Genomic DNA, 72,089 nt, shown 5'->3' with positions numbered 1-72,089 from the left:
TCCCGGTCAGGCACACCAAAGTCAGACAAAAACCCTTGTTGCCTTCCTCCAGGGGCTGATGTCCACACCAGGGGGTGGGCCAGGCGGTTGATCCCGCCCACCGAGGAGTTCACAGTCCTGTAGGCGGGAAAAGCAGGCAGATAGAGTTTGGAAGTGAAAGTGGAAGGAGGGAAGTAGCAGTTGAGAGGCCTGAAGTTGGTCCGGGTGTGTGGCCCGGACGGAACAGCAAGGTTGGCAGACGGTGGTGACCTTCTGCAGGAGTGGCCTATTGGAGCTAGCCGTAAGGACCGTGGACGGGCGGTGGCCCGGCGGTACCGGACCGGTACGCAAAAAGAAGCCAGCACCATCCGGCAGGGGCTTACGGACCCTGACAAGGCTAGGAGTCGCCGTGAATTTGTCAAATCCGTTAGTGAAGGGAACAGTCCAACCGAGAGAGGTAAACACAGTCACCGCCAAGGCTAAAGTTCCCAGGGCCAGAGCCTGTGGGCAAAAGGGGCTCCTTCAGCACCCATCCAAGCTGGGGAGCGGGTTACCGGTGGGAAGCCATTGGAACCGTAAACACAACACAGGTGCAGGGAAAGGCAGTCACCATCAACCTGCCGGGAAGAGAAACACTCCATCGCTCCAGGGATCCCCGTCCAGAGCAGCGGTGGTGTCACCAATCTCACCACAACCGTGGGTGGCATCACGGACAATATCTAATCCCCACAATCAAACTCCCCTTTTCACTCATGGGCGAGGAACGCCGCTCGAGTCCTCGGGATCCGGCCCACCGCTCGAGCCACCACCAAGCAGCAGCCGCAGCAGCAGCGGCTGGACCCAAGCAGTGGGAGAGCGCCGCGTCCCCTCCTCCGCCCGTGACAACTTGGCATCACGAACAGGATCTTACCGCTCTGCCATCTGGTGAAAAATTCCCGCTCGAGCGTCTCCTCGAGCAGTGGAGGCGCGAAGGCCTAAACCCCGCCTCTGTAGAGGAGGAGCCGAAAAGAGACTAAGGGGGACTGATGGCGTCTGGCCGCATGTAGCCCGCGGCTATGGAAGCAGGGATGCCAGGACCCTGCGGCCATTTACTGGTTCCTGGAAGAGGCCGCTGCTAAGGATGCTGAGTCTGACCGACAACACCGTGGTCCCCGCGCCTGGCACCGCAGCGTGGGTGGAAGTCCGGACCGTCCAGCTAAGCAGCCATCTGCAGGTCCGCATGCAGCTCCTCCTGGAGGAGTGGGAGGCTGACATGGCGGAAGTAGTGGCGGCCATACGGAGATGCGAGGTGGAGGGAGTCTTGGAAGGGAGGGTAAGTGACCCATGCCCCTGTACCCCTAGTGGGTCGGTCATCGCGGCCGAGGGACCCGGTCCATACCTGCTCGCCCTGCTAATCCGCCCCGGCGGACCGACCTGCAGCAGAAGCTCGTGACCGCCCTGATCCGCTTCCATGGAAAAAGCCGAAGGCTGAGCCCGTCAGCAAAGATGCACCGGAGGCACGGCGGGGATACAGCTGCCAGGAGGCAGAGCAGGCCATGTCACAGCAGGGTCTCTCATTACCGAAGGTACCGGTCGTAGCCGGCACGGGGGGACTCCGGCTGGGCCCATCCCCCACACCGCCTGAACTGGAGCAAGCAGAAAGTGCTCTGCACCGGGATCGGCAGCAAAGGCAGCTGCGCCGCGGGATTGCTGATTAAGAAAGAATAGTTAGAGCATGGTAGCGGTTTCCGGTTACCTTGCTGTCGGTCCCCAATGGGACTCTGCTGACGTTCCAGATGGCCCTCAAGTCTAAGGAGTCCGGTTGGAGGAGCAGTCATACCCGCATCATCGGCAGCTAAAAATGGAGTCCTGTGGGACAGTGTCACCCCTGTGTGAGGGTGGCGTTGGGGGCTCGTGCTGTTCGGTGGTGGACTGTGGGAAAGCTGCAGGAGGAAGCTGTACCGGAGCCAGGTGTTGTGGATGGCCCCTGGGACCCAGCTGACAGTCCCCATTGGGACCCTATGGCAAGTCTCCGTTGGGACCCTACAGTTTTGTTTGTGGTAGCCCATTGGCTACGAAGCACTGTTGTCCCCGTGGGGACTGTTTTCAATCAATGCATAGGAACTACTACGGACAAGCCCGAGAACTGGCAGGGCAACCACGAACTTGTGGTATGTAAATAAAAATGTTGGCTTTACCGTTACCGCCTCCAGAGAGGCTGATTTGGAGGATGGGCCTGGAGGGAAGTGATGGCCCAGGCCCGCCACTACCGCAACTGGTGGCAATCCTCTGGGGGTTTCAGTGGTTCCCCATGGACGTGGGTCCCCTGAAAAGGACAGAACCCGCTCGGGTAACTTGTGCTGGACTGGGGGTCAAGGGGTGCTGCCCGTTTGCTTAGGGGCAGCATCAGGGCCAGGTTGCTTGGGTGGGAGAGAGCGGAAGCCGTTACCGTTAGCAACGTTTAAGTAATGCGCCTCCCGATGTGGGAAGAAGTTAATATACTTGTAATACCTGTTTACCGTTTTAAATCTTTTCCAGTTTGTGAAAATAAAACCGGTGATGGACGGGCAGCCCGCGGACGGTCTGCATTTTACTAAGGGGGAATGTGGCACCCTGGGCAAGCCAGGACGTCACAAGCACTACACCAACACACTCAACACTCCCGGTCAGGCACACCAAAGTCAGACAAAAACCCTTGTTGCCTTCCTCCAGGGGCTGATGTCCTCAACAGGGGGTGGGCCAGGCGGTTGGTCCCGCCCACCGAGGAGTTCACAGTTCTGGAGGCGGGAAAAGCAGGCAGATAGAGTTTGGAAGTGAAAGTGGAAGGAGGGAAGTAGAAGTTGAGAGGCCTGAAGTTGGTCCGGGTGTGTGGCCCGGACGGAACAGCAAGGTTGGCAGACGGTGGTGACCGTCTGCAGGAGTGGCCTATTGGAGCTAGCCGTAAGGACCGTGGACGGGCGGTGGCCCGGCGGTACCGGACCGGTACGCAAAGAGAAGCCAGCACCATCCGGCAGGGGCTTACGGACCCCGACAAGGCTAGGAGTCGCCGTGAATTTGTCAAATCCGTTAGCGAAGTGAACCTCCTGGGTTTCCCAGCAGCCAAGTCCCGACAGAAGGTAACAGTCCAACCGAGAGAGGGAAACACAGTCAACGCCAAGGCTAAAGTTCCCAGGGCCAGAGCCTGCGGGCAAAAGGGGCTCCTTCAGCACCCATCCAAGCTGGGGAGTGGGTTACCGGTGGGAACCCATTGAAACCGTACACACTACACAGATGCAGGGAATGGCAGTCACCATCAACCTGCCGGGAAGAGAAACACCGCGGCCGTCTGTGGGACCCGTCTATCCAGCCGTTTGTTTTACCGGAGACTCTGTGTACATCATTGGCTGCGTGAGTACCACCGTGCTGTGTGGCACAGCGCTTCCCCCGCGACCCTGCACCTGGCCTGGCCCCGTAACCTGCCTGCCATCCATCTTTACTCCCTCACCGGGCCCCGGGACAACCAATCCCCCTACCCACGGAGCAGAGGACTAACATCCAAGCTGCTCCCTGTCATCGCTCCCAGGATCCCCATCCAGAGCAGCGGTGGTGTCACCAATCTCACCACAACCGTGGGTGGCGTCACGGACAATATCTAATCCCCACAATCAAACTCCCCTTTTCACTCACGGGCGAGGAACGTCGCTCGAGTCCCCGGGATCCGGACCACCGCTCGAGCCACCACCGAGCAGCAGCCGCAGCAGCAGCGGCTGGACCCGAGCAGTGGGAGAGCGCCGCATCCCCTCCTCCGCCCGCGACACAACACGCAGGGAATATACATGTCTCGCGGCACGTGCGTGATTTCCACGTGAGTGCGGCAGAGGCCTAATGGGAAGATGATAGGTAATCCAGCTTCACGAGTAAATTAATTTCTTTACAGTAGATATTAATTAAAGACCAAGAAGGATAACAATAATTAAAACCAGTCAATATCCATGGATATTGATTGGTTTTAAGGATTGTTGTCATTTCCTTGACTTTTATTAATATCTACAATAAATAAATTATTACCTTTCATTTTTCTATTGGATTTCCATCTTTTAGCCAAGATGATTCTGTGCTCTGAGTATCCTGGGTAAAGATTGTGGTGAGCTGGACTTTTCACGGCAAAATTCACGAAAATTGCTCGAAATTTCTGGGACTTCTAGTGATAATGGTTGTGTGAGGAATGTTCTGCTGCGCTGAATGCACTTGGACCAATCAAGATCTTTAATAAAAAGGACAGCTCTTGGACAATGTTATTCAATTGCACCATGCAAATTACTGTTTTTTTTACTAACAGAATCTGTGTGTGAAAATATCGTATCATGGTCAATTTTCCTCTGGAAATCAAATGAGACCCATTTAAGTGTATGGGTGCGATAAAAAAACAGATGCCTCAGTATATCATCTTAATTTTATGGATACATTACAATTCTGTGGCATAGGAAATTGTAAATAGTTTGCTAAATGATTAAAAAGCTGCTAAGTTAAAAACGGAAAGCACACGGATGACCAGAGAGGAAAAAAAATTATCCAACTTTTCTGGGTGTCAATCAGCATGATTTGTTATAGTGTTGTGTGACCCTAGCCTTAAGTAGAGCTGTTAGTATACCTGGAATAAGGTCTAGAGGGCTCCAGCTATCATATATTAAGGCACCCTACACCATAAACTTGTGAGAAGTGTGACATTCTCTTTAAATGGTGTTGCCCACATGGTTTCCAGACCGGTCTCTGGCTAACATTGCATCCAAAACAAAAGTAGGACTCATTGCTAAAGAGGATAGACCTTAATTACAACCTCCATTGTTATCTTGCTCTACACCATGATAACCTTTGAGATTGGCGATGTGAGGCCAGAGGAACACTTAGCACATGAAGAGTGCCTTGTAGCCCAATATTGTCCACATATCTTCTTATTCCATGTGTGTAGACACAGTACACAGTTTGATGCCTAGACTTGTTATATGATGTCCAATTTCACTTTTAGTACATAATAATTTAATTGTGAAACCAGTAGTACAGACATTTCTCCAAAGTGACCTAGGAGCCATTTTTCAATATGACAACGCCAGTCTACTGTAAGCAGCCTGTGTGGCGTAAAAGTGCAACCATGGCCTGCAGCATATCTGTACTTGTCTGTCATGCAGCCCATCTGTGATGTTATTGGTTGGCTTCCAGCAGTGGATCTTAATGATTTGCGTGGCAGAAAATTACTCAGACAACGATGAATAAAGTTGTCGCTAGTAGTGATGAGCGAATTCACACATAATCGGGACCAGGAACTGAGTGATGTCTCTGCTGCCAGCCGGGTCCCCCTTGACAGTGTTTCCCAGACCCTGGAGAGATCGACATGTTTTCAGTCTCTTCAAGCTGGGATGTAGCAGAACCAGGACCGTCGTGGGACGTCGTGTGGATTACACCGGAACTTCAAGGGTCTTTTTGGAGTTAATAAAGAGGGGAAAAAAGATTCTGTACTTTTCCCTTATTTCTTTATGCTTATAGGATTAGTGATGAGGGTCTCATAGACACCTACCGATCACTAATTACATAATTACATAGTTACATAGGAGGAAAAAAGACCTAGGTCCATCTAGTTCAACCTTCTTCCACCAATCCTACATTTTGTCCCTAAGTCACTTATAACTAACAATGTTTTGTGTACTGAGGAAATCATCCAGCCCTGATATAAAAGCTGTTATAGAATCTGCCATTATTACCTCTTGTGGTAGGGCATTCCACAGTCTGACTGCTCTAACTGTAAAGAACCCTTTCCTATTTAGCTGCCGGAATCGCTTTTCTTCCACTCGCAGTGTATGCCCCTGGTCCTTAGTACTGTCTTTGGAAGAAATAAGTCATGTGCCAGTCCTTGATATTGACCACCCATGTATTTATACATATAAATGAGATCTCCTCTAAGACGTCTTTTTTCTAAGCTAAACATATCTAACTTTTTCAACTTCTCATCATATGGGCTTGATAACAGTTGTGCACTGTCATTAACCCCTATTACCCTGATTGCCACCGCACCAGGGCAATTGGGAAGAGCCAGGTGAAGCAACAGGATTGTCACATCTAATGGATACAACAATTCTGGGGTGGTTTAGGCTGCTATTCTTTGCCTGGGGGGTCCCAATAATCAGGAGACTCCCCAGGCAGAGAATACCAGCCTCCAGCTGTTGGGCTTTATCATGGCTAGGTATAAAAATTGGGGGGGACCACACGCCGTTTTTTAAAATTATTTATTTAAATTAAAAAAAAATAAAAAAGCTGCATGCGGTTTCTCTTATTTTGAAATACAGCCAAGATAAGCGCATGGCTGGGGGCAACAGCCTATAGCCATCGCTTTATCTGTGCTAGGTATCATAATATGGGGGGACCCTATGCCAATTGTTTTATTTATCTTTACACAGCGATACTGATCCGCAGACTGCGCTCATGATTGGTTGCAATCAGACGCTGTCACACAGGCTGGGGGCACGTCTGACTGCAACCAATTACAGACACTAGGACGGCCGGTAGGTGGTGAAAGCAGTGCATATGGATGAGCAATAATGAGCGGCTTAGGACGTGAAGAAGAGGCCATGGGAGCAGTGTACAGCCGCATCGGAGCCTCGGTTACTATTAAGTACTTGCTTCTTTCTTATTTTCTTTATTTTTCCTTTATTTTTTTTTATTTCCTGAGTGCTGGATCAACACTTGGAATCCCGGGACTGGCACATGGGGACCTTTTGAAACCGCGCAGATCTGGACTTTTACAGCTCGTATTCGATACTGAATAAATCGAGATGTTTTCAAAGTTTTGTTCCTTTTTTTGATCAGTTGCATATCAGTAATATGTTTATCTATCTTGTCATTTCCTTTATTCCATGACTTTTCTTTCTTGGAGTTGCAATTTCAATGTTAAGGAGTGTAAATGAATACCCCGAGAGCTCCAAAGGATTGGCTGAGTAAAGATTCTGTGCAGAACAGAATATTATACCCAGTGGCATTTTCTCTTGATGCAAAATATATCACAAGGAGCAGTACACTTGCATTTGCAGAGAAATAATGGTTCTTCTATCTCCAGAGAACACAGATATCCCAAGGACATGTTGGCCCATGGCAATTGAAAATAGATCTGCTTTGGGTTTTGCCACAAGGGAGTGTAAATAGCTGATTTTGGATGTAATGATTCGGGCAATATAGATGTTGTGAAATTTTCCTGAAGATTTGTATAAATTGGAAACAACTACTATTCCTACATGGTTTGTATTAATTTATAAGGATGATCAATTTAGCATAACAGAAGCGTCCCAGATAGTCTAAGCCTATTACAGAAATTATTTCAGCATGGCAAGACAAGGGGTATACAATTTTTGGCCTAATACACTTTCCATTTAAATAAGACATGTTACTGAGGGGACGATTGGATATAAAATAATATGAAATCAATCGTTGCCCGAAGTCCGCCGGGCAGGTATTAAAGCCACTATGAGACAGGAAGACAAAATACAGCAACTCAGGAAAACCCAAAGGAAATGAAGGGGATGTTTAAGGGCACACCCTAACGTGTAGCGTGTCCCTGTTAACCTCATAGGTACACGTGTAATGGTCACGTGTGTAGGGACTCATCAAAACCAAAAGGAAGTGCAACATGTATTGCTCATGTGACGCCCTGGACTAGCCAGGGGTCACAGGTAGCCCACGCACCACACTCCACCCTAATAAGGTAATAGGAGCCACACATTGAAACCCTGAGTCACCCCCCCAGGTCCTGACGTTCACACCCGGTGGGGCGGAGTAAGGCGTTTGGCCACGCCCACCGAGGAGTTTGGATGGCCTGGGGCGGGAACTCAAAAGGAGAAGAGTGTTGACAGTTGACAGAGGAGGAGTGAGAAGAGAACTGGGAACTGTAAGGGGCCTGGGTAGGAGCCTAGGTACCCTTGTCGGCCAGGAGGCAGATGGTAGTGCCGCCTGCAGGAGACCGGGAAGACGACCGGTGGAACCGTAAGGGACCGGGACAGGATAGTGGCCTGCCGGAACCGAACCGGGGAGCCAACTGGATACTGGAGCACCAGGCAGGGTACTCAGACCCTGAACTAGTCCAGAAGCCACTGGATCTTAGTCAAATTAACTGATTGCAGTCTGGACCTCAGGGTCCTTTCCCACCTAAGTCCCAATTGAAGGCAACAACCCAACCAGTATGGACAAGTGCCACCACCAAGGGCCAGAGATCCAAAGGGCCAGCGTCTGCGGGCAAACGGGCTCCTCTGGCGTACACAAGTCGGGCAGTGGACTACCGTTGCGTAGGCATTAGAGTCAAAAATCACTACACAGAGGTGCAGGAAAAAGGCGGGCATTAACAACCTTACTAGGAGAACTCGCAGCCGGCTGCGGGCACTGATCATCACCGAACTTGGTTTACCAGTGACTCTTTGTGTGATGATAATCGTGAGTACAACAGTGCCATCAGGCACCACACCGCACCGCAACACTCCGCCCTGCAGCCCAGCCCTCGCCAACCGGGACCAACATCCCCTAACCACGGAGGGGTCAACACCTAGCTGCACCATTACACCACTCCCGGGAGCCCCCATACCTTCACCGCAGCGGTGGTGTCTAAAATCACCACGACCCGTGTGTGGCATCACAAACTTTACCAATACCTCGGCTTCGGATGTGAACCGTCCACACCACCCCTACCCATAGCACCAGCAAGATCACCCCCGTTTTCGGAGCGACGTGACCCCCGGTCCGGAGGCGCTCAAGCCACCGACAACCCGAGCCCGGATCCGAGCGGCTTGGCAGGCAGCCAAGCCCCCAGGGCGGTACACTCACGTGTGTAGGAACCCGTCAGACCGAGAGGTAACCCAGTTAACGTCACTGGGAAACCTAGGACGTTACCGCTGAACCGGTCACGTGTGTACAGGGGCACATCAGACCGTGTACAGGTACAAAGGAATCAGTCCCATGCATAGAGGGCACGTCAGACTGAGTAGGCTACCCAGTTAACGTCACTGGGTCCCCAGGGCTGGCACACACACACACACACACACACACACAAGTCTGCCACTGACACTGCAGACTGGTCATGTGTGTAGGGAGCATGTCAGACCATGTGGACCCTTACCATCACCGTGCCAAGACACAGCTGTACTGAGATACGAATACCTGGTGCCGGCACATAGCCCTAAAACACATACACACTGATAGGACAATGGTTGACCTTCACCGTACCAAGGTACGGGTGTGCACAGATAGGAAAACCTTGCACTGACTCCTAGCCCTGAAGTAGTTACTGTCCTTATCTATACACATGCCTGCCATAAGTGTGACACCCTGGACTAGCCAGGTAGTCACAGGTAGACCCCCTGCACAAACACCAGCCAACCTAAAAACCCTGAGTCACCCCTCTTAGGTCTGGACGTTCACACCAGGGGGCAGAGCCAGTCAGTTGGCCACGCCTTCCGAGGAGTTTGGATAGCCTGAGGCGGGAAAAGCTAGTAGATCAGTTTTGGAGGTGAAAGAGTGTAGTAGTGGAGAGTAAACATCTGTCAGGGGTCTGGGTAGGAGCCCGGATACCCTGTGACCAGGAGGCAGACGGTGGTTGCCACCTGCAGGAGCCGGGAAGATGGCTGGTGGAACCGTAAGGGACCGGGACAGGGTACCGAACCGGGGAACCAACTGGAAACCGGAGCACCAGGAAGGGTACTCAGACCCAGAACGAGATCCAGAAGCCACTGGACCATGTCAAATTCACTGATTGAGGTCTGGAACTTAGGTCCTTTCCCGTCCCAAGACCCGAAAGATGGCAACAGCCCACCGAGGGGGATAGAAAGCCACCGCACAGGCAGAGAGATCCCACGGGCTAGCGCCTGCGGGCAAACGGGTTCCCCGACACATATAAAGCCAGGGAGCGGACTACCGTTGCTGAAGCATAGGCAGTCAAGTTCTATGACAGAGGTGCAGGAGAAAGGCGGGAACCACCAACCTAAGTAAGGGGAAAAGCGCAGCCGGCTGTGGGCACCGACCACCATCCTTTTTGCTTTACCAGAGACTCCGGTGTACCTGTCATAGTGAGCACAACAGTGCCCTCGGACCGCGCGCCGCACCTCACAACCACCAGGCCCCGGAACTATCACCCCCTGCCCACGGAGGGGTTAATACCTGGCTGCATAACACCGTCCCCGGAAGTCTAGTCAACGGCAGCGGTGGTGTCCACATTCACCACAACCCGTGGGTGGCATCATGAACTTACATCCCTAAATGCCACGGCCCCGGCCGTCAACCTTCCCCACCGAAGTCCCTACACGTAGCGCCAACTTCCCTTCAGAGCGACGTGACCCCCGGGTCCGGGAGGAGCTCGAGCCACCCACCGACGAGCACGGATCTGAGCGGCTCGGCAGCCAGCCGAGCCCCGGGGCGGTACATAAGCACTGCAGGAAAATGGCACTGGAACCCAATCACGCTATAGGGCCTGTCATACACAGAGATAAATCTTTGGCAGATCTGTGGTTGCAGTGAAATCATGGACATATTGTTCCATTTGTACACAGCCACAAACCTGGTGTGGCGCCCTGGACTAGCCAGGTCGTCAAAGGTACTGCAACAACACACCCCACACCCCGAGATAGGCACATCAGTCACACACAAATCCTTGTTGCCTCCCTCCAGGGGCTGATGTCCACACCAGGTGGGGTGGAGCCAGGCGGTTGGCCCCACCCACTGAGGAGTTCACAGTCCTGGAGGCGGGAAAGGAAGTCAGTTCAGTTCAGTTAGGGAGAGTGAAGGAGAAGGAGTGAAGTGGCAAGTGAGGAGCAATCTGACCGCGTCCGGGTATGTGGCTGGGCACCAAGAGCAAGGTTGGCAGACGGTGGTGGCCATCTGCAGGAGAGGCCGATCGACGCGGAACCGTAGGACCGGGGTCGGGCGGTGGCCCGCCGGTACCGAACCGGGGAGCGAAGAGAAGCCAGCACAAACCGGCAGGGCCTACGGACCCCGACCAGGCTTGGAGTCGCCGTTAAACCGGTCAAATCCATTAGCGACTGGAACCTCCGGGGTTTCCTAGCAGCAAAGACCCGATTGAATGCACCCGTCCAAACCGAGAAAGGGAAATACAGCTACCGCCACAGCTAGAATTCCCAGGGCCAGAGCCTGCGGGCAAAAGGGGCTCCTCCGGCACATATCCAAGCTGGGGAGCGGGTTACCGGTGGGAAGCCATCGGGATCGAAGATACACAACAGGTGCAGGGAAAGGCAGCCACCACCAACCGTCCGGGAGTAACCACAGCAGCCGGCTGCGGGACCCGTCCATCCAGCCTTTTGTTTTACCGGAGACTCTGTATCCATTTTTGGCTGAGTGAGTACCACCGTGCCAGCTGGCACCGCGCTACCCCCGCGACCCTGCACCTTACCAACCCTGCCTCCCCCGTCACCTCACCGGGCCCCGGGACCACCAAATCCCCCTACCCACGGAGGGGAAAGAAACATCTCGGCTGCTCCCTGTCATCGCTCCCGGGATCCCCGTCCAGAGCAGCGGTGGTGCCCAAACCTCACCACACACCGTGGGTGGCGTCACGGACCAACTCCCCAAACCCCAACACCACCCCCTTTCACTCACGGGCGAGGAGCGCCGCTCGAGTCCACGGATCCGGCCCACCGCTTGAGCCACCGAGCAGCTAGCAGCAAGCAGGAGCAGCGCCGGACCCGAGCGTGGTGAGCGCAGCGTCCCCCTCCCCGCCCGCGATACTGGTATTGATTGTCCACAATTTCACTGCAACCACAGATCTGCCGCAGATTTATCTCTGTGTGTGACAGGGCCTTAACAGCCAGGATAGCAGCCTGAGCTGTCAGCATGCAATATGACACTCACGCACAAATGGACGGAGATACAGACCTTTTATAGCTGCCTCCCTGTCCCAGACCACATGGCATGTAGTAATGGCATCGGCTGCAGCCATACAGGGCTGCCACGTCATTGCTGATGTCATGATGACCAATCAGCGGCTGCCACTTCATCGCTGATGTCACTGATGACCTATCAGTGGCTGCCTTGTCATTGATGGCATCACGCACAAACTCAGTATGGCTGCATGAGCACTTAGGCTCATGATGGTACAAAACTCTAGCCACCTGATGCCTTAAGTGATGGCCAGGTAGCGCTGTGGAGTTGACCAACCCCAATGTGGGAGTCAATGACGGGACCGCACCGGTTCAAAGCACAACAGAACCCCAAACTGTAATAACGTTTTCACAACCTACTGCATTTCAGCACCAAATAATGCATTTAAACTTCTTTATAACACCCAAAAATGAATAGTGACCTTTTAAATTAATGCAATCCCCTATAAACAAATTGTCACGGGTGACAAATAGTTATGTGGTTTCTGGCCACAGAGGTCACAGTGTTTGACTGCGCAAAATGCTCCCTGACTTTCCATTGTTCCTGCTGTCAGTATTCATTGGTATAGGTAGCTTTCCTGCTGGATTCATATCTCTCCCTTTAGGACCCAGCAGGAGCTCACCTTCCATTGTTCCTGCTGTCAGTATTCATTGGTATAGGTAGCTTTCCTGCTGGATTCATATCTCTCCCTTTAGGACCCAGCAGGAGCTCACCTTCATCAGAATTCTCCTGGTGCTTAAACACCCCTTCCTTCCCTGAACTGGTGCTGGTGATATTATTTATTTCATTCAAGCCTTTGGTTGCAAGCAGGTGACTTGTACTCCTCTGTGGTATCATTGCTGAAAACTTTTCTGAACGTCTACCTGAGTCATCTGTGGATAAATAGTTAATGCCTTTTTACCCTGTGTGTCCTAATTGTGTCTCCTATAGTTGTTTAGTGGGGTTGATGAAGAGCTCATCCCATCTCCTTCCTATTTGGGACCCAGCACTAGGGATATCTAGGGTCAGGTATCCAGTTCGGCGCATATGTACCGCCCCCGTGTCAGCAGCCGGGCTGCTTGGATCCGGATCCGCGGTGGCTCGAGGGTCTCCGGACCCGGGGGTCGCGCGGACACTTGAATGAAAAGGGGGTATGTACCGGGGACAATGTCTATAGTTTGTGACGCCACCCACGGTGTGTGGTAAGGTGGAGTACCAGCGCTGCTGATGAGAGTACCCGGTGGCGATGGAGTGGGCAGCCAGGTGTTCAACTCCACTGCGGGTAGAGGGAATGCCCCGGGACTCAATGATGATGGCGGAGGAGTGCCGTTGGGGAGGTAAGGGTCACTGCGTACTCACTCAGTCCAATAACGCTGACACCGACAACTTAGTAAACCAAAGTTCTGAGTACCGCTGGGGGAGTACGTTTTGGGTCCTGTTTTGCTGGTGTTGCCTGTTGATCTGTAACCTTTTCCTGGCACTGTGTCTTTACTCTTTTTGAATCCCTGTAGTGTAAAACTAGTCAGGTCCCGCTCCCCAGTATGGCTAACTGGGTGAGCTTGCTCTCAGGGTTCACGCTTGGGATTTCCTGGACCGTATCTGTGGAAAGTCCTATCCCCCTCGTTACGCTAGTACCCCGATTTTGGAGCGGATGGAGAACGGATCTTGAAGGCCCCGTCTTCGTCGGGTGAATTGACAGGGCGCCTGAAGCTACTCCCTGCCCTAGGCTCCTCGTACCCCGCCGTGCCCTGGCCCCTGCCCGGAGATGGTACAAGGCCGCCGGCTGCCCTCCTCGGCAGTTCCGTGCCCCTTGTCACGATCCCCTGCGACCGGGGTTCCAGCTCCTACCAGGCCCAGACCAACGTCTGCCACCTAGTAGTCTCAAGAAGCCCTGCTCCTAACCTCCTCACACTTTCACCTCCAACGCTATACCTCAACTGAACTGCTCCTGACACTCTTGACCCCCCCCTTAACCAACCACCCAAGTGCCCAAGTGTGTGGCCCTATTCCACTCAGGCCGACCACTGGTGTCTGGTGGGTGTGGTGCAGAGTGTTCCTAGGGTTTTACTTAGCTGTTCTTGGCAACACCGTTTGTTAGGGACCCGTAACCAAGGAGGAGATGGATATTGTACAGAAGGGCATATTGCACAATACCCTGTGAGTTCCTGATAGGCCAGGGCATCACACATATGTGCAGAACCTATATAGGGTGCTGAGGGACCCCGGGACCAGATGTAAGTTTGGTCAGGGGTCACCAGCTTCCCGTTCCCTAGACACACACAGATACAATGCAAAGACTAAGTCAACTTCTCTTCTTTTTATCTGGTTTCAGGTATGATTTTCATATTGCCCACACCAGTTACTTACCACAGGTGAGCTTGAGCGAGCATCACATGCTTGAAAGACAGTTGTTTACCCACAATTTTGGAAAGGTGTCAACAATTTTGTCTGGTCCATTTTTGGGGTTTTGTGTGCAAATTACCGTATGTTAAATTTGACTTTTTTCAATACACGTAAAGGAAATAAATATGAGTATAACAACACATGGGGAATTGCAATATTTTTCTGGGAGAAATACTTAATTTTTTGGAACAATTTCAATAGTGCCAACACTTTCGGGCATGACTGTGTAAATACATGCACATAGAGTATTGTGTCTACATAAGATCATGTCTCCTGCACACAGCAGCAGTTTGTACAGGCGCAGTCTTTCTCCCGCTGCCTTCAATCATCTTTTTTTATCGCTGCGACTCTACCCTGCCTCCACTTCACAAGGCACACATGAGCCGCATACAAATCAGGACATCTGAGAACTGCTCACTGGTAATGGGAAGGTTATGATGAGCACATAATGTGTGGAGATTTCATCCTTCCGAGCCTCGTTGTTCCTCGGCACCATAGTGAAAAAAGACTGTGACTCATTACAGGTTTATTGGGATTACAGTAGGAGAAGAACCTCATCGTTTCCATTTCTTAATGAGGTGTAACTCCAAAATACTTGAGTTTGGGGATTTTTTTTTTTTTTAAGATTACTAAATTATTCTGAATTCCCAATGTCCAGAAAAAAATCAGGACAGTTTTTCCCCACATTGAAAATTTAGTTATCCATAGCATACCCGAATATGTGCTGCCATTTAATGCTGCCTACCTGAGACCAGCCGTGACTAAGGTTCTTTGGCCTGACCAGAGGAAAGGTTCTTTATTCCATGTTTTATTAACCACTGAGTTATATTTTGTTGATATTACATATTATTTGTATTGATCCATTTGTATTTTTGATTTTTGTTTCTTCTCCCAAATAATGTAAAACAATAGCCTATATGGCACCTGTGTTTAAATCTAAATATAGTTCGTGGGTGGTTGAATATGCGCAGTAACAACTTATCTTGGCATTCTGCTTGTTTTCGGCGTTTCAGCTTATTGCGCATGCGCCGGTTACGATATTTGCGCAACTAGTGGTATTCTTCACACTAGTTGGTGGAATATGTGTGGGGACCATCTATTTCAGCATCTGCTTATTGCGCACGCGCCGGCTACGATGCTTTACGCTGCTAGCATGATTATCTACGCCGCCTGCTATTTGATGTTGCGAACGCATGCGCATACTACATTTCCTGTGGCTCTTTCCCATTCACATGACTGTGATCACGTGGCAAAATGGCAGCTTCCATCGGGCGTCTTCCATTTCCACAGCAACCTTTCCTTGCCTCTTTCTCCACACGCTGGTAGGCAATTTAGTAATTATGTTCTAATTATGTTGTACTAAATAAAAAGGCACATTGCTTCCATCATTGCACATCTCCCCTGAGGAAGCTACACCTTGTTTGTAGCGATACGCGTGGGGCTCATACCTCACCCCTCCACTCCTTGCCTGCACCCCGTTGTGTGTCCATCCGTAGGTGGTATTGTATGGGCTATTTTTGCTTTAAATCATGCTTATTGGTGGCGACATTGCTGCATTGCCAAACCACCACGGCATCTACTGGGACTCTGATCTGTCTGATTGATTTTGCATTTTCCATCTGCTTATTTGGTGGTCCCAGTTTATGGACACTGTGTCTTAAATCATTGCATTATTATATGTTTGTGGGGTTGGGGCTCTTTGAGGGTGTGAGGTATTCTTTGGGTGTCAGACCATTGGCACTCTCAGTATGTGTGTTTCCCATAAGCTGTTTTGCTTTTTTAATTGATTTTAATCGGTTGTTGGTATTTGTGCCTATTTCTATAATAAAGATATTTTTGTATATTTATTCATTGTGGTGATCCCACTTTTTTCGCACATTCTTTTCTCTTGTTGATGCATAGAGGAAAGGTTCTTCGGCTCCATCTACATTTACTTTGCCTCCATGTGGTCGGATGAGGTTGTCTTCTATTAGCATATCGAATCCCAGTTATATTAAAGGGAACCAATCACCAGGATTTCCGTATATAACCTAAAGCCAGTGCTATACTGGCACTATCAGGCTGATTCTATACATACCTTTAGTGGTCAGCTCGAATGTTTAGGTTTTGAAATCCAATCAAGTAAAGTTTATAAAATCATCAGCTTCTTGGGTGAGAGCAGCTGAGAATCAGATACCTGGGGGATATGCAGAGTTATCCCCTCCCCTTGTTAGAATTAGCAAAAGTATTATACAATCAATTTAATATTTGACATGCAGGACCTGTGCTGAGGTCATACCCATGTGACCAGAAGTGGCGGGGCCTCAGCCAACAGAAAAATGTTGCTTCCTGGTATCAGCTTTGTTGGCTCAGGACCTGCACCTTCTGGTCACATGGGTATGACCTCAGCACAGGTCCTGCAAGTCAAATATTAAGTCGATTGTATAATACTTATGCTAATTCTAACAGGGGGAGGAGATAACTATAAATATTCCCTCTCAGATATTACCTGTTCCTCAGCTGCTGTCACTCAAGAAGCTGCCGATTTTAGAAACTTTACTTTCCTGGATTTCAAAACCTATACAACCGAGCTGACAACTAAAGGTATGTATAGAATCAGCCTGATCGGGCCAGTATAGCATTGGCTTTAGGTTATATACGAAAATCCTGGTGATTGGATCCCTTTAAGGTCTCATTATTTTGTTCAGACCTGGATCCACCAAAGGATCCTATGGCCAGAGCTTATGTTCAAGGAAATGTATCATAAGAAAAGGATTTATTGTTAAAAATAGCTTTTTTTTTTACATTAAATGTATTTTTTTCAAATGTTTGATCGTTTTGGGGTTTTTTTGTTCAATGTTCCATGTTGTGATATTGCAAAAAAAAATCCAGAAATCTTGCAATTTTCAAACTTTCCACTAGGATTATTACTAAAGTCATTCTTTAAGTCCAGGATAGAAGACTCTTCTGCAGTCTCAATATCATCACAGACAGGATTACAATGGTTGATATCACCTTCATATACATTCGGTCATAGCTCAACTCCTTTCACTACAAGCACAATAACCTGTGACAGGGCTGCATAGAATTCACAGGGCTCCATAAAAAAACACTTTTTGGGCCTTTCTCTAAATCCCTTCTCCATCACCACCCTAAAAAATGTATGTCGAAGTACACAGGGTCTCACGCACAGGCCAGTCACCGAAGGTCATACCTCCCAACTTTTAAAGTCAAGGAAAGTGAAATACAGTATATTGTGGCCCTATAGAAACCCTTCAATGTACTAACTCACTACAATACTTTTTTGATGGCCCCATGGAGTATGATACAGTCCCTGACAAAAGTTCTGTCGCTTATCCATGTTATGTAAATAAAAGCTTATAATCTGACTTTAAATTCATCCATTGGTTTCATAAATTACTCTTTTGAAAGCTGAAACCCTCCAAAATTTGGTTTAGGTTATGAAAATAAAAGTTGCTGCAAAGCTGAAATATTAATCATCTAATGAACATAGAAAGGTCAGATTTTGGCAAGACAAAACGTTTTTCGCCCACAGAAAGTAATGTGAAATTCAAACAAATAATTAACTTCTAATACAAAGATATGTTGCACAACATATATGGTGAATGAAGTTGAGGTGTTATTAGAGCCATATTTTATATTTTGTGTTACTTCCATGAGCTTGAAGGACTGCATCCATGCGGTTCAACAATGATTCATACAATTTATTGATGAAGTCATCAGGAATAGCAAAGACTGCAGTCTTACATGCCTCCCAGAGTTCATCTAGATTCTTTGGTTTTGTCTTCCAAGCTTCCTCTTTCATCCTACCCCAGACATGCTCAATGATGTTCATGTCTGATGACTGGGCTGTCCTTTCAGGTGGACATCAAGCATGGCCCTTACCAGGGTCACCAAGCTCCCCAAGTCCAAAAGCTCAGTTTCCTTTTCTCCATTCAATTTCACAAAACACACTTGTGACCCCTTGTCAGATTTGTAGTCTACGCTGCAGGCCAGACCTGTGTAGAGCTGATCAGGGGACTTTGAACTGCTATATTGCCTGGCATGTGACATTTCCTGCAGATTATGTCCGCACCTGAGTCTTTTGACACTACTGCAGCTGCCCCTTTGGATTTTGGATGCTCCTCCCCCTTCTAGGTAGCCGCCCCTATGGGATCTCCCTGTGCAACCCGTGTCTGCATTGGTCCCCCCAAGAGATTGCACAAACCAGTCCATTACCACCTTATGAAAAAGCTCTATCAGCGATTCATCTGTCTGACACAGCTACAGCTGCTGTTGCTGGCTCTCCAGGAACCTCCCACTGCTGCTCCCATTTTGCTGCTTACTGACCAGCACCAGATGGCTGCACAGCTCGTTGATCTCGTCTACCTTTGCTGCCTCTGCCAGAAGAACCCTTTGTCTTCCCAGAACCTGCTGCTATCACCGCTGCTGCTCAAACACCTGCTGCTGTTAATGCTGCTGCTGCTCCCCTCACACAGCTCTGCATCACTCCAGCAGGATCCACAGCCTAACCTGTAGCTGTTACACATGCTCTCTGGAGCGCTGCTCACATTCTAGCACCAAATGTGATGGCGTTACTGTCACGCAATGTCTGGCTCAAAGCTCGCCGAGTGTCAGAGTACGTCTGGCTCAGTTCACTCAACATTCTACACTATGCTACTTTTAAGTTGCTCAGACATGCTTGGGTGTCAACCATCTGTACTCTTGTTAGTAATTGCATGAGTTAATTTCTGCTAGCCTGTGGATTGCTGCTGTAGTCACATGTTGCAGGAGACCTATCACAGTCACCTCTACCTTTTTAAGATGGTGGAGCCTGTTCTCCCATGCCGAAAATAGCTTTATGTGATCCCGGTCCTTGTGCTTTATTATCCAGTAGCTGGTTCACTTCCGTGTGCTGTTTGTTGTATTGTGTAAATACTGTTGTTGTCTGATTATTTCATCTCTACTTTTAGTTTACTCCTGATCACGTATTGTCTATACCTCTGTGTGATTGCTGTGAGATTGCCAGTAACCCTTGGTTAGATCATCTGACCAGGTATCTCAATTAGCTCATCCACCTGGGACATTGCATACAGATCAAATTTGAAAATGTCATTCAACTTCAATAAATCAGCAAGGCGACCTCATTCTTGTTGAGTCCCTTTCAAACCTGTTCACATTAGAGTGGTAGGATGTGCCATCAGTCTTTTTCTTAGATTACAGGGTTATGCTTTCTGATTGAGCACTCCTGCTCTTCAGCCTCAGGCGATTTTTAATTCTCCATTTGCAGGTTGCTGTCCACCTATAAAATGCAAAAGTTTTGTTAACTCAAAGAGAGGCATTAGCTTGCTAGGGACCCAATAAAAATCAGGTCGCCTTGGTGCTGGCTGTTGGGCTCACACAAAGCTGGCCAATTTTGTGTGCTAAGTATCTCAATTTTTGCATGTTTTTTCATAGCAGTAATGTATGTCTATATTCCTATATTCCTATACTCATTGTTCCACATACAGTATCTTAGCACAACAGAGTGCAGCTGTCTCCTTTTTTGTTATTATTGTCAAAACCACTGGCAACAAAAGTGAGTAGACCCCTAAGTGGCCAAATTGTGCTCAATTTGTCAATATTTTTGTGGCCACCATTATTTTCAAGCACTGCCTTAACTCTCTTGAACATGGAGCTCACTAGAACTTCACAGGAGCCACTGGAATTCTCTTCCACTCCTCTATGATGACATCTCACTGCTGGTGGATATTAGATACCTTGAGCTTTTCCATCTTCCATTTGAGCATGTCCCACAGATGCTCAATAGGGTTTAGGTGTAGTACATTTACCCTCATTTTCTTCGGCAAGTCAATGGTCATCTTGTGGGTGTGTTTGGAGGGGATCATGCTCTGCTTAAATATGTCAAAGTACCTGTTGGCATTCATGGTTTCCCCCAATGAATTGTAGCTCCCCACAGTGAGCAGCACGAATTCAGCCTGAAATCATGACACTTCCACCACCATGCTTGACTGTAGGCAGGACACACTTGTCTTTTTACTCCTCACCTAGTTGCTGCTTGTCTTGAGCAATCTTATTTCAGGGTCTCTTGTGCATCCTATTTAAAGAAGCTTTCTTCTGGGATGAGAGCCATGCAGACCATTTTGATGGAATATGTGGTGTATGGTCTGAACACTGACAAGCGGACTTCCCACCCCTTTTAATCTCTGCAGTAATGCTAGCAGCACTAGTATGTCTATTTTGAAAAGACAACCTCTGGATATGATGCTGAGCACGTGCACTCAACTTCTCAACCATGGTAAGGCCGTTCTGAGTGGATCTGTCTTGGAACCTACTGTATGGTCTTGGCCACCGTGCTGCAGCTCAGTGTCAGGGTGTTGGAAATCTTCTTAAAGTCTAGGCCATCTTTATGTAGAGCAATAATTCTCTTTTTCAGATCCTCAGAGAATTCTTTGCCATGAGGTGTCATGTTGAACTTCCAGTGACCAGTATGATAGAGTGTGTGAGCGATAACATTAAATGTAACATACCTGCTCCTTATTCACACCTGATACCTTGCAAGATTAATGAGTGACACAACATCAAGGAGGGAAAATTTCTAATTGGGCACAATTTAGTCATTTTCACTTAGATATATATTCATTTTTGTTTCTAGTTGTTTAGACGTTAATGGCTGTGTGTTGTGTTATTTAGATAATTCGCCATAATCAGTTACCATCCAACTTCTTTGTCTACTCAAACGCTCACTTCTCACAATTAAAAAGGAAGCTATGCATGTGGACCAGTTAGAGTTGGAAGAAGAAAGTACACAAGGTGATACTACCCAGCCCAGCCTCATCTCGTCTTCTCAGCTAGGGTTGGGTGATGAGAAGGAGGATGAGAGGAGGCTCTCAAGGAAGTCTTGCCTGTTGGGAGTCTGGCACACATGGCTGACTTTATGTCCTGCAGCCTTTCCCATGACCCTCACTTTATATGCAATTTGGCCAACACTGATTACTAATTGTTCACTCTTCTCAACCAAAACTACCAGAATAATTTTCCATCTCTCCTTTCTGAGGTGGAGAGGGCTGGTAAAATGGTGCAATACCAGAAGACCCTAGTTTAACAACCAGTAAAAAAAATCCTGTCTGACAACACTGTCAGTAGAGGTCATAGGTACTTGAACAACCAAGGAGGATAGATGAGGGAGACACCCACACTAGGTCCAACAAAGGCAGGGGAATACTAGCAAAGGTCTGGGAAACTTTCATTAGAACCTCCCAGTGCTCAGGCCCTAATGTTTGGGGTAGTTGACAAGAACTGTGCATAGGCTGAAATCTTCCAATCATTGGTGGAGGTGTGGATCGCCTACATGGCAGCAAGTTTACTAGTCCTCTAGTGATAACCTCCTGCTGATAATACAGTGATTTTAGAAAAACTACAGCAATCACACCGGTAAAGCCTGCTTTACACATGTCGATATGTCGTGTGATCGCATTTGCGATCGCACCCCCCCCACGTTTGTGCAGCACGGGCAATTTGTTGCCTGTGTCAAACAAAGTCGGTAACCCCCGTCACACGTACTTACCTTCCAAACGACCTCGCTGTGGGTAGCGAACATCCTCTTCCAAGGGGGTTGGACGTTCGGTGTCACAGCGACGTCACACAGCGGCCGGACAATAGAAGTGGAGGGGCGGAGATGAGCGGGACGTAAACATCCCGCCCACCTCCTTCCTTCCTCATTGCCGGCCGCTGCAGGTAAGCTGCAGTTCATCGTTCCCGGGGTGTCACACGGAGCGATGTGTGCTGCCTTGGTAACGATGAACAACCGGAGCACAGAAGGACGTTCAATTTTAGAAAATGAGTGACGTGTCAACGAGCAACGATAAGGTGAGTATTTTTGCTCATTCATACTCGCTAGTAGCTGTCACACGCTACGATACGTCAAACGATGCCGGATGTGCGTCACTAATGATGTGACCCCAACGGCATATCGTTAGATATATCATAGCATGTAAAGCGGCCTTAACTCACACATCGCTGGAATCCGGGTCTGTCTATACATCATGCTGCACTCAGAATAGGTGGCAAAACCTGGTGATAAATTCCCTTTAAAACCCATTTTAAATTATATCCTCTCTAACTCGACCACAGGAAATACTGAGAAATAAATAAATGAGTCTAACAATGAGCGACTTTCCTCGCTCTCAATCGATTGTGACTTTCAGACTGTAAACATTGCGTCCTTCGAAAACGTAGAGGTTTGCAGCCATCTAGCTTGAGAGAGCGACACTCTGACTGACAAATTAATCTTGCTTTGAGGGTCACCTTGTTTCCCTGAGGATTACAGGATATAAATGTCACACTTAAGTGAGAACTGTCCAATAATTTACACCCCAAAGAATTTTCCTGGAAACACAAATTATAGGAGGCATTTAATATTGATTGAAGTGACGCCTGTCTATTGGTATCACGCTGTGTTCAATATTCTTCTAAGTTTCCTAGTATTAATATGCACTCCGCACAAAAGTCAGTAATAAACATCACAGCCAGAGCCTGATTGGGAATTCTTTGCTTTGTTTAATTTAATTTCTTCATTAAATAATAGATTAAACCACTTTTTTAACCAAGTTTCTAGCCTTATTTTTAGCATGGTCAAAATAAGGACAGAAAAAGTATCAAAAATTTTAACACATTTGTCTATACAGTGCAACCTTGGATTACAAGCATAATTGGTTCCGGGAGTGTGCTCTTAAACCAAGTTACCCTTATATCAAAGCAAATTTTCCCATAGGAAACAATTTGTTCTACAACCCTAAAATATTTACTATATTTATACAAACTTATTACAGGAATACAAAATAATGTACTGTATTCATATAAAATTATTACAGTACACTAATACAAAATACTGTACAGTAAAGAACATATAAAACAAATTACACTGCACGTTAGCTTACAATAGAATTGTTGGTGTGCGAGAGGTACTATAGACAGAAAAAATGATGTATAAATATGACAGCCTTTATTCTACTAAAATACACACAAAAACATCGCCCAAGTCTAATTTCCCCAAAATAAGGGCAGAACCATGCCAAATGTAGGTTAGGAATACTGCACAGGCAATTAAATTACAGTACAAGTGTACCACCCACGGGGCAAGGAGTTAACTGTTACTCGTCGGCCAGTGATGTTGGTCTGGGAATGTCACGGGTGGCCCTACCCGACTTCGTGGGCCCGAGGTGTACAATAAAGAAGGGGGGGTGATGATGATAATGGAGGTTTGTCTCGTGACGCCACCTGCGATATGCGGCCAGGGAAATGTGATGCCCTGGCAAAACCAGGTAGTAACACAGGTAGTAACACATGGGCCCCCGCATAACACCTTCCCTCACCTAGGTAACATACAGCCGACCTGCAACCCTAGTCACCCCCCCTTTAGGGTGGGACAGACACACCAGTGGGCGGGACCAGGCAGTTAGGAAACGCCCACCTAGGGGTCTAGACAGCCCGGGGCAGGAAAACAGGCAGTCACACTTCACCACACACCGTGGGTGGAGTCACGAACATTCTACACTCAATCCCGTACAAATACGTCTCCCTTTTATTCGGAGTGTCCGCGCTACCCCCGGGTCCGGGGAGCCCCTCGGGCCGTACCGTAGGCCCCGGATCTAAGCAGCGCCGGCTGCTGGCACAGGGGTGGCACAGAATTAGCCGCCCCTGCTGTCCCTGTCCTCCAGGGTGGATGGTTGCAGAAGCTAAGATGTTTCTGCTCCCCACAAGTGGAGCGGGCCCCGGGGAGGATAATGAAGGTTGTAGTGATAGTGGGTGCTGAAGCGCGGGGCGCCAGCGCCGACAAGGACAGGAAGACACAGTGTCTGCGGGTTCAAGTTTCTTTACTCACCGTTCTGGTTTACCCGGGAGTTACCGATCACTGCCGTGATGGGCCCCAGCCGATCCTGAGCAATTCGAGATCACCGCTGGTGTTCCCACTGTGAGTCCTTGTTAGTTCAATACCGATGTATGTGGACTATAGAATGGGCTGCAGGTGTTTCCTGTACTCTCCGCAGACCCTGGAATCCCGTGTAGCTGTCTGAACCTGGGCCACAGTGCTCCCAGAAGTGTGAAGGTAGAGAGAATGTGCCTAGACCAAAGTCCCAACTGTGCACCTCACCCCAAGCTGTGCCCGAGGCTAACTATCTGTGAAGTTGCTCCTTCCTTTTCCCCAAGTGGTGCCCGCCCCCCAAGGGATTGTCCTAGTGACCGGGAAAGTCCCATGCTTCGTGATAGCCACCCCCTTATCTACCCCAGGCCATCCCCCCAATGGGAAAGCACCTAACTGTTTTGGTGTGTGAATGTGAGAAATACCAGCTATTATTCTCTCCTTACCCGGGATGAGTACTACATCTTAAATGAGATGCAGTACCCTGTGGTGACTGAAGCCTCAGAGGTACCACACAAGCAATGTGCTATACTGGTTATCAGAAAGAAAGAACAATACTGTATCCACAAATGCAAATTGAGAGACATACAGTATAGCATACAATATAAATTATATACTGTACGGTACAATGGAATACTGTATACAATATACAGTATATATGTACAGTAAGTTACCGCCAGAGCGGGTGAAAGGACAGAACAGTGCACAGTGAGTGTTTGCTCTTATTGCAAATCATTGCTCTTAAACCAAGTTACAAATTTTTAAAAAGTTCTTTTTGTCTTGCAAAACGCTCTCAAACCAAGTTACTCTTAATCCAAGGTCCCACTGTATATAATAGCTCATGTAACAAGTTAGAATAATATAGTCCCATCAAGATCCAGCTCTCGTGTCTGGAAGGCTCCTAGAAAAAAGAAAGACCTCCTGGAAAAAATGGTAAGTTTCCTAGGTGTCACTGATACTTCTGTGAAACCTTCAAAGATCAAAGCTTGTGGATTTTCTTGTACAAATCATACATTAATGTGTCTGAGAACACAGTGCAAAGGCACAGGTAATAGAAAAAGGAAGGGTGGGACCTCTTGGGGGGCATGAACATTAAAAATATCACATTTCCCGCACTAATGATCAGCATTAGGGATGATCAAATACCTAAAATATTCGGCTTCGCGAATATTTGCCGAATAGGTCGCCGCTATTCGACTATTCGCGAATATCCAATGCGCAATGTAAGTCTATGGGAAACCTGAATAACAACTATTCGGAACTATTCGGGCTTCCCATAAACTTACATTGCACATCGAATATTCGCATAGCGGTGACCTATTCGTCGGATATTCACGAAGCCGAATATTTGAGGTATTCAATCATCCTTAATTGGCATCTCTTGAACCATCAGGTACCCAAGTATATTTTCTTTACCAAGGAACCTATCTAAACATATATCAGATCCTCTTATCACCATGACTAAGACAAACATTAAGTAATCCGAGCACTCCCAAAAGTGTGAAAAATAGTTTTTATTTGGTAATGCAGTGAATCCAGTTATGGGTAAAAATGTTTTGGTCTTCACTTAGACCTTCATCAGTTCAGTGTGCTGCCGCATTTGAGACTGCTTGGATTGGTGGCATGGAGGAAAAACAGTGGTGTCCGGCATTCCTGTCAGCAGCGGACAACGCTGTGTTTTCTCGATGCCACCAATCCAAGCAGTCTCAGATGTGGCAGCACACTGAACGGATGAAGGTCTGAGCGAAGACCAAAACGTTTTCATCCATACCTGGATTCACCGCATTGCCAAATAAAAGCGATTTTTCACACTGTTGAGAGTGCTCGGATTACTTAATATCTACATTACGGGTTTGGAACCTACGAAATCACCCCTACTTATTGCCAGTAGTGCCACGCTACAGCTCATCTAAGAAAAAACATTGACTTCTTGTAGTGCCTCCTACAAAGTTTACCTAATATATATATATATATATATATATATATATATATATTCACAATGTAGAGATGAATGGGTCGCACTCCAATAGTCAAATAAAGAAATTCGTTTTATTCCACGGTCACATCAAGGGTACAGGTAGTGAGGGAGGATGAGGGTGTGCCACGTCGGACGACGGCGGCCGTTTCGCAAGTAGTCTTGCTTCTACGGGTCCAGTGCATGCAAAGGTGCTGCATCCGCCCTTAAATAACAGGTGATGCGGGTGCGGCATCCTTGCGTGAACAAAGTGCAATTTTAAAAACACATACCAGCTGCACATATATCAAATTTACATAGAAATTCGTTATCTATATTTTAAATTCCAAAATAGGTTATAAACAATTGTTACATACATGGGTATATTAGAGTAAAAAGTGAACAGATTTAGTGCTCACTATGATCTGTCAAAAGACATCCCAAAAAGCATAAAGAACAGGCTTATGAAAAGAGAAACCAGCATTATAGGAACACTGACAAGTCATTTTTGTCGTTCAGGCCTTGGGGACCGAGGGCATTTAAGTCCATAATCAATTTCGATTCTTTTCTGAGTAGAGAACGATGCATATCGCCTCCTGTGGGACATGGGTTCATTTTTATTACGCCTGCAAATTTTAAAAGGCGTGGGTTACCACCATGACAATCCTGCATATGGGCAATTAAACGTGGAGAACCTATCCCAGAGTTTATGGACTTGAAATGTTCCCTAAATCGAACATATAAAGGCCAAATTGTTTTACCTATATAATATCTTAGACAGGGGCAAAAAATAACATATACCAAATAGTTGGACTTGCAGGTAATGAGATCTTTTATTTTAAAAAACTCAGTGCCGATTTTTAAAGTATCTCCTGTACAGTGATATTCACAGAAGGGGCAGCCGCCGCACCTATAGTTTCCTTTAGTTTTATTTCGGTCTAACCACGTACCTAGTTTTGGGGTAATAACGCGATTATTAACAAGCATATCTCCTATATTTTTGCATCTCCTATATGAAATTAAAGGGCCCTCGTTTGCCATTTCACTAAGTTCCTTATCTTTATTAATTAAATGCCAATGTTTTTTGACGCTTGATTTAATTGCATCATACAAAAAAAAAAAAAAGATATTATATAGGTAAAACAATTCGGCCTTTATATGTTCGATTTAGGGAACATTTCAAGTCCATAAACTCTGGGATAGGTTCTCCACGTTTAATTGCCCATATGCAGGATTGTCATGGTGGTAACCCACGCCTTTTAAAATTTGCAGGCGTAATAAAAATTAACCCATGTCCCACAGGAGGCGATAAGAAAGCCATGGAACCCATAGGGTGGAGGGGCGACATGACTAGAGGGAAGGGAAGGAGTGATGGGGTTAATGGAAACAGGAATGGTTTGTTTATAAGGCAGAGTAAAGAGATTGGTGGGTAGGAGGAGTTCCCTGGAGGAAGAGGTGGGACAGTTGAGGGGTGTAAGTAAAGGACTTTGACTTACCCCCTCTCTCTTGACTTCCGGATATGGAACGATCCCCGCCCACCCTCCCTTGTGTATAATGCCGAGGGGAATTTGGTCTGGGTTGTTTCTTTGTCACAGCAGCGGGGGGTAGGTCTGGTCCAGAGGCGGTTGAAGGCAATGGTAACTGGACAGAGAGACACCATCTTGGTATGGTGGCTCCAGGTTCTGGGATGTTGCAGGCACGGGGTTCTGCAAAGTTGGGGGGTTAATCCGTAGGTGATTAATACCTCATCTCTGGGTCGGTGTGTTGCGGCCAGGGATACTGGGGTGAGAAGTGGTTCCTGGACTGGGCCTACTCAGGGTTGTATATTTACTGTATTGGTTACTGTGTTACCTATTGTTATTTGTTGGGGTCGCCCGTTGGACGGCGCCCCCTTGTGTTAGTATGTAAATAATAGGTAATAAAGGCTGCTGTGGCCAATTTTAAACCAAGTCACATGCAGTTCGTGTATTATTTATAGATGGTATTGGTGGGTAACACACATACAGCACGACTGGAGAATCCTTCCTCAATGGTCATGCATCGTTCTCTACTCAGAAAAGAATCGAAATTGATTATGGACTTAAATGCCCTCGGTCCCCAAGGCCTGAACGACAAAAATGACTTGTCAGTGTTCCTATAATGCTGGTTTCTCTTTTCATAAGCCTGTTCTTTATGCTTTTTGGGATGTCTTTTGACAGATCATAGTGAGCACTAAATCTGTTCACTTTTTACTCTAATATACCCATGTATGTAACAATTGTTTATAACCTATTTTGGAATTTAAAATATAGATAACGAATTTCTATGTAAATTTGATATATGTGCAGCTGGTATGTGTTTTTAAAATTGCACTTTGTTCACGCAAGGATGCCGCACCCGCATCACCTGTTATTTAAGGGCGGATGCAGCACCTTTGCATGCACTGGACCCGTAGAAGCAAGACTACTTGCGAAACGGCCGCCGTCGTCCGACGTGGCACACCCTCATCCTCCCTCACTACCTGTACCCTTGATGTGACCGTGGAATAAAACGAATTTCTTTATTTGACTATTGGAGTGCGACCCATTCATCTCTACATTGTGGATTTTGCATTGCCTTCACTCTGGGACACGCACCCAGGTCTCCATCAGCACGGAAGCACAACTATACTAGCCATACAGGGATCAGCGGTGCCCGGTATCCTCCACTCAGCTTTATATATATATATAAATATATATATAAATAAAAAAAGTTTTAACCTAGTATGGTTATAGACTGTCACTAGGAGGGAAGAGAAAGCAATAAATGGTTCAACACATGCAGTATGTCCATATAGGGACCATGAAAAAGATAGAAAAAAAAATCATCTTTATGCACTTTTGGGGGTGATGATGCTGGAGTTTTTCTATTTTTATAATTTTTTTTTATCTGAAAGCGGCATCTGGATTGTTTGGCCTTTTGCATCAGAATACAGGATTTGTATGACCGAGTAAATGTGCTGTCCGAACCATTGTTTTGTCTATACAGAGCCATATTGTACCAATATATCCTTACAGTACATCTAAAGCCAGCTTTACACGTTGCAATTTGGTATACGATATCGTATGCGATTTGCAACGCCACCATCGTATGTGCGGCACGTTCAATTTGTTGAACGTGCCGCACAAACGATTAACCCCCATCAAACATACTTACCCGTCCATACGACCTCGATGTGGGCGGCGAACGTCCACTTTCTGGAGTGGGAGGGACGTTCGGCATCACATCGACGTCACGCGGCAGTCGGCCAATAGAAGCGGAGGGGTGGAGATGAGCGGGACGTAAACACCTTCTTCCTTCCGCATTGCCGGCTGGAGCCGCGGGAGGCAGGTAAGATCTGTTCAATGTTCCCGGGGTGTCACACACTGCGATTTGTGCTGCCTCAGGAACATTGAACAACCCGACGTGCAATTCGTCAGGATTCAACGACGTGCGTGCGATGAACGTTTTAACGTTCAATCACAATCGCACGTATCTGTCACACACTGCAATGTACCTTACGATGCCGGATGTGCGTCACTTACGACGTGACCCCGCCGACACATCGTAAGATATATTGTAGCGTGTAAAGCGGGCTTAAATTGTGAGCGGACCAATCTGTTAACTTTCAAACAATAGTCATACAGTGGTAACATAGAGTAAAACAGTGTCATATTTTGGCCACATTGTAAAGCAGTATGGAATTCTGTAAAAACTATTGCTTTACAGGGGAAAGCCTTACTACTGTTACACAGTCATTTCAATCACCCTCGTAACTGGAACCACATTGTAAAGATACAACATAGATTTTTCACAGTGCCTCATGCTTGAAGTTTCCTGCCAAGCATACTAGATGTATACAGCTGTATGCTATGCTATTGTATTTGGCTAAAGGAGTTATGGGGTCTGCCTGGTCTTAACTTGAGGATGTACATCACAGACATGCTACAGTTGCAATTAAAATTATTCAACCAACATTGCAACTTAGTTTTATTTGAAAAATGTATACACTTTCTGCTGTAAACCAGGAGAGCAGACTGTCAGTCATTACATGTCTTACAGTGCTAATGTAGCCCTTGGTTTATAATAAGCTCTGGTGGTAGCTATCTATCTATCTATCCAGCTATCTATCTTTCTAGCTTTTGACTGCATGTACCCCTGCTTCCGGAAGGCACACGGATGTAAAACGGACCATATATAGAACGGAACAGATGCGGTTGTCACACGGATGTGCATTGTTTAAAAAATTTAGCCCTATGGTCTGAGTCATGGTTGACGCAGGGAGTCACCATCACAAGGTCCTCCAATGACAAATAGCAGTTAGGCTGGAGTAGGTGTACTGTCCTGATTTGTCCATCACTGCCCAATGTGCATAGTGTTTACAAAAATTAGCCCCATGGGCTGAGTCATGGTTGACGCAGGAAAGAAACGGTTTTATATGGGAAGGGGTGGACGTTAACAGCACTAGTCAAAATGAACATTTTGGGGGAATTTAGTTTGGCTTGCTCTCATCTGGAGGGATTGCAAACTGTAGAGAAATCCAGTCCTTGTTGAATTTAATCAGAGTTAGGCTATGTGCGCACAGTGCGTTTTTCACGGCGTTTTTGCGCGTTTTTCGGGTGCGTTTTTGGCCTCAAAACTGCAGGACTTTGCTTCCTCAGCAAAGTCTATGAGTTTTCATTTTTGCTGTCCGCACACATCTGTTTTTTTTACCTGCGTTTTTGAGTTAAAAAAAAAAATGGACATGTCAGTTCTTTCCTGCGTTTTTCTGCGTTTTCCCCCCATGCAGTGCATTGGAAAAACGCAGCAAAACGCAGAGATCAAAAACGCAGCAAAACGCAGCCAAAAACGCACCAAATCGCGGCAAAAGCGCATGCGTTTTTTATGCGTTTTTTCGACGCAGGTGCGTTTTTGTGCGTTTTTAGCGGCCAAAAACGCACAAAAACGCAGCGTCAAAAAGACGCAGTGTGCGAACCTAGCCTAAGTCTGTCTGCATTTTCTGTGGAGAGGTGTGAGCCGCACCTGTCAGTGATGATTGCCAGCAGAACTGAAAACACGCTCTGACATTACACTAGCAGCCGAACAGGTCAGCGCCTCCAAGGCTATAAGGAGAGGTCGGGCCAAGTGTTCAGCTTGGACACACAGTAATTAAGAGGGAACTGAAGAGTCAGAAAGGATGCAGGTATGGCTACTTAAGTACCCCTTGACCATGTTGTGCAACTTCTCCCTCCTTGGCATTGTTACAGGCACTTGTTGATGTCCTGGTTTATTGAAAATGGCCCAGTTTGTGCACATCTTCCGCCCATCTCTGTTGGACCTGGTGCTGGTGTCACTCCTCATTAATCCTTGGTGTTGAAATGAGCCAGTAACTCTGCCGCCAGCGTTGTCTGAGGGTGATGTTTTCTTCAACTGATCTACAATGACCCTCTTAAAGAATTCCATTGTGCAACCATTTGGTGACTCCAAAAGGAGAGAAGGAAATTTCTCCTTGTACCGTGGATCCGGTAAGGTGACCAACCAGTAGAAGTTGTTTGATAAAATGTGTATCATGCAAGGGCCTTGCCACAGACACACATCAACTGTGCCATGTGAGCCAAGCTGCAAACAGTCAAAGATTCTGTGTCCCCACCAGGAGGAACAATACCCACTCTCTCCTCATGCTGCCTAGCCTCCTCCTCCTCCACCTCCTCCTCTCCAGCCCATCAATGCTGGACAGACATAAAGCTGGGGTTAAGCGTCCCATGTGTAGCATTGGTAGTCCCCTGGGTAGCACAAAAAAACAAATCTTCTTCCTCCTCATCCTCCTTATACTCCTCATCATCACCCATTGTATCCTCAGAATATTGGCTGGGCTAGGTAATATCACCCATTGAAATATCTGGCTCCATAGCCACATGCTGGGCACTCAAAGCTTCCTTTTTTGAGATTATGCAGTGATTGTTTCAACAGACACAGCAACGATATAGTTAAGCTGATACTGGCCTGATCACCGCTCATGAGCTTGGTGCAGTACTCAAAGTTCTCAAGAACCTCACAAATGTCAGTGTTCTACATCCACTCAACAGTTGTTATGTGTGGTGGCTGACTCTCAGTCTGACGGGCATGTTGAAGCTGGTACTAAGCTACTGCCCTCTACTGCTCAGTAATCCTTGACAACATATAGAATGTAGAGTTCCACAATGTGGGCAGGTCGCACATAAGTCGGTGACTTGGCAAATTAAAGTGCTTTTGCAGCGCTGTAAGACCAACAAAAGCAGTAGAGGAATGGCGGAAATAGGCACTAATATGGCGCACCTTCTCAAGTAGGTACGGCAAGTCAGGGTAAGTTTTCATAAATTTCTGAACAACTAGGTTCAGCACGTGAGCCATGCATGGCACGTGTACAAGCTTACCAACCTTTAAAGCCACCACCAGGTTACGCCCATTGTCGCAAATGACCAGGCCGGTTGGAGGTGCAGCGGGGAGAGCCACTGATCGGTCTGCTCATTTATAACTTGGCACAGCTCTACTGCAGTGCGTGGTTTGTGACCTAAACAGATCAACTTCAGCAGTTTATGTTGCCGCTTTTCCGATGCACTCCCAGCTTGGCAGTGATGGGAAGGGTAATTCAGCAGAGGATGAGGAGCAGGAGGAGGAGGAGGGGAGTCAGGAAGTGGCATATGATGAGGCAGAAAATGCTGGTAGAAGTTGGGCCCGCTATTCTTGGCAAGGGTAGGATGCGTGATGTTACAGTTTGTGACTTTGTTCCAGCCTCCACCAGGTTCAGCCAGTGTGCCGTGATAGATATGTATCGTCCCTGTCCACAACAATTTGTCCACGTGTCTATTGTTAGGTGGACCTTCGAGGTTACAGCGTTGGTCAGAGCACGGTTGAGATTGTTTATCACGAGCTTGTGTAAAGTGGGGACAGCACAAAGGGCGAAATAGTGGCAGCTGGGAACACTGTATTGTTGGACAGTCACAGCCAAGAGATCACAGAAACACTGTGTTCCCACAAACCTAAACGGCAACATCTTCATGGCTAGCAATTTGGCAATATGCGAGTTTAGGTTTTGTTCCTGTGGGTGCATGACTGGTTATTTATGCCTATCCAAAATCTCAGGCACGGACAACTGGATGCTTGCCTGGGATAAGGAAGTGGATGTGGTTGATGTTTGCTGTTTCTGTGCAATTGTAACTTGTCGGCACGATGTATGAACGCCTGCTTCCTTGACAGCAGATTGTGAAGGATGTAGCACAGGCGACATGGTAGTGGTTTCACACCCAGACACAAATTTGGTACCCTGGTGTTCTGTCCACCTACTGGTGTGCTTGGCTGCGTTGTGTTTCCGCATGGTTCTGGTGGTGTTCAAGTTGCCTTTGCCCTGTCTTCTGCTCAACTTGGTATAGCAGATGCTACAGATTACAATGTTTTTCTCTGATGGACTTACAGAAAAAACTTCAGACAGCGGCTGACCACTCCCTTGCCTTGATTTGGGCCACAGTGTGGGTGCTCTTGGGAACAATTGACTCAGTTCTCACGGTAGGCAAAACACAACCCCTTGATGCCTGTGTTGGTGCTACATATCCATCTTCCTTTGTATTGCTGTGCTTGCTATGCATGACAATGGTCCAGGTCAGATCAGTGGACTCATTATGAACCACGTCATCTTGCATCCCATCTTCATTTCCACTTGAAATTGTAAACTGGTCTGATGGCAACTGTGTCTCATCGTCATCAGCCTTCACCTGTGGGGACAGTAAATCATGTTTCTCAGATTGACTTTCTTCTGGCCGTAGGTCGTCAAATACTTGCGCATCAACGCATGCCATCTCCTCACGCACCTCTTGAATGCTGAATGACAAAAAGGCCAGAGTCAACCAAAGTATATGTCCAAAACAGATCCTCAGAGTGGCCAAGCTTGGGCTCATATGTCTCCTGTGACTGATGAAGGGAGGAGGAAGGAGGTCCAGGTTGAGGATTGGATGGGCCAGCCTTCTGTCTATCCACAGTAGACTGTGTGGATGTGGAAGATTGGTTGCTGCTTGAAAAACTCGAAGAGGCCTTGTCTGCCATCTAAGCCAGAATCTGCTCTCCTTCTTCTGGCTTTCACACACATTTATGTTCCAGACCGGGAAATTTGGCAAGGAACATAGTGGATGCATCAAGCTTCTTGTGACCGGACACAGACTCAGTGCCTTGTTGCCCACCACTGACAACACCATACCCAAGTCCTGGCCCTTAACAACTGTCTTTTTTGTAATTTAGGGTTTTGCTGACATATTTACAGATGTTGATAGCCCAAGCCAAGCAAACTTTGACCCCAAAAATATTGTGGAGAAAGTACAAGTGAGTACTTTGTACCAGGTAGCACAAAATGGTAGAGTCCTGCTTTGTATTTGCAAAGGCCACTAGCAACGTATTAATGTGACAGTTGTTCTCTATCCCTATACTTATACAATGCTGGCTCCAGATGCAATGTGCGCAAAATGGCGGCGAAAGGCTTTTATAGGCCCTATGAGGCTGCGCGGCCAGCCAATCACAGTAATGCCACAACCAAGATGGCGTCTGCATTACTGTGATTGGTTAAGAAGCCCAGCATGTTTAGTGGCTGCAAATCAGGCGCCAACAAAACAGCTGGGTGGGGCATCCAAATATAGCGAGGAGAATACACCATTACTCGCAATATAATGAATAGCTCGAATACTGCACTATTCTGTGAATAGTGATGAATACATTTGTGAAACCCCTGAACTATCAGGTCGTCACAGGGTATTGCACAATTTTCCCTTCCATGCAGTATCCATCTCCTCCTTGGTTCCAGGTGGCACCCAATGGTATTGCTACCACCAGCATGCAAATCACAGTCACACACACACCAGTGGGTAGGTCCAGTGGGGAAAGGGCCGCCCAACTTAGTGTCAGGCAGACTTGTGGTAATGTGACTGGGCAGTCATCGGCAGAGGAGCAAGGAAAGTAGTAGCTCTCAAGTAGCTCTCAGGGGGAGAGCAGGCTGGGGAGTTGGAGCTCCCAGAACCGCGTGAGAGAGCAGCCCTCAGAGTGTGAGGGGCTGAGTAGTAGAAGCTCCCGGAAGGTCAGACTAGACTGGAACACACCAAGCAATATCATTGGGAATGGTCACCTGGACGGGCTCCCTTCCTCAGCGGCAGCGGTACTCCAGGACTTTTGGTTTAATTACAATCTGTGTGTTTACTGTCCTTCCAAAGCAGCACCAGACTCATCCAGCACCACAACTACCAACTCTGAGTTCCCTGCTCCTTGCCTTCTAACCTCTTGCATTTAACGGCACTCCCTTACCATCACTGAGCCCTGGGGCATCCCCCCTACCCATGGAGGAGCCAAACACCCAGCTGCCCACTCCATCGCCAACGGGTACTCCCAGCTGCAGTGGTGGTACACCACCTTACCACACACCACGAGTGGCGTCACGAACTTTAGACACTATCCCCTGTAAATACCCCCTTTATTTGAGAGGCCGTATGCCCCCCCCGGGGGGGGCGGATGCGGATCTGTTTCGCCCGGGGACCAGGGGTACTCAGATCCGGGCCACAGAGTCACTTCTGTGGGTATCACGATGGCGTGACCCGGTCTGTGATCCCAGGCTCCACAGTAAAAGGGGATTTGTAAGGGGAATTGTTATAGTTCGTGACGCCACCCACGGTTGTGGTGATTGCACCACCGCTGCTCAGTGTGGGGGTACCGGGGATGGTATGGAGCGGCTAGATGTTATTTCTCCCCTCCGTGGGTAGGGGGGGGTTGGTTGTCCCGGGGCCCTGTGATGGGGGTAAGCAGGGAGCAGGGCGCAGTGCTGCAGTGCGGTGCCCGAGGGCACGGGTGTACTCACAAGAAAGTCACACGGAGTCACTGGTGAACTAAGAATTGCCGGTGTCCGCAGCCTTTGGTACGGGGTGTTAGTGTCCCACACACGGTGCAGCAGCTCCTGTTCTTTCCCTGCAGCCAAGTGCCTTTCTCTCCTCTCTCTTCCACTTTCTCCTCAGCCGGGGACGGGGAATCTACTCCCCTGTAGTGATCCGGGTACCCAGGTACCGAGGGGCCACCGCCCAGCTCCGGCTACCTGTTCTGGCCCCTTCCTCACCACGGCCTGCCCCGGCCCTCTTGGAGAACGCTTCACTCCCAGCCGGGAGCTGAACTCCAGACCTCTGTTCTCTCTGACCTCTCCACACTCTCTGCTCCAGCCCCTCCCCTCTCCTCTGCTTTTCCCTTACACTGGGGCTGTGCTTGTCTGGCTGCACCGGTGTGAGATCATATTACCAAGGAGGATTAACTCTTTATGTGACAACCTGGCTGTGCCAGGGCGTCACACACCCCCCTGGTAAAACACGGCCCGTCCTCGGGCCGGCTAGGCACCGACATTTTATTAAACTGGAAAAGAATAAAACATTGTAAACATCTTCAATCTTCCCACAGCGGGATGCACATTGCTTAAACGTTGCAACAACAAATAACACTTTTAATACTGTTAACGTAACGGGTCCTTTAGTCACCCACCCAAACAACCTAGCCTTGGTGCTGCCCCTAAAACCCAGGCAGCACCCCTTGACCCCAGTCCAGGAACAGCCCCAAATTGGTCAACGGGACCGGTACTTCGCTGCCGTTGCGGCCGGGCGGACTGCCGGAGCCGTCGTCATCTCCGTCGCGGCCGGGCGGACTGCCGGGGCCGGTGGCATGGTGGTGACAAAGGTGAGGCCTGGGGACCCCAGGTCTGGGTCCTCCCCAACAGGCGCTGCGGGCTCCGCTACCAGTAACAGGGGTAACGGGTCGGTGCATCGCTGCGGCGGCCTCTCCAGGAACCAAATGTTGGCAGAGTCCTGGCGTCCCTGCCTGTACAGTCCTTGTCACATAAGCTGCGGTTCCTTCTTTCTGCTCCCCCCTGGTACTCGGGAGCAGTCCTTCCAGCAGCTTTTTAAGTTTCTGTTTTCGCTTCCGGTCCTCCGGAGCTTCACTTCCGCCCGCGTTCTCAGGGGGCGGAGCCTCTTTTTCGCGCCCACCGCTCGGAGAAGAAGGCGCCAAGTTGTTGTTTTTGGCGCCTAAAATGGCGGCTAAAATGGCGGATTTCAAGATTTTTGCAGCGGATCACCGCTGACAGTCCAGAATAAGGCGCACTTCCTCCAGGTAACTGGATGGGTTCGATCCTGTTCGTGACGCCAAATGTTTCGCCCGGGGACCAGGGGTACTCAGATCCGGGCCACAGAGTCACTTCTGTGGGTATCACGATGGCGTGACCCGGTCTGTGATCCCAGGCTCCACAGTAAAAGGGGATTTGTAAGGGGAATTGTTATAGTTCGTGACGCCACCCACGGTTGTGGTGATTGCACCACCGCTGCTCAGTGTGGGGGTCCCGGGGATGGTATGGAGCGGCTAGATGTTATTTCTCCCCTCCGTGGGTAGGGGGGGGTTGGTTGTCCCGGGGCCCTGTGATGGGGGTAAGCAGGGAGCAGGGCGCAGTGCTGCAGTGCGGTGCCCGAGGGCACGGGTGTACTCACAAGAAAGTCACACGGAGTCACTGGTGAACTAAGAATTGCCGGTGTCCGCAGCCTTTGGTACGGGGTGTTAGTGTCCCACACACGGTGCAGCAGCTCCTGTTCTTTCCCTGCAGCCAAGTGCCTTTCTCTCCTCTCTCTTCCACTTTCTCCTCAGCCGGGGACGGGGAATCTACTCCCCTGTAGTGATCCGGGTACCCAGGTACCGAGGGGCCACCGCCCAGCTCCGGCTACCTGTTCTGGCCCCTTCCTCACCACGGCCTGCCCCGGCCCTCTTGGAGAACGCTTCACTCCCAGCCGGGAGCTGAACTCCAGACCTCTGTTCTCTCTGACCTCTCCACACTCTCTGCTCCAGCCCCTCCCCTCTCCTCTGCTTTTCCCTTACACTGGGGCTGTGGCTTGTCTGGCTGCACCGGTGTGAGATCATATTACCAAGGAGGATTAACTCTTTATGTGACAACCTGGCTGTGCCAGGGCGTCACAGATCCGTGCAGCCCGGCTGGTGACGTGGGGGCGGTACACAAAAAAGGCATATGAAGTATTTAGGAATTTATTTATAATGATATTTCCATTGTCTTTTTTTTTCCTATTCCTGGAGAACTACTTCATGAATTTTTGGCTAAGTGGAACCATTTGAGTGAGAAGAAAATCATCAAGTATAAGAAGGTCGTTAACTTTTCAGCAACTATATGTAACATTTTGGATGTCTTGAAAATGATTGATTTTTCAGGGTGATAAGCTGGGCAGATTTACCATGGCAGCGGGAACATTATTTATATGGTGACAGTATATATTGTAGAACAATGCAAGCGGAATTGATTCAAGCTCTGAAGGTTGGAGGCGTCATTTGTTATTATGTCTATATTAATCTTTTCAAGGTTCCTGAAAATATAATGAAGACCTCAGAAGAGACTGGAGTAGACAGTTCAATGTGTAACATGGAAATATGTTCTGCAAAGCTCTGGATGCTATCATTCTACCTTAGAATTAACCCTTCAGCAGCATGTTGTCAAAATTTATGCCAAAAAGGTGGTTTATACATTAACCAATGACTTTTATTTGCAATATTAAAAACAAATGAAAATTTTAGTTATGAAGGTAAGTATTATAAAATTAAAGTTCTGAATTCTTTGAATCACAAGATCCTCTCTATGAATCACTGGTCCATTAAAGGTGTATTCTCAAGGTATTAAATTATTTAACACAGCATGAAAATAAGTAAGTTTGCAATTACCTTGCTTTTTTCTATCTGCTTTCATTCCTCTGAATTGAGAGCATTTACGGTATATTATATTGTGTACAGCTTGTTTCCACGGAGCTGGTCTAGAAGTGTGTGCAGCAGTAACATTCCAGTGAAGAGTTAATCTCTAACCCAGCCACTTCTGTACAGCATATTGATTTCTATACAACAGTTAGTTGCTCGCCTCCCTCCAACCCCTCTGAGCTCCTGACAAGCTGCTGTTATCAGTCCTGTTAATTCACAATCCTCCAGCCCTAGAATTATGGCTCTCACTGTCCTGAGTTATGGACTTGTGAAATGTCAAGCAATGTATTTTTATGGTTAAAGATTTCTTGTTAAAAAATAAATATTTTATGTTCAACATTATTTTTTTTACAGAAATTCATAATATTTCTTCACTCATATAGTGCTATTAATTCCATAGTGCTTAAAGGCTGCTTTACCCGGGACGATTTATCGTGCATTCGCATGTGTGATCGCACCCGCCACCATCATTTGTGCGGCACGGGCAATTTGTTGCCCGTGTCGCACAAAGTCGTAAATCTCCATCACACATACTTACCTCCCGAACGACCTCGCTGTGGGCGGCGAACATCCTCTTCCTGAAGGGGGAGGGACGTTCGGCGTCACAGCGACGTCACACTGCAGCCAGCCAATAGTAGCGGAGGGGCGGAGATGAGCGGGACGTAAACATCCCGCCCACCTCCTTCCTTCCGCATTGCCGGCGGGACGAAGGTAAGCTGCAGTTCATCGTTTCTGGGGTGTCACACGGAGCGATGTCTGCTGCCTCGGGAATGATGAACAACCGGCGGGTAGAAGGATGTGCGATTTTTAGAAAATGAGCTACGTGTCAATGAGCAATGATAAGGTGAGTATTTTTGCTCGTTAACAGATGCTCGTAGCTGTCACACGCTACGATATGTCAAACAGTGCCGGATGTGTGTCACTAACAACGTGACTCTGACGACATATCGTTTGATATATCGTAGCGTGTAAAGCCCGCTTAAGAGACATCAGCAACACTGTCCCCATTGGGGCTCCCAATGTAAAGTCCCTATCAGTATGTCTTTAGGGTGTGAAAGGAAACTGGAGTACTCAGAGGAAACCCATGCAAACACGAGAACATACAAACTCCTTGCAGATTTTATCCTTGGTGGGATTTGAACCCAGGACCCCCACGGTGCAAGACTGCAGTGCTACTGAGCCACTGAGCCACTGTGTCGCCCATAAATCGAGGTCCAAATTTTTATCAGCTTTGTGGAGGAAATTTATATTTTTTTTCACAAAGGAGTTCATTTGTGTTCTTCTTGGTTTAGTATAGTTGCTACTTCGATTCCCTGTTTTTGTTTATTCAGGCGATGAGGCAGCTGAGCCAAACTTAATACAATACATAAACAATAATTATATAAATCATTGTTTTACAAGTTATCAACCAAGTAAAATTATACAATTTTTAGAGTTAGAATTCAGAGGACCCTAAACAGGCAACACAGTGCATTGTAGTGTATATATAGGATCTGGGGTAACTTGACCCTTGAGGCCACTTGTCAACCTTTCACACTATTAAGGCAATTCCATTTGGTTAGTCAGAACAAATATGTTTTGCTCTGACGAGCCCTCTTTCAAAAGAGACAATATTAATTTGACAGAAATTACTGGACAAAAACTATACAAATAAAGACATTGAAATACTGCTACATAGGGTTAATATACAGTATATTCCAGTGAAATAAAATTACAGTGTAAGAATAAAAGGAAACAAAATCATCATGAACCAGTCACTGTTAGCAGTCCATACAGCCTACAATATAAGAAAATAACATAAATATTGATTACTGCCCATATTATATGCAGATGAAAGACTCGAGAAAATACTTAATAAAGGTTTCAGATGCATAGCCATTAGGTAATTTACTATCACCCAAGATATATGTGGAAAGGAAAGATCATGAAAAATTGTCACAAAATAAGGGTAAAATGTAATGTATGTAAGTTTGCAAATGTACAGATCTAATAGGACCGCATGGAAGAAAAATCCCTATTGCAGAATTCCTTAATTGTGGCACTATGTATTGTAGGGGTTTCAGCTCCCTCGTAGCCTGTTATGAACATAAATCCCTCACACACACGATCAATGGAAAGAGAAAGGTGCGGCCACAACTAACTAGTTCCTGTACAGACTAAAAAGACCATAGCTGCACAACTAACCACACCACCTCAGACATGTATACCTAATAGGCCATCGAGGGGTTTCACTTGGCTTTTGAAGGCCGTAATGTGGCGCCCCAGGACCTGGTCGCCACAACAGCATTGCCCCTCTAAAGGGTTAATGCTGAGCCTGGAGGTAATTGGGGGAATCTTTGGCCAGTAAGTTTAACATCCAACGTAGTTTCTCCCTCAGGCCAGCAGGGGGAGCTCTGAACCTGGAGTTCCAGGGAGCATTACTTAAATCTGACCTGAGGGAGGAGTTAGAGTGAGTCTGTAGAGAGAAAGCAGAGAAAGCAGACGCAGAGTGTGCTGTCTTGTGGAACTGGGGCCTGGAGCTGGAAGAGCTTGGCCCAGTGAAGCAAGATTTGCAGAGAGGCACAGAAGAGACTCAGACATCGGAGTCTGTGGTTGCCAGGGTATAAAATCCTTCCCTGGTGGCCGAATCCGGAGGGCAGGAGAGCTGCAAGCCCCCTGGCCCAGAAGCAATCTGAAGGTACAGCTGCATCCCAAGAGCCCGGTGTGGACTCCAGCAGAGAAGCACCAGAGAGGGCCTGCGCAGCCTACCACACAGAAAAAGGAACGAACCACCGGTCCCAGCAGCAAGAGTGCCATTGCTAAATTCAGAGTGCAGGGTCCTGTAGAAGAAAAGAAAGATTAGGGAGTAGGCCTCATACTCAACTGGCCAAGGATATCACCCCCAGGCACTTCCAGGCCGGCCGGATCATCTTTACCACCTGTGACGGTCTCCCTGGACTAAACTGTTGCCAAGTAAAAGAGGAGAAGGTAAAGAGACTACTGTTTGTGCCTGTTTCTTTCACTGCCTGTCGGCCCTGCACCGTATTATTCACACAACATCACACCATAGACTCTCACGAGCACCAACTGTTGCCCCGGGGTACCGCTCCACCTGTGGGGAGCAGGACCATCCAAGCTGCCATTCCATCAGCCCCGGAGGCCCCATACAGCAGTGGCGGCTTAATAGCCGCAAACCACAGGTGACGTCACGACAACCATAAACTTTATTCACCAGCCATATTTAACTGACACCCACCAGGGCCACGGAGTCGGGCCCCGCCACCACTGACGACCCCCGGACTAGTCCGGCCCGGCACTGGGTGTCCCATAGCCCTGGGGTGGGCGAGTCAGTAACACACTGCCTACAAGGGGAGAGGAAGGTGTGCAGGAACAAACAGATACCGAGTATGAGAAAAATTGAACTAAGTCAGGTAAAAATATTTGGAGTTGGAAAGGAGAAATCACTGACTCACAGCAAACACTCAACTGTTGTTTACTTCACAGGTAAACCCTTAAGATGAAATGCTGGAACTCCCAGGAACAAGTCCGCATAGAAATAAAGCCAGCAAGGAAATGCAGTGAGGGGTGAATATGTATTAGCCGACTCATACTGTGATAGGGAAAATAGTAATAGGAAAATGAGAAACACCTGGAGAGAAGCAAATCAGAAAGGAAAACAAATACCAGAGGAACCATCAGAAGCAGGACAAGTAAGAAAAAGCAATAGCCCAGAAGACAGAGGAGATGACTAGAGATGAGCGAACCGGTCGCGGTTCGGCTCGAGGTCGGTTCGCCGAACGGGGGTCCCGTTTGAGTTCGGTTCGTCGAACGTTCGACGAACCGAACTAGAACCAATAGGCTATAATGGGAGGCAATCACAAACACATAAAAATGCATGATAAATGTACACAAACAGTTAATAAACATTGCCATAACACTTACCGGTCCCCGCGATCCCTCCTGCACTCTGTCTCCTGCCGCTATTCCATCCGATGATCGCTGAATCCTCCCGGTGACCGGCACTGCCAGCAGAGAAGCAGGACCTATCGTGACGTCAAAATAGCCATGTGACCAGTCACGTGGCTATTATCTCATTGGCTACAGACTGGTCACATGACTATGACACGTCATGTAGGACCTGCAAGTGCATCTCTCCGGTACACGGTGCACATTTGTGTATCGCCGTGTACCGGCGATATGCTCTAGCACACGGTCGACTCCCCGTTCCGTTAGGGACCGGCTGACACAGCCGGTCATTAACGGAGATCACCGTTGCCATAGCAACGCAGTTAGCGGTGACGTCACCGCTAACCGCGTCTCCGGGAGCACCGTTGCTATGGTAACGCGTCTGTCAGCGTTACCGCTGTTACCGCTAGCAGCACTGATCACTCACGGAGTGAAGGCTGCACGCTGCTTCCCGATTGTAGTGAGGATTGTAGTGAGGATGAGGTGCCCCAGCCCATGATGGGCTGGTGCACCTCATCCTCACTACAATCGTCACTACTACTACACTAGTGAGGATTGTAGTGAGGATGAGGTGCCCCAGCCCATGATGGGCTGATGCACCTCATCCTCACTACAATCGTCACTACTACTACACTAGTGAGGATTGTAGTGAGGATGAGGTGCCCCAGTCCATGATGGGCTGGTGCACCTCATCCTCACTACAATCCTCACTACAATCCTGAAGTGCAGTTTCTTCAAATTCATTTAAAGGCACTTGGAACGCTGAAATTGCTGCTTATAATTTAAGCCTCTATTAAAAACCTCTTATCAGCGCTGGTTTATTGGGGATTTATTGGGCTGACAGGGGGTAATAAAGATGGAGTCTCTAATGTGTCTGTGTATTTATTTCTATTAAAGTATTTTTTCTCTGTGTGGTGTCTTTTTTTTAACCGTTTATTGGAGATTCTTAATGGCCGGGTCAAACGTGCCTGACATTAAGAATCTCTGGCTTAATACTGGCTAGTAAAACAAAGCCAGTATTAACTCATGATTACCCAACAAGCCACCCGGCTCTAGGGCTGTTGGAAGAGTTGGATACTGCGCCAGATGATGGCGCTTCTATGAGAGCGCCATTTTCTGGGACGGCTGCGGACTGAAATTCGCAGCAGAGGCGCCCAGAAACCTTGGGCTAACCTGTGCTGCGGATTCCAATCCCCAGCTGCCTAGTTGTACCCGGCTGGACACAAAAATGGGGCGAAGCCCACTTCATTTGTTTTTTAATTATTTCATGAAATAAGTGAAATAATTAAAAAAAAAGGGCTTCCCTATATTTTTGGTTCCCAGCCGGGTACAAATAGGCAACTGGGGGTTGGAGGCAGCCCGTAGCTGCATGCTGTACCTGGCTAGCATACAAAAATATGGCGCAGCCCACGTCATTTTTTTGGTGGGCAAAAAACTTCTGCATACAGTCCTGGATGGAGTATGCTGAGCCTTGTAGTTCTGCAGCTGCTGTCTGCTCTTCTCCATACAGACACACAGCAGCTGCAGAACTACAAGGCTCAGCATACTCCATCCAGGACTGTATGCAGAAGTTTTTTGCTGAAAAAATTATGTGGGCTTTGCCATATTTTTGTATGCTAGCCAGGTACAGCAGGCAGGTACGGCTGCCCCTAACCCCCAGTTGCCTATTTGTATCCGGCTGGGAACCAAAAATAAAGGGAAGCCCTTTTTTTATTATTTCATGAATTTCATGAAATAATTAGAAAACAAATGACGTAGGCTTCGCTCCATTTTTGTGTCCAGCCAGGTACATCTAGGCAGCTGGGGATTGGAATGCGCAGCACAGGTTGGCCCGAGCTTTCTGGGCCCCACTGCTGCGAATTGCAGTCTGCAGCCGCCTCAGAAAATGGCACTTTCATAGAAGCGCCATCTTCTGGCGCTGTATCCAACTCTTCCAGCACCTGCCTGCTATACCTGGCTAGCATACAAAAATATGGCGAAGCTCACGTCCTTTTTTTGTAGTTTTTTGGCCAAAAAATTAAAAAATGCTTCCCTGGATTTTCCATTGCCAGTGAAGGTAACACCAAGCAGTGGGGATTAGCAGCCAGTAGCTGCTTGGATTACCCTTAGCTAGCAATACAAAAAATGCAGCTGGAGCCCATATATATTTTTTTTAATTATTTATTTAAATAACTAAAAACAAAATGGGCTTCCCTGTATTTTGATTGCTGGACATCACAGTGCTGTAAAAATAAATCTTTAAAAAAAATGACATAGCGCTCCGCAGTATTTTTGATTCTCAGCGCAGATAAAGCAGACAGCTATGGGTTGCCACTCCCATCTGCCTGTCGTTACCTTGGTTTGCAATCAAAATACAGGGAAGCCCATTAATTTTTTCTATTTAAAAAATAGTTAAAAAAAAAATGACGTTGGGTCCCCCCATTTTTGATAGCCAGCTAGGGTAAAGCAGACGTCTGTAGCCTGAAAACCACAGCTGGCAGCTTTACCGTGGTTGGGGATCCAATGTGGAGGTCCCCCCAGGCTCTTTTTTTATAATTATTTTATAAATATTAATAATTACACAAAAAAAGTAGGGTGCCCTCCAAATTGGATCACCAGCCAAGGTAAAGCGGACAGCTGTGGTCTGGTATTCTCAAGGTGGGAAGGTCCATAGTTATTGGGCCTTCACAGCCTAAAAATAGCAGGCCGCAGGCACCCCAGACGTGGCGCATCCACTAGATGCGCCAATCCTGGCGCTTCACCCCAGCTCATCCTGTGCCCTGGTGCAGTGGCAAACGGGGTAATAAATCGGGTTGATACTAGCTGTAAAGTCACCTGAGATCAAGCCCAGCAGTTTGTGATGTCATGGCGTCTATTAGATACCCAACATCATAAACTGTCAGTACTAACAAAAACAAAAAATCGACAAAAGAAATTTATTTGAAAAAACAGTCCCCAAAACATTTCCTCTTTCACCAATTTATTGTAAGAAAAAAAATAAAGGGGTCCCACGACGACTCTGGACCGTCTAGAATATGGGGGGGAGACACTCAGGGAACGTATCCCCCATTTTCTAGGAGTGCGGACCCTTCATGTGAGGAGTGTGGGTGCAATGAATCTGCACTCACTCTCCCCGGGTCCACAGCAGCAGAGTCCATGTCATAATGGTTGCTACCAAAGCTGCAATGCCCTGCTCATGAGGTAAGGGCATGCCTAATCAGGAGAACTACTGTAGAGGAAGCTCTGCTCACTGGTATATAGGTGCTCAGAGGTAATAATAGATAAAATTAGTGAGTAACCTCGGCACTCTAAATCTCCCAGACTAAGTCAGTAAGTCACAGCGGATAGTAATGCAAAATCACTCTTTATTGGTCCGTATTAAGAAAAAAATTTTTTTCATAAGCATATATGTTTTTGTCCAAAACAAGTTACAAATGACGTTTCGGCCTGAGCCTTCGTCAGATTGGACTTATCTGCATGTAATCATGAAAAATGGCAATAATCAGTATCACATAAGAGTGAGAGAACAATAACATAAACTCGAACAATGTAGAGGTACAATTGGGATGCAGCAAAAAAATTGCAACACAGCAAGAAATGAAACACATGATACAAATGTCATAATACAGTACAAGGACAATATAGTAATGACAAATATGGGATCAGAGTAGGCTTAGACAGCTCTGGTACGAAAGAGATGTCAATCATAAAGTAACATGTGCAGTAGGTGTAGAGCTACAGTATGCATGGCAGAGCTAATGGGTAGACCGACCATAGAAAAAGAACAGAGAAAAAGTGGAGAAAAAAATGGAGAAAAAGTGGAGAAAAAGTGGAGAAAAAAATGTAGAAAAAGTGGAGAAAAAATGGAGAAATAGGTGGAGAAAAGGTGGAGAAGAAGTGGAGAAAAAGTGGAGAAAAAGTGGAGAAAAAGTGGAGAAAAAGTGGAGAAAAAATGGAGAAAAAGTGGAGAAAAAGTGGAGAAAAAGTGGAGAAAAAGTGGAGAAAAAATGGAGAAAAAGTGGAGAAAAAATGGAGAAAAAGTGGAGAAAAAGTGGAGAAAAAGTGGAGAAAAAGTGGAGAAAAAATGGAGAAAAAGTGGAGAAAAAGTGGATTAAAAATGGAGAAAAAGTGGAGAAAAAGTGGAGAAAAAGTGGAGAAAAAATGTAGAAAAAGTGGAGAAAAAGTGGAGAAAAAATGTAGAAAAAGTGGAGAAAAAGTGGAGAAAAAGTGGAGAAAAAGTGGAGAAGAAGTGGAGAAGTGGAGAAGAAGTAGAGAAGAAGTGGAGAAGTGTTTGTTCATGCCAGATGGGAGATAAATCATTTTTTACCGGCGCTGTCATTTACTGTAACGTGATAATCGGTATACGCTGTATACCTGTGATCACGTGAGCGGGGACCGGAAAAACCGTCCTGAATCATGATCTCCAGGGTCTCAGCTAGCCCTGAAACACCGGAGATTTTCTGACGCTGGGGGGCGTTATTCACTTATTTCTGCCTGCTGTTTATAAACGGCAGATCAGAATAAGGCTACATTAACACGACCAATCCATTTTTGTGGTCTGCAAAAAACAGTCCGTTTTTTTTCACGGGTGCATCTGTGTGGCATCCGTTTTCGTTCCGTAGACGGTCCGTATGTCATCTGTTTGTCATCCGTGTGCCTTCCGTTTTTTTTGTGTACTGCAAAAAAACTGAATGAGGGTAAATGCATAAATTTACCCAGGATCCATAGCTTCATCCTACATGAGGCGGTCACATGTTCACTCCAGTGCCATTTTCTACTGCTTTTCACAGCGTAGAGCGCTCTGGTGATTTTCTTGTGCTTGTGCACTTCATATCAGTCTTTTCTGTCATTATAATGGCAGAAAGACACATAATGTCCCACTCTCCTGCATTTTGTAATTTTGCACCCTTTGGTGCCTTTCATGTGGCACTAAGGGGGTGCTTAGCTTTGTATTTAGCCAAAAAATGAAAAAAAAAATGACGTAGGGTTCCCCCTAGTTTTGTAGCCAGCTAGGGTAAAGCAGACGGCTGCAGCCTGCAGGCCACAGCTGGCAACCTCACCTTGGCTGGTAATCCAAAACTGAGGGCACCCCATGCTGTTATTTTAAATTAAATAAATAATTAAAAAAAAAAACACGTAGGGGGTCCCCCCAAAATTGGATCACCAGCCAAGGTAAAGCAGACAGCTGGGGTCTGATATTCTCAGGCTAAGGAGGTCCATGGTTATTGGACTCTCCCCAGCCTAAAAATAGCAGGCCGCAGCCGCCCCAGAAGTGGCGCATCCATTAGATGCGCCAATCCTGGTGCTTCGCCCCAGCTCATCCCGCGCCCTGGTGCGGTGGCAAACGGGGTAATATATGGGGTTAATACCAGATGTGTAATGTCACCTGGCATCAAGCCCTGGGGTTGGTGAGGTCAGGCGTCTATCAGATACCCGACATCACCAACCCAGTCAGTAATAAAAAAAAAATAGACGACAAACACATTTTTATTTGAAAAAACACTCCCCAAAACATTCCCTCTTTAACCAATTTATTAGAAAGAAAAACAAATCCAGGTCTGGTGTAATCCAAGGGTTTGCCATGACGATCCACACTGTCCCAGTCAATGAAGAGCAGACTTTCCCCATTGGCTGGGAGAGCAGTGCAGTGACCTGAGCTAACATCAATGGGTCAGCCCAGGTCACTGCAGGGGATGACAAGTGCTGCTGTCAGCGAGGTACATTACCTGCGCTGATCTCCAGCACACTGACAGCACCTGTCACTGAGTTCAATGACCGGCGCCTTCACACCAAGTATCGCGAGAGGCCCGTGACGTCACCGCTAGTCAGTCTCGGGTCGGAAGCGAGAGAAGGTGATGTGACAAGCGGCGGCCATGGAGGACAGTGACAGCGCTGAGGTCGGGATGGCGGGACTTCATCACCGCAGGTAAGCCGAGCGGGTCCATGTGTGTGTGTGTGTGTGTGTGTGTGTGTGTGTGTGTGTGCGTGTGTGTATGTATGTGTACATGCCGCGGGCAGGAGGGGGCGGAGCGAGCTGAGCGGGGAAGTGTGGGCTTCCTGCACGTAACTAGGATAAACATCGGGTTACTAACCAAAGCGCTTTGGTTGGATACCCGATGTTTATCTTGGTTACCAGCTTCTGGCAGGCTGCCAGCGATGGCTCCTGCACACTGTAGCTGTAAAAAGCCCTGCTTTTTGCTGCTAGAACCGTTCTCGAACGTATCTAGAACTATCGAGCTTTTGCAAAAAGCTCGAGTTCTAGTTCGATCTCGAACAGCCCCCAAAATCACTCGAGCCGCGAACTGGAGAACCTCGAACCTAGAACCGCGCTCAACTCTAGAGATGACCACAAAACCACAGGTCACCGAGTCAAATCCTCAACTCGAGCCAAGACAGTAGCATCTTCCTTTGACGAGAGGCCATCGGACACTCAAAAGCATTTACTGTCTGACGTTGCTGACGGAAATCCCTGACCAAGCAATCCACATTAAGATCTTCCAAATCAACCCAAGAGTTATATTCAGAACCATAACTTAATGTAAACGACACCTGACCCGCATGGAACCAAGATCTTGCTCTACCTCATAATCCCAATTCCTTTGGAAATCCACCTCAATTAAGTCTTTGTGACTAGGTTTCCCTTTAAAAAAAATTTAAAAGGGAAGAGTTTAAAGAAATATTGATTTTCTACGCAATAGGAAGTGACAACTTAACAATCACAGGGTTAAGTATGTTAGGACCTACAAACTTTGGTGCAAACTTCCTAGACATGACCTTTAACCGTAGCTTCTTTGAAGGCAATCATACAAAATCCCACACCTTGAAGACAGGAGCCTTCCTTCCTCTGCAGTAAGCACCTCTTTTATCCGCCCTCCTTCCAGACCCTAATTCATTGCCAATAAAATCTCTTCTCTGGCCCAAGGGACTGTAATCCTAAAAAGTTCCCAAAAACTGGATGAAAACCCCAGCAGCAAAAAAAGTAAGGTCCTGGTAGCTGCAGAGGTATGGTTATTAAGAGCAAATTCGAGGCAGAAACACCACCCAGGCTTCCTGATCTGATGGAAACAAAACATCTTAAATACTTGATTCATCTTTTTTGTTTACCCATTAGTCTCAGAATGATAAGTTATAACCCAAGAAAAACGGACAGCTGGATATCATCTCTGGAGCAAAAAACTGTGCCAAAAGCTAGCCAGAAATTGAGCTCCTGTATCAGAAAAAATGTTTTGGGGAATGTCATGCAGTTTATCGATAAGAGATTAGCAACTTTGTTAATTTCTCCTAACAGTTAGCAACTTTTGAAGAGAGACCAAATTAACCATTTTGCTAAAACAGTCCACCACAACACACACGACTGTTTTACCACCAGTGCTAGGCAAATTGGTAACGAAGCCCGAGAACAAATAGACCCAGGACTGTGGCAGAACATTGTTAGGCAAAAGATAAATTTGTCCACTTGTGCGGTGGTGAAATAATCGTATATATTCTTAAAGGGAATCTGTCACCAGGTTTTTGCTACCTCAGAGCTGACTACCTGGCAGCACTCCAAGTAGTCCTCTAATGATAATCTACTGATGATTAAACAGTGATTTTTTTCAAAACTACTCTAAGCAGCCCAGTTTCCAGCCCAAAAACTCCCCTGGAATCAGGATCTCTACCCCTACATTATGATACTCTCAGATTAGGTGGCAAAAACTTTGTGAGAGATTCCCTTTAAGTATTAAGTCAGACGTACTATTTCTTTGTTAAGCAAGTCAAGGAACATAGTCATTGATTCATGTGAGACTGTCTTGTGCCACTTTCTGTATGCTAATTTGTGGAATGCCTGCTGATTATACCCACATTATTCACATTCATTATTATTCATGGTATTTGTCATACAATTTTTCTGTTTGTTTTTTTCTTGTCTAGAGCCTGCCATTTACATGCTTGGAACGTTGCATGTTTACTGTTTTTTGTGTTACAGCTCAGTTTTTTGGTGTTTTTTGTCTGCTATCTTGCTTTATTGCAAGTTGGGGGCGCAGCCCTCCTTATACTGAGGCTGAACAACCAATTGCTTCCCACTTTGCTGTGTATTTAATCTGGGACCCAGCTGACCACTTGTTACCATTGACATTGGAGTTTTGATAGACACAAGTCAGGTATATATAATGGTTTTAACTTCAGGTGGTTAGGGACCATCCCAGATGGGTACACCGTGACGAGGTGGGATGGCTTCTTACCTTTTTGCAAAATTGTATATACTAAGTACCCTGTTATTAAGCACTTGCATTTTATTCATTATTATTCAGGGTATTTTTCATAAAATTTTTCTCTGTTTTTTTCTTGATAATGTATTGCATCAGCCCTATGCGGTGTACTAGTCTTCATCATTTGGAGGACACTTATGCAGTTTAATTGAGCTAGGAAACAATGAGGATACAACCATGGTTATATCCCACCAAACCTGTGGGGTACAATGCCCTGAAATATAGAGCCTAGGGATATAAAAAGGGGTCTTCTCCTGTCACCAACATGACTCAACAGAACTTCAGCCTAGGGATCATGGTTCTCGGTGGTGGATTACAGAAATAATCCACTGCCCAACTCTAACTCCATGAATTTGTAGCGCCCCTGAGACCCTCAGGGCACCAAAGGGAACTGCATCCTCTTGGGGATGCAGGAACTATCCCTGGGACCTGGAGTACCAGTTCCGATTCCATCAAAACACAACCAAAATCCTGGTTCTCCACTCCACAATGGGCAAAGAGGGTTAACCATGTAAGGGGATGGTCGCCATGGGAACGAATCCCTAGGTATAGCCAGCCTGGTGGGAGGGGTCAGTCAGTTGGTAGTGAGTAGTGAGTCGAGTACCACACAGGAGAGGTGTGCGGACGTGCCTGAGCTGGGTCCGTGCGACAATGACCCCGGGGGCACAAGAGAGAGGTCGCCAGGACGGGTACCGGAAATGCCGCTGGGACTGGAGCACGCACGGGGCACAGAACCCTAGGTCAAGTGTCAGTTTTAAACAGTTTGATAAATACCTGCCCGGTGAGGACACCTTCACGGACTTCATGGAACCAAATAATATGGGGGCATCAGCAGTAAACTAGGATTTCGGACACTTACCTTCCCACAGGGTCCGCACTTCCCGCCGTATGGAGAAGGGGACTGTACCCCCAAAGGGACAGTTGGGGCCCCCAAACGCTCCACGCTACAGGGACCCAATCAACTGAGAGTGTCGGGGACAGAGCAACCTGGGTCATTACATTAGCACTGGTCCTGCAAGGGTCCTGAACCAGCAACCTCTGGGTCCACAGTGAGTAAAGACTGTTAAAGACAACCCAGTGTGGTCTCCGTTATTGCCCCCGTTACATCTCCCAGGCACAGCCCTACCTGCGGAGGGCCTACCATCACAGCTTCTATTACCACCAGCCCTGGGAGTACCCACATTCAGCAGCGGTGGTTGTCCACCCTTAACCGCAACCCGCAGGTGACATCACATGACAAAAAATCTTAACTCCCCTGTAAATACCCCACATTACAAAAGGGGCACAGGGCACAGAACCGGGCAACAGCCACCAGAGTGACATTCCCATTTGTTACTGCCCGGGACCGAGTACCCCATATCCCTGGGCGCTACAAATTGCCTTGGAGAACCCAGGTTGAGACAATCACTTGTCTACATACCTCCCTGTGCTCAGTTGGCTTCTTTAGTTGCTGCCACTTCCCCTTAGTGAGTGTGTGATGCCCTGGACTAGCCAGGTAGTCACAGAAAGAGTTAATCCTCCTTGGTAATCTGATCCCACAATTTGTACAGTTCTACAAACACACCCCTCCCCCCAGTGTAGAAGCTAAACAGAGCAGCAGGTGAGGGGCTGGAGCAGTGTGTGAGAGGAAAGTGAACAGAGCAGACCAGGTGTAGGAGCTCCCGGCTGCTCTGGAAGGGTGGAAGCGAGCTCCAGGATTCCTGGAAGGAGTAGAGCGGTGGGAAGGAGCCGAGGTGGCCGGGGCAGGGTAGTGGCCCGCCGGCATCGGAGTCGGCTCTGGATTATCGCTGGGGAGTGGACTCCCCGTGTCAAGCCGAGGAGTTGAGGAGGCTTCCTAAAGTAGTGGAGAGAGAGAGAGAGGGCCCTGCTGTACCGGGTGTGTGATCCGAACACCCTCTGTACCAAAGGCTACGGACACCGGCAATTTCTGGTTAATTCCTGACTCTGTGTGAATTTTCTTGCAAAGCGAACTGTGAGTAACAACATCTCCCGGTACAACCAGGTGCACAGCTCTCAGATGGTCTCCATCTCCTCCCTGCACCACCTCACCGGGGTCCCGGGACACCAACACCCTACCCGTGGAGGGAAATCACCACCTTGCTGCCCACCACCATCCCCGGGATCCATTAACCGGCAGCGGCGGTGCTCCGTTACATCACCGCATACCACGGGTGGCGTCACGGACAATCTCCCTTACCTAATTTCCTTCTTACTGTGGAGCCTGGGATCACAGACCGGGTCACGCCACCGTGATACCCACAGAAGTGACCCCGTGGCCCGGATCTGAGTACCCCTATCCCTGGGCGACACAAGTGCACACCAAAAGTGTGGTCCTGCTGGCTGGGATACTTGTCCTTGGCTGCCTTGAAGTCACAGAGACTCTAATCCTTAGAGAGCCAGTGAAAGGATTTGACTTTGTTGCTTGCACCATCTTGTGTCCTTTCTGGGAATATACCGTATCTTCCAGCATATAAGACGATCCCCAAATTTAGAGCTAAAAAAAATGGTAAAAAAAATAGGGTCCGCCTTATACTCCAGTGTTGTCTTACCCTGGGGGGACAGCGGTGATGAAGCGGAGGCAGTGGCGGTGTTGGTGGGGTCTGTGCCTGGTAGCGGTGGGTCTGTGCCTGGCAGCTGTGGTGGAGCGGGGTCACAGGAGTCAGTGGCAATGCTGGTGGGGTCTGTGCCTGGCAGAGGTGGGTCTGTGGCAGGCAGTGGAAGCTGTGCTAGCAGTGGAAGCTGTGCTAGCTGTGTGGAGCAGGCAAATGTCCCAGATGCTCTGTTGGCGGTCCGAGCTTCAAATCATGGCGCCTGGAGTCAGCGCGTGCACAGCTCTCAGCTGACAGTTCCATCTGCGAACGCACTGACTCCGGGTGCCATGATTTGAAGCCAGAGCATCTGGGATAGCTGCTGCACAGCACCGCAACTTCTGCTGCCAGTACAGCTAGCCGGCCGCCCGCACGGAGAGGCAGCCAGCCAACCGCCTGCTGGCACGCACGGAGAGGCAGCCAGGCGGCCACCCGCATACACACAGAGGCAGCCAGCCGGCTGCCTGCTCGCACGGAGAGGCAGCCAGCCGCACAGAGAGCCACCTGTACAGAGAGGCAGCCGCCCACAAGAACAGACAGCCACTTATAATCCAAAAAATATGGTAAGGTACCTAATTATACATTATACACCCTATAAGACGATACCTGGCGCATAAGATGACACCCGACTTTTAAGAAGATTTTCAGGGGTTAAAAAGTCATATTATATGCCGTAAAATACAGTACTTTATGCTGTTGGCTATTGGTGACCCAATGAAGTTTTACCGGAGTGTGGTAACCTCACCTTGTGTTGTTTGAGTATTGTTCTGAATAAGGGGAAGGAGTACAGGCATTCAGTATGATGAACCCTGGCCTGTACTGTCTTTCTAAATACAGCCAGTCCAGCGACTAAGAGCACCCACTGACCCTTGTGTCTCCACACCATCGATGTGTACATGACCCCTGCAGCCTATCTTTGGCCTCATCGGTGATGCTTGAATGAACTGAGGCCAGTGATTGACTTGTTCACGTCTTATAGGTCTCTTACAGTGAAAAATCCCGAATGTTGAAAATGTTATTACATTCACATTAATAGAAATCCAATTGTTTAAACTTCTTCCTTTCACATTAACATTATTAGCAATTTATACATGGATCTAAGCTGAATAGTTGTAGTGGCCATAGCAGGAAGTGTGATTCCCCTGGACTATCAGGTCGTCACAGGGTATTGCACAATCTGCCCTCCCGTGCAGTATCCACCTCCTTCTTGGTTTTGGGTCCCTAACTATATGGTGTTGCCTACATCAGCTAATCAAACCCTAGATATACTCTGCACCCTACACCCACCAAACACACCAGTGGATGGCTTGAGTGGAATAGAGTCGCCCACCTGGGGGGGTTGAAGAAGGGAAGTCAGGAGTGTCAGAAGTAGAGAGTTGATTCTGGAAGTGAAAGGGAGAGGAGGTCAGGAGCAGGGCTCCTAGGAAGCAATGTAGGTGGCAGACAGTGGTCTGGGCCTAGAGGAGCTAGACTCCCGGTCGCAGGGGATTGTGGTAAGGGGCACAGATCTGTCGAGGAGGACAGCCGGCGGCCTTGCACCATCACCGGGCTGGGACCAAGGCACGACGGGGTACGTGGACCTTAGATCGGGGAGTAGCTTCAGGCAACCCGACAATTTACCTGAGAACGGAGCCTTCAAGGTCCATTCCCACCTGCTCCAGAATCGGGAACTAGCACAATGAGGGGGATAGGACTTTCCACTCAAAATGGTTCAGAAAATCCCAAGTATGAACCCTGAGAGCAAGCTCCCACACTTAGCCATAGTGGAGAGTGGGACCCGGCAGTTTTCATACTACCGGGACCAACAGAGAAGTAAACTGAGTGCCAGGAGGCAGGTCACGGATCACCAGGCAGCACCATTGGGGACGGGACCTGAACTAAGCTCCCCTCAGTGGCAGCGGTATCCAGAACTTTGGTTTTCCAGTTGTCGGTGTCAGCTTAGTGGACTGAGTGAGTATGCAAGTGACCCCATTGCATCGAACGGCACTCCCCCCACCAACACCGAGCCTCAGGGTATCCCCCTACCCGTGGAGGGTCACAACACCTGGCTGCCCCATTCAATCATTCCCAGGTACTCCTAACTGCAGCGGTGGTACTCCTAATTACTACAAATCACGGGTGGCATCACGAACTCTATAACCTCCCTTGTAAATACCCCCTTCATTTGAGTGGCCGCACGACCCTCGGGTCCGGAGACCCTCGATCCACCGCGGATCCGGATCCAAGCAGCTCGGCTGCTGGCACGGGGGTATCACAGAAGCACATCACGTCACTGACTAATCAATGAGTCAGCGCTTCTAAATTCTCATTATAATTTTTTGTCAGCTCCGAGTAATTGGATTCTATTGCGCAGACATATTGATGAGATTACATGCAGCAATTTGATTGTGCTCAGTAAATATTTCTGTGATAAACTTATGCAAATCAGACTTAAAGTGAAGCTTCCAATTTAAAAAATAATAAAAAAATAGTGTGCACTTACTATAAGGATGCACCCCAAGTGAATGAGAGAACTAAGTATCCTCAGTCTGTATTCTAGTTTAAAAGTTTGGATAAGATAAGAAAAAAAGGATTAACTGATTTTATATCTAGAAGTAGTAACACATGATCATAGAATCACAGAATATTACAGTTGGAAGGGACTTCCAGAGTCATTGTGTGAGCCAACCCCCTGCTCAGTGCAGGATTCACTAAACCATTGTTATGGACATGGTTATGGACTGTCATGAGTATTAATAATTATATGAAGACATCCAAAACCAGGACTCAAAATGGCGTTCGAACTGCACTCAGATGCAGAACTTTCTGGTAATAAGTGATTCATGCTGACATAGCGTAATATAAAATGATGAAACACATATACATACAGTGCCTTGCGAAAGTAGTCCGCCCCCTTGAATGTTTCAACCTTTTCCCACATTTCAGGCTTCAAACATAAAGATAAAAAAAACAAATATTATGGTGAAGAATCAACAAGTGGGGCACAATTGTGAAGTTGAATGAAATGTATTGCTTATTTTAAACTTTTGTAAAAAATAAAAAAACTGAAAATTGGGGCGTGCAATATTATTCGTCCCCTTTTCTTTCAGTGCAGCAAACTCACTCCAGAAGTTCATTGAGGATCTCTGAATGATCCAATGTTGTCCTAACTGACTGATGATGATAAATATAAGCTACCTGTGTATAATCTAATCTCCGTATACATGCACCTGCTCTGTGATAGTCTCAGTGTTCTGTTTAAAGCACAAAGAGCATCATGAAGACCAAGCAACACAACAGGCAGGTCCGTGATACTGTTGTGCAGAAGTTTAAAGACGGTTTAGTTACAGAAGTTCAGATACTTTTAAAGAAATCAGTTGTCTAGGAGCCAAGAATATGTGACACTTCTCCTATTAAGTAAACGACAAAAAGAGCTTATTCTAAGAAATATACAGTGCCTTGCAAAAGTATTTGGCCCCCTTGAATTTCCACTCAAAAACTCCCTTATTTCCTGCCTTAAAAAGCTCTGTGTGATCAAAGCCTAATGGTATGTTCACACTGCATCTTTTTCTGCCACTTTTTGAGCACTTTTTGGTTTGGGAAAACAACTTGCTGTTCATATGTTCAGGCTTAACAAAATGTGTAGACAGCATGCAAGAACAGCAAAGCTGAGTTAGTGATCAGGCACCCCAGTGTAAGAGGGTGACCTACGGTCGTGTATTCCCCCACGAAGACATCGATGATTGCATTATACTGTATACGTGTGTGGTGCCCTGGACTAGCCAGGTAGCCACAGACAAAACACACACACACCCCCACCCCCCAGACAGTTACATTAGTCAGACAAAAACCCTTGTTGCCTCCCTCCAGGGTCTGATGTCCACACCAGGTGGGGCGGAGCCAGGCGGTTGGCCCCACCCACTGAGGAGTTCACAGGCCTGGAGGCGGGAAAAGCAGTCAGTGAGAGTTAGAGTTTGGAGTAGTGCAGTTCAGGAAGTGATAGTGAGAGGTCACGTACTGCGAGTGTCTGGGTCGGAGCCCAGGCACTGAGAGCAAGGTTGGCAGACGGTGGTGGCCATCTGCAGGAGTTGGTGGAACTCCGCAGAGCCGTAAAGACCGGGGCTGGGCGGTGGCCCACCGGTACCGGACCGGGGAACGGAGTGAAGCTAAGCACACCCAGGCAGGGCCATCGGACCCCGACCAGGCTTGGAGCCGCAGTCAATAGTCGAATCCGAATGTGACAGGAACCCCCGGGGTTCCCTATCAACCAAGTCACGATTGAAGGCAACCGCTCACACCGTGAGGACATACAGCCACCGCCACCGGCTAGAAGTCCAAGGGCCAGCGCCTTGCGGCAAAACGGGCTCCTCCGGTATCTATACACCGGGGAGCGGACTACCGTTGGGAAGCCATTGGAGTCAGCACAGTACACAAAGGTGCAGGGAGAGATATCCACCATCACCTGTCCGGAGAGAGACTCTGCAGCCGGCTGCGGGACCCGTCCATCCAGCCGTTTTGTTTACTGGAGACTTTGTGCATCTTTTGCTGAGTGAGTACACCCGTGCCATCTGGCACCACGCCGCGCTGTCCCTGCAATCCTGCACCTCACCGACCCTGCCTCCCCGTCACACCACCGGGCCCCTGCTTGTCTATGGTGACCACCCTCACCTCAAGTGGTGCTGTAAGCAGGGTGCGAGTATATCACTTGAAAATGGGGAGAGTGTAACCCCTGGAGTATGGCGGCCTGAGATGACACAGTTATGATGGTGTCTGAGAATATGCAACATAAAATGGCGGACTGCAGCTTGGATCCCAAGATGGGGGTGACATGTGGCCTGAAGAGAAGCGACGCTGCTAATCATGGGCTTATATGGCGCCAGAATGCGTGAAAATGTACTTGGCCTGTGGGATTGTTGGCTGTGAAGTGTGGAGACACTGAAGGAGGAGTTATGCTTGGAATAGGAAGACCTCACCAAGGAATAGCCCAGTGCAAAATGAGGGTCCAGCCCAGCAGAGGCAGCACCTGTGAGAGGAAGGCATGGTGTCCAGCGAGATGTGGACTAGTAAGCACAAGACCCCATTGCACCAAGGAACAGTCTGTTGTAAAAGGAGGGTCCAGCCGAGCAGAGACGGTGCCTATGAGAGGAAGGTGCAGTGTCTAGTGAGATGTGGACTGGTGAGTGTAAGATCCCACCCGGGAACAGTCCAGTGTAAAATGAGGGTCCAGAACAGCACAGGCGGTGCCTGTGAGAAGAAGGTGCGGTGTCCAGCGAGACGTGGCAACAGAAGAGGTGGGGCCAAGCACACCGATACATGGGGGTCTGCTGTGTTCCAGATGGAATAGAGGCCTGTGGCCTATGTCTGTGGCATGAGTATGTGGCACCCTTGGGCTTCAGGCGCCACAGGGCATTACATCCCTTTTCAGGGGTAATATCTATCCCAGGCTAAGAGGGAGTTAACCGACGGTGCCTTCACAAAACACAGACAAACAACAGCAGGTGTTTACTCACAGGGGGATGGACTAGGGCAGACAGGGTAGCCAGCCATCATGAAGCATGGGACTTCCCCAGTCACTAGGACAACCACCGGGGGCGGGCACCACATGGGGAAGAATTAGGAGCAACCAACACACTTAGAGCAGAACCTTTCTGTGCACAGGTTGGGATAACACCTAGCACTGACAACTGGAGTTAGTGTTTCTCTCTCTTCGTGGGCCCGTGGCTTAGACCAGGAGGCTCAGTCCGGGTTCCGGATAGTGACCGAGGGACACTTCACTGAAAACCTTCACGGGCACCGGTGGTGACCGCCGGCGGATCCGGGATCGGCTGGAGCCCATCGTGGCAGGGGACAGTACCTCGGGCAGCATCTAAAAGACTTGTGAGTAAACAGACTTGGAACCGCAGCCCCTGCTTCTGCCTCTCCTTTAACCGATGCTGTCGCCCAGCACTGCGGCGCCAATGGGGACTACCACAAAACCTCTGCCATGCTCCCCAGGTAATCCCGCTCCACCTGTGGAGAGTGACATCATCCCGGCTGCACTTAATGTGGCACCCTGGCAAAACCAGTTAGTCACAGATAGGCCCCCGCATAACAGCTTCCCTCACACAGGTACCACACAGCCAACCTGAAACCCTAGTCCTCCCCCTTAGGAAAAGATAGACACACCAGTGGGTGGGACCAGGTGGTTGGACATGCCCACCTCGGGGTCTAGACAGCCCGGGGCGAGAAAACAACCAGTCTAGTTTGTAGTTCAAGTTGAGAGAAGTGTGGGCTGGAGCTAGGGGTAGCTCCAGCAGAGGAAGTTCAAGTTGAACGGTGCCAGAGTTGGAGCCCTGGTGCCTTGGCTAGGTGGCAGACGGTGGTCTCCATCAGCAGGAGACGGGAAGACGGCTCGGCAGAACCGAGGTGGACCGGGACAGGGTTGTAGCCCGCTGGCACCGACACGGGGAACCGACCCGGAAACCATAGCACAGAGGGGGTACTCGGACCCTGAAGCCAGGACCGGAAACCAGCGGCCTGGTTAATTAACCGATTGAGGCCAGGACTAGAGGTCCTGTCTCACCCAAAGTCCCTCATAGAAGACAACAACCCACCGATAGGGATAGGAGGTCACCACCAAGGCCCATAGATCCCACGGGCCAGCGTCTGCGGGCACGGCTCCTTTGGCCACATCCAGCCGGGAGCGGACTCCTGAGTTTCAGACTAGGAAGTCCACCATACACAAACCAGTGCAGAGGAAAAGGACAGTGACCACCAGCCTGGGTGGGGGACCCGAATGCAACCGGCCGTGGCAGCCGGCCACCAGCACCTTGGTTTACCAAAATACTCGTGTGGTTCATTTACTGTGAGTAACCAAATATCCCCCTGCATATCTGGGCGCACTGGCCCTTGCCATCACTACACCCTGCACAAAGACACTGGGTCCAGGGCAACCATCTTTACCCACGGAGGGGTTAACATCCGGCAGCCACTACATCTCCCCTGGTTGCCCCATAACAGCAGCTGTAGTGTCCCACCTCACCACACACCGTGGGTGGCGTACAAACCTAATACGGCCTAGCCCATACATCTACGTCCCCCTTTTATTCGATGTGTCCGCGAGACCCCCGGGACCGAAGACCCTCGAGCCACCCACCTGAAGGACCGGGCCCGAGCAGCAGCGGCTGCTGGCACAGGGCGGCACATTAACATCTGCCCCGATGAGAGACCCTGCAGCGGCGGCCTCCATCCTTGGCCACGTACCACAGGTGGTGTCACGATCACCTTAAAAGACTTTCATAACCTCCGACTACTACCTCCATCCTCCCTGCCACCCTGCAACCCAACCCTCCTTCCTGTACACCTCGGGGTAACGGAACCAGGCCACCCTGTTACGAACCGGCGCTGCCATAGCCGCAAGCAGCCTGCTGCGGTTCCTGTTGCGCCCAGGCGCCGGCTGCCGTTCTTGGCCGTGCCTCGGGTCGTCCAGTTGGCTGTTCCTTCCACCACGTCTAAGTGTGGAGAGGCGGTTAGTGCGCATGCGTGCGCCGATTTACCCCAGCCAGAGTTTAAGCCCGGTGTTTTGCCCAGTGAGCATGCTCAGCCTGATTGTGTTATGTCTGAGACTAAGTCCTCAGTTCAGGCTACTGGGCATGCTCAGGCACTTAGTGCACCAGAGGCTAGGTCCGGTAAGGACCTCACTGAGCATGTCCGTGAGGTGGCAGGCCCTGATAGGGCAGAGGGTGTCAGGTGTCCTGATGACGTGGCAACTCCGGACTGGCTCGCAGAGACCCGCCCCTATGATCTGGCACCTCAGTATTGGTCGTCAGACGATGACTGGTGAAGTGTTTGGGGCGTGGCTGCCATGAGGTCATCAATGATGTGGCGGTTCCGGATAGGTCGCATGTGACGTCACTGATGACATGGCACTCTGCTATTGGACCTTGGTGGTTCCACCCTGGGTTTGGGGTGGACCCAGGTTATAAAAGGGGCTGGAGAAAACATGGAGGCGCGCAGTCTTCACTTTTGCTCAGTCAGAGCACACCTCCATGTTAGAGCCTCATTGCGGCATAAGCCTATGTTGGGAGGCGGTAGGTAGGGTTAGGCGAACGGTGCCTGTCACGCCAAGATTCGTGGCTCGGCACATCAGGGTCAGGCGCCGTGCTTCCTTCCTGCCGTTCCAGTCTTGCTATAGCAGCCCAGTGGCGTTAACTGGGCTGCGGCTGCTGTGCTTCTGTCCGATTGTGCTCCCTACGCACACGGACAACGCACCTGCTGCGCCACCTGTCTGATTGTTCCCCCTACGCACACGGACAACGCACCTGCTGCGCCACCTGTCCGGTTGTGCCCCCTACGCGCACGGACAGCGTACTCCAGGACCCCTGTGGAGTTAACAGGGTGTTCCTTATTTTCCTCGGCTTCCCGGTCAACGCTACTGGTGTACCCATCTGGCCTGACGTGTCCTACACACACGTGGCCAGTCGAGAGGTGGCCAGAAACGCTAATCGGAGGACCGCTCGGCCTGACGTGTCCTACACACGTGGCCGACAGGGCGCTTTCGTGGCGGTCTTCCGGTCAACGCTACCTGGTTACCACCCGGCCTGACGTGTTTCCTGCACACGTGGTTGGTGTAGCGCTAGGTGCACCAAAACGCTAATCGGGTTGTCGTCCGGTCTGACGTTTCCCAACACACGTGACCGGTTCCCAGAGTTCCTGGGTTATCTCAGAGCCATCCAGCTCTATAGTCTCCGGCGCTCGCACATGTGCGAGCGCCGGAGACTAAGTCCTATCTTGGAGCCATTGCACATGTGCGGGTGACATCATCGCTGACACGAGGTCACATGTGCGAGCGCCGGAGACTATAGAGCTGGATGGCTCTGAGATAACCCAGGAACTCTGGGAACCGGTCACGTGTGTTGGGAAACGTCAGACCGGACGACAACCCGATTAGCGTTTTGGTGCACCTAGCGCTACACCAACCACGTGTGCAGGAAACACGTCAGGCCGGGTGGTAACCAGGTACCGTTTCCCGCTGCTGCACCTCCTCCTCTTGTGGCCGACTGGGCAACTAATGCCAGAGAGGTTTGGGATCGCACTCAAGAGTCGATCCAAGCAGCTAAGGACCGTATGAAGACGGTGTCCGATCGGTTTCGTCGCCCGGCTCCTGTCTTTTCTCCAGGGGACTTTGTGTGGCTCTCTGCAAAACACGTGAGACTTAGAGTGAGCTCTGTCAAATTTGCTCCTCGCTTCCTGGGTCCTTATGAGGTTCTTCGACAGGTAAATCCTGTAGTCTACCAATTGAAGTTACCCGTCCATCTTAAGATTCATGACAAATTCCATGTCTCACTGCTAAAGCCGGCTATTTTACCTCACGCTCATGAAGTGCACTCTCCTGCCTCTGATTCCTCTCGCTCTAGCTATGAGGTACGAGCCATAGTTGGTTCTAAGATGGTTAGAGGGCGGAGGTTCTTCTTGATAGATTGGGAGGGTTACGGCCCGGAACATCGCTCTTGGGAGCCTGAGGAGGCTGTCCATGCTCCCGACTTAGTTGCCGATTACCTGCGTCGCCGGGAGGGGGGCCCTTGAGGGGGAGGTACTGTTACGGTTGCTGCGAGCACTGGAGACTAAGTCCAGATTTCTTACTACTGCACATGTGCGAGCGCTGGAGACTAAGTCCAGATTTCTTGCTACTGCACATGTGCGAGCGCCGGAGACTAAGTCCTATCTTGGAGCCATTGCACATGTGCGGGTGACATCATCGCTGACACGAGGTCACATGTCTCTGACACCTTCTATGCCGATTGGTCGCTGGTCATGTGCTTGTGATGCCTTGCTCGGTGATAGGCCAGCATGACGTCACTCCTGTCGTTCTGGCAGCGGATTGGCTCTGGTGTCCTCCATCTTGGATGAGGCACAGAGTCTATATAAGACCCTGACACACGCCGCATGGCGCTCAGTCCTCTTGGTTCATGCATAAGAGTAGACGCTCTGTGCGCGTTCCTCTAGGCATTCCTCTGTCTATGCTAGGTGAGCGCTACCGGCAGGGTAGCGTTCTTATACCTTACAGCTTCGGCTGCTGTCCGTATCCTTACCTCTTAGGGGAGCGGACATAGGCAGGTGCCTGAGGCACATGGTCTGGCTGGGCCTTGTGGTTCGACTCGTAGGTGGACGTTGCCGCTAGGGTAACGTTCCTTATACTGCGTCTGGCAGTTGTTCGTATCCTCGCACACTAGGGGAGCGAACAGAGGTAGGAGCTTTGTGCGGCTTACGCTGCTGTTCGTCTCTTTTGCACCACTAGAAGAGCGGACCTAGGCAGGTGCCATATCTAGTGGTTCGTGTCCTCGCACACTAGTGGAGCGAACGCAGGTAGGAGCTTTGTGCGGCTTACGCTGCTGTTCGTCTCTTTTGCACCACTAGAAGAGCGGACCTAGGTAGGTGCCATTTCGCACACATTGCCTTTGTCTCTGTGATTATTAACAGAGATCATTCCACACACCCTCCAAGTAAGGGAGGAATTGCTTTACTTACTTATTATATCCTTCTGTGAGTTAACAGAGGTATTGCACTCTGCCATAGTCTGCAGCAGAGTCTTTGCACGGTGGACCCTGACTGTCTGATACTCCTTTAGGTTATCAGACAGCCCCTCGTAACACACCCTGTGATAACGCAAATGATCTGCACCCCTGGCCTGGCAACTAGAAACAACAATTCCATTTTCATTATGTTTTTTCTTTTTTCTACCTAAAACAGAGTCAATTTAGTTGCTGAACCTTCAGTTTTACTTCGAAAAGCATAACAGCAACTTGATATATCAAAACTAAAAAAGTAGACAACTAGGAAATCTTCCAAATAATACATGATTGATGGAACCCAACCAATCATAAAATGAACTAAAATCTCAAAGATACTGAAAGGAGCATCAGCAAAATATATGTAATGAGGATCAGGCAATGATGTGGGCTGGCAAGAATGATCGTGTCACAGGGTTAGAACCAAGAGAGCATACAAGGGACAAAATCGTAAATCAGAAAAACAGTTAAGAAACAAGCCGAGGTCAGATAGAGAATTTCACAGGATGAAGAGCAACAGAACAACTGGAGGAAACCAGAGCTAGTATTAATTACAACTGACAGTTCACAGCAACAAGCTGGGAATTTTAGTAGTAAGGTATGGTCCTGTCCAATTGGCCACACTATGGAGCTGAATTACTAGAGCTTGACTGTCACGATTCTCTCCTTGTTTTTATAGACTAGTGGCAGCTTGAAGTCTGGAGCCCCTTATCTCTACCTAGGGCTATGCATTTAAATGTCTTTTCGTTTCCTTTGGCACTGAAATAGTTAATGACAGTTTTTCTGTTTGCAGCTCTGCTGCAGTTGAGGTCAGCTGCACCTGCTCTGTAGACACACCCCTTTGTGCTTAAATACCAGGTATTCCAGCAAGCTTTACTGACTATACAAACCAGTTGTATGAAAGCTGCCTTGGTGCAAGGAGCTACTGTGGATTCTCCTGAAGTCGTATCCTCTCCATTTTTGGTTCTTTATTCCCTGTTTGTCTCCCTACCCTTTTGATTCTTTAGCGCAGTGGTGGGTCTAGTGAACCTTACCCGCCTCTCACTAATCAGGGCCTCTATAGGGTTTCTTAGGGCTCCAGGGTGCTGCTCGGTGTCAGTTGTAGAAACTATATAGGGACTGGTTAGGAGAGCAGGGATAGCTCAGGTGATGTTAGGAGGTGTCCATCTACCCTCTCTTTAGTGCCAAGGCCCACCATTGTTATTGTGTCCCCGGTGTTTCCCCCTTGTCTGTGGTGTTGTTTAGGTGTTTTTCCTTTGGGTGTCAGACCTCGATCAGACCTGAATACGCTTGCCACGCTCACAACATTGACAACACATACTCATACTGTCAGACAGGATTGCATCACAGGATCCAGCCACACTAGTCTCTGTGGCTAGACACAGTTTGAACCACCCAGAGCTTGTGGTCCTGATGTCTCCTACTTCACTACTGCCACCTTCAGAATGAATATGGCAGCAGTTGGTGAAATAGAAACAAATGTTGCAGAAGCAGGTCCAGGTGGAGAGGTAATAGTATGACACCAATGTCTGTTTCCTGGAAGCCCTGTCATTAAGCGAGTCTCCATGAAGACCAGAGAGTATATGTCATAAATGTCTGCCTTGCTAAATTCTCCTAAAAAGGGGGCTGAAAGCCCGTACTTACGAAGAGCTCACTGATATCCTAATCAGGCACGAATACTAAGATTCTTTATAGCAAGATATTATTTTTTTTAATAGCACATGAATAGTCAATGGTACATAGGCATTAGCACTACTCTATAGTCATAGAATCTTATACAATACCAGAAATATGCATCAACATTACCGTATGTTGTAGCATTCCTTTTCTCATCGGAGGGACTCGATTAGTGAGAAGGAAAACAACCCGGCCTCTACATCACAGGTGCAGTGCGTCCACTTTGAGCATCCTGGAAATGTCCCCAATCAGACTAAGCAAGTCCTGTATTTTTATACAAAATTTGTACGTCGTGTGCAAATGCAGTATTGCAATTGTGACCAGCATGTGACTGCTGAGTCATGGTCATGTAACCTGACCACACGCGGCTGTGGGCACCAGTAGCTTCCTGCACATTTTGTTAGTTGACCACTGGCCGACCACAGTTTCCTGGAGATATTGCAATGAGCCGTGAATTTTACATGCCAGTTTCCTTACACATGTTTTTAGCTATCCACGAGTTTCCTGTAAGTTGAACTGTAAATTTTCCTTCCTCATAAGTGGTTTGTTCAAGATCTACTAACACGTATATTCTTCATCATGGTGAAATAGGTTGATACTGAGTTTTGGATGGATCAAATAATATCTGGGATTACTATCTTTTGATTAAGATCCCTATCTAATCACACTCATTCTTCAGTCATATCACATTGATATCACAATCGGTCCTTGATCCCAGGGATTATTTTCCATCATCAGTATTCCACTAGAGGAAGATCACTCGGCAAACACCATACCATGACCAAGAGGTATCGCTTTTAATAGGACACTATCATTGACTTTGCCACAAATTTTGTTTTCTTGGTTTGTTTAAATAAATGTTGAATCACAAATATAATCACTTTCACTGCTATGTATATTAAAAGTAAAAGCAATATTATCTGAAAAGCTCCCTGCAAAAGCCCCATTACCTAACCCCTTAAACCAATTTGCAGGGTTTAGGAAGGAAAAGGTATTCGCCCACCAACTATCTTTATTTACATCATTATCTTTTTGATATTTATCTCTTAATTTTTGCATGTCATTTAACTTAGCTCGTAATTGTACCTGTCCTTCAGGATCTATGTAATGGCAACAGGCGGAGCCTATTATCTGACACATACCCCCTTGGGCTGCTGTTAGGTAATCAAGTACCAAAGTATGCTGGTTAGTAACTATACTTAACTACTGTTGTACAGCTACAGAAGTGTTTACTATATCCAAAACAACAAAAATTTGATCATCCAGATAATCAGTAGATTCTACTAATTTATCCCAAATTTGCATTACCATTGGATATAGGAACAAAGTACTGAAAAACTTGTTCGCTGTTCCCATTTGTACCACATGGGGTCGCCCTGATTCCCTTGGTTTATTATCTGCAGATCTCTTGAATATCATGTGTTTTGGCAAAACCTGAGCATCTAATTGATCATAAGGTAATATAAAGGTAGCTGGGCTCAAATGAGCTAAAGTACAGCTTCCCTTGACTCCTACTGGGAGCCATTTATACGCATCATACCCACATACCCAATACATTCCTCTAGGTAAATCCCATATAGCCGAGTGTTGCAAAGCTAAACAATTAACCAAGTCAACGAAAATACTATTATTTGATAACAAACACCACCCGGGCTGTTGTCCAACTGGGCTACAGTATCCTGCATCAGGGTTATTACAGGTCGGATCATTTGCTCGATATTCAGAGGAATCATTACACATTAGATTTCCCAATATGTTACTACAAGTTTCACTAGTCCCATTTATGAACATATTGGCATAAGGCCATAACATATCATGAATTGTCCTTTCCAATAAGCTGGGTTTAAAAGCATCTACAGTATTTATAGTTGTCCCAAAACTTATTTTTATATTCTCCATAGGGAGGAATCCCAGGTTAGTCAGGCCAGTCTTATTTCTTGGTACCCAAATTCCTCCCTTAAAAGCCGGATATTGTAAATTGGTGATTGTTCCACTCAAATTGCCTTGCCACTATGGAAGATTGATCCATACCACTACAGGAATGTGTACTGTAGTATTCCATAGACAAACATTTTGAGTGTCTTTATCAGCAAGATGATTAGAACAACTTTTCCACTTGAAGATTTCCTCCATCGATACCGGGATAGCCAGATAAGGGATACTGGTGGCTGTAACCAGAGAATGTGTACAGATCCATCAATCTATGTGTTGGCTACTGTTCAGCGCATCAGTTAAAATGTGATGGTGCATCAGAAATGTATTCGCCATAGGTTCCTCCAGATGTAGACTTTTCCATCCAACGACCAAAGAGGCAAACATTAAACACAGGAATTTCTCCATCTCATCACTATCAAGCTCTTCCCAGTAACCGATACCATGGATTCCACTTATTTACAACACCATCTGCAAATCAAGATACACTATCTTAAATAACATTTTTCTTGTGGAACATATTCCCACTTCTCCACTCCTGGTCTCATTATCAGGAGAGTACGATCTTTTCCAACCGCTATTACCTCTGCCTCTAAGGACGGTCCTTGGAAGTTTTGAATCCATATTTTTGCTTCTACATTTGTAATATTAGAGGATCCAAAACCTTTAGTACCCCATATTGTTAATTCTGCCAGGGCAGTTCCTTCTCCTATCTCAGACAAGTTTATTGGACTTATCAACATCTGAGCCACCTTCTGGTGTTTCACCAAGATTAAAGGTTAATTTCCCAAATTTAGCATCAGTACCTTGATTTCTAAAGTTCTCTCAGTACTCCACTGGGTTGCTGCCTAACAGGGAAACCCCACCATCAAACCTGAGTATGTGTCTACTGCAGTGCAGATGTATTTACACCCTCTACTTTCTGGAAATGGACCAATGAAATCCATCTGCCAAATTTGTGCAGGTAATTGTCCTCGACCTATGTGTCCCATTACTGTATGTGGAACCTCCCTCTTTTGTGAATGTTGGCACACTAGATAGTGTAGAATGGTTTCTTTAATGATATTAAGAGTAAGAGGCACACCCCTTTCCTGAGCCAACCTGTAAGTGGCTGTTTCTCCCAAATGTCCACTTTTCTGGTGTGCCCAAACAGCTGTACCTTGCAACCATGCCTCTTTTTCCTTGTCACCTATTGGACTGACATGTCTGGTGGCTGCTGCTTTATCTGCATCTGAATTAAACAAACGTTCAAGTGAGTTAGTAGGGACATGAGCATCGACATGAAATACAGTGGTCTTGGTAAATTGAATAATCTCTTCAATGTCTTGCCACATTTCCTTGCCCCAAATCTTTTTTCCATGAATTAACCATTTGTGTTTTTTCCATCCCATCATCCATGTGGCTAATCCATTTGCTACTGACCAAGAATTGATATAAAGATGACACTCTTTTCCCTGTTCAAAACATAATGGCAAGAATATGGCATAGAGTTCTGCATATTGGCTACTTTTACCTTCTCCTTCTACTGACAGAAATGTTTCCAATCTGGGGTTATATGCAACACTTTTCCACAACCTTTTCCCACTCACATAACAAGCCGATCCGTCTGTGAACCATGCATGTGTTTGTTGTTGTTTGGTTAAATCTTCATATGCTTTCCCCCACTTCACCGGGGATTCTTCCTTCAACAGTCGGGTATTACATTCCAGAACTGTTTTCTGGCCACCTAATTCTATCATCTTTTGTTCCATCTGCGAACATTTCTTCTGCATCTTTAGATTACACTCATGCATTGCGTGATATGCACTTGCCAAAATCCAGATTCGCCATCCTAAAGACAATACATCACCTGCTTTCACAGAGACACTACTGAGAACATTCGCAACATCAGAAGGTTCACAACCCTTGAGCTTATCCTGCCATTGTTCTGCCAATCCACAATTGACCAATTCATGTGCTATAAGATTATATGGAGCCTCAGTCCAGCCGGGAATCTCCACAACAACCTCCTTAACATTATCCTTACGTTTTCTGAACATTTTGACACTATGCAAAAAGATTGAAAAAATTTAAAAATTTGCCAAATATATATTTTTAATTTCTAAATTACAAAAATTCGTTAATTACTTCTTATAGACGTAATCCTGACGACTACGCCAATTTATGTCTTGCTAAATTCTCCTAAAAAGGGGGCTGAAAGCCCGTACTTACGAAGAGCTTACTGATATCCTAATCAGGCACGAATACTAAGATTCTTTATAGCAAGATATTATTTATTTTAATAGCACATGAATAGTCAATGGTACATAGGCATTAGCACTACTTTATAGTCATAGAATCTTATACAATAACAGAAATATGCATCAACATTACCGTATTTTGTAGCATTCCTTTTCTCATCGGAGGGACTCGATTAGTGAGAAGGAAAACAACCCGGTCTCTACATCACAGGTGCAGTGCGTCCACTTTGAGCGTCCTGGAAATGTCCCCAATCACACTAAGCAAGTCTTGTATTTTTATACAAAATTTGCACGTCGTGTGCAAATGTAGTACAGTGGTACCTTGCTTAACGAGTAACCCACATAATGAGAATTTCGCTATACAAGCAAAGCTTTCTGTAAATTTGTAACCCGCTTTACGAGAAAGCTTTGCTGTATGAACGAAATTCTCACCGCACACACTTCCGGTTCCGTCCATCCACCACACTCTGACCCGCACTTGCAGTCCACACAAACACACACATGTACGCACAAACACACACAAACACACACGCATGCACGCACATACAGTATAATGCTCACCTTACCTTCCATTCCACCGGCGGTCTCATGGATCTTGTAGTTCCCGGGAACATCGCGACGTCCTCGCAGCGAACTACAAGACCCAGGAGGCCGGCAATGGAACGGAAGGTAAGGTGAGCATATAACATAGTGTACCTTACGTTTCATCGCCGGCCTCCTGGGTGCTGTAGTTCGCCGCTCCGCTCTGTTCCACTCTGTGATTCTGCCTCCATAGCGACGAGGGAGGAACTTCCTGTCACCGCTGCTGAATGGCAGAGCGCTGGCCAATCAGAGGCAAGCAGCTCTGCCTTGACGTCAGCGCTCTAGCAGGGAAGTTCCTGCCTCGTCATTATGGAAACGCGATACATTGCCCGGCCCCGTACTGGTGAACAGCAAGTCCAAGGAGACCGGCGATGGAGCGGAAGGTAAGGTGAGCATGTAATATGTGCGTGTGCGTGCGTGCATGTGTGTTTGTGTGAGTTTGTGTGTGTTTGTACGTGTTTGTGTGTGTTTGTGCATGTGTGGAATGACAGAATAGGGGACCAGGATGGGACATTTAACCCGTTGTGGAACGAATCGTCAGCATTGCAATGATTTCCTATGGGAAATCTTGCTTTGCTGAACGAGTACCTTGTTTAACAAGCACAATCCCAGAACGGATTGTTCTCGTTAAGCAAGGTACCACTGTATTGCAATTGTGATCAGCATGTGATTGCTGAGTCATGGTCATGTAACCTGACCACATGCGGCTGTGGGCACCAGTAGCTTCCTGCACATTTTGTTAGTTGACCACTGGCCGACCACAGTTTCCTGGAGATATTGCATTGAGCCGTGAATTTTACATGCCAGTTTCCTTACACATGTTTTTAGCTAACCACGAGTTTCCTGTAAGTTGAACTGTAAACGTTCCTTCCTCATAAGTGGTTTGTTCAAGATCTACTAACACATATATTCTTTATCATGGTGAAATAGGTTCAACCAGAGGACACCTCTTTGATACTGAGTTTTGGATGGATAAAATAATACCTGTGATCACTATCTTTTGATTAGGATCCCTATCTAATCACACTCATTCTTCAGTCATATCACATTGGTATGATAATGTCTCATATATGTGGTCTTTCCTCTTGGATCTGCACTGTGGAGACCAGGGAAGAATAAATGGAGATGGCATTGTATGCTTATTTCCATAATTGTCGTAGCAGTAAGTGGAGATGGCTATGTGGCCATTTAATCTCTGCCTGGATGGGGCAGTCATTTTCTATCTTATCAGACTTATCGGAGAGCCCTATTTCCATCTTATTTGCCACATATACAGTACAGACCAAACGTTTGGACACACCTTCTCATTCAAAGAGTTTTCTTTATTTTCCTGACTCTAAAAATTGTAGATTCACATTGAAGACATCAAAACTATGAATAAAAACATGTGGAATGAAATACTTAAAAAAGTGTGAAACAACTGAAAATATGTCTTATATTCTAGGTTCTTCAAAGTAGCCACCTTTTGCTTTGATTACTACTTTGCTCACTCTTGGTATTCTCTTGATGAGTTTCA

The 72,089-nt window shown here is 47.7% G+C and overlaps 1 pseudogene; it reads right to left on the bottom strand.

Moving 5' to 3' along the window:
* Nucleotides 1–33,529: 33,529 nt before the first annotated feature.
* LOC142297341 (uncharacterized) lies at nt 33,530–68,087 on the bottom strand (annotated as a pseudogene).
* Nucleotides 68,088–72,089: the final 4,002 nt, after the last annotated feature.

Source organism: Anomaloglossus baeobatrachus, chromosome 3 (genome assembly GCF_048569485.1).
Source record: "Anomaloglossus baeobatrachus isolate aAnoBae1 chromosome 3, aAnoBae1.hap1, whole genome shotgun sequence".
Taxonomy (NCBI): Eukaryota; Metazoa; Chordata; class Amphibia; order Anura; family Aromobatidae; genus Anomaloglossus; species Anomaloglossus baeobatrachus.
Note: the sequence above shows the minus strand (reverse complement) of the source record. Positions and strands in the feature narration are given on the sequence as shown.